This window comes from Balaenoptera musculus, chromosome 16 (assembly GCF_009873245.2).
Source record: "Balaenoptera musculus isolate JJ_BM4_2016_0621 chromosome 16, mBalMus1.pri.v3, whole genome shotgun sequence".
Lineage (NCBI taxonomy): Eukaryota > Metazoa > Chordata > Mammalia > Artiodactyla > Balaenopteridae > Balaenoptera > Balaenoptera musculus.
Window position 1 is genome coordinate 70,886,756 of NC_045800.1, and position 72,089 is coordinate 70,958,844.

A 72,089-nucleotide genomic window follows, 5' to 3' on the forward strand; every position below is an offset into this window, starting at 1 on the left:
GGCTTGAAATATCAATTCCTCTGACAGTCATTCAGCCATCAAAGCTTCATCCCTTTGAATCCTGAAGAGCTTTCCAAATCTATTGGATAATCTTCTCTTGAAATGCAATCATGAATTCCTTCCTTTATCAACCAGCACCTTACCTTTGGTAACAATGAAGATGAACAAGAAGAATGGAGTACAGGATAGGCCCTGAGGGGAAAGACACATATTTAAAGGATGGGGGTTCAGGAGGGACTACTGAAGAGGGGGGCACTGGAGCCAAGCCTCGCCTACTTCACAAGAAGGCCAGACACAGCCCAGATCCACACATGGCCTGATCAGGATATTGCTCAATGTCCCCTGCGGAAGGGATGGGGGTGGGGCACAGGCAGGGGCTAATTTAATCTAATCAACTTGCAGTAGGCTCCTTCACCATGAAAGGAAAAAGAAAGAAGAAGAAAAAACATCCATTAGTATACTTTCAAGAATCTCAATCTTAGCTGGAAATTGTTTTAAGGGAAGTGAGATGATGCAAGTCCAGCTCAGCTGGAATCACCCTCATTCCTTGGCTCCCCATCAAACAATAGAAATCTTTCATCAGGGATTGCATCTCTGTCTCTCTGTCTTTCTGTTTCTCTCTCTCTTTCTCTCTGGGGCAGTGACTTTTAAACCCTTTTGATCGTGGTCTCTTTGAGGCTCTGGTGAAAGTTATAAATCCTCTCCCATGAAGAATGCACAAACATGGGGAATTTTGTATACAACCTAACCCCCTAAAACCAGTGCTCATGGACCCAAGTTAGGAATCTCTGCTCTTTAATGTCTAAGGTATATGTTGGGGTGTTTTCCTTCCTGCCCCATATATCATCTCGGGTACTTTGTGGAGATCAGAAGAAGGCAGGTGCGTCCTGAGGGCATTACAATAATGGGAATACATCCAGTCAATTCTCTGACCCTGCCAGTAGGAATTAAGGGCCCTTATCTTTATGTTCATTCCACCCTATGTCTACTTCTATGCTAGTGCTGACCACTCTATTGTAATCGTCCATTTCCTTGTCTATTCCACGCTTAGTGAGCTCTGCAAGGGCAGACTTTGACTGGTGTCTTCATGGTTGTATCCTCAGTGATTGGTACATAGTAGGATCTCAGTTCGTTTTTGTGTAGTGAAGGAAGGAAGGAAGGAAGGAGAAGATGAGGAAGATATCCATGGGGTCTTCTAGAACTTTTCAAAATTTCCAATTAAATAGTGGGGAACTAGATAAGAAGGATGATCTAGATTTACATCACAGGTGGTCCTCTTGCGTGATAGTATGGTCAACCATCAGAGTAACATGGGGCTAGCCATTGATCTATATTTGATTGTTTTCTACAATATTCATGTCCTTGGAAAAATAGTTGTGATTTTGAGCCTCTTTAAGACTTGTCAAAAGAAAGAAAAATTAGTTGAAGTAATTGAAGACCTGACAGATAGGATAAAAGATCTTGGAGAATTCAGAGATGTTTGGCTAATGGAGATTTCAGCAGTAACCTTCTCCCTTTCCTAATTCTGCCTGGAAGCAGGTGGGGGTGAGATGAGAACCTTAAAGATGAAGGTTGTGTAGTAGGTAGGCACCCAGTGGGAGGACATGGCTGGTATGTGGTAGGATTTCTTTGAATCATAATAGGAGTTGGTAATTGGCCTCCAGGCTTTACTTGTTCATCTCTGTTAGCCTCTTTAGCACAAATCTGTTGGTTTTATCTTCCCAGCATCCACTCACACCTATACTGGTAACAATACAATGGTTTTTCCTTTGCAGAATAACTACACTCAAACTCTAAATTCTAGGTCCATGTGGTTATGGTTGTCTGACCCATTCCTCTAATCTCTAGAGATAGATCTGGCCAATCAGTATATTGCAGGCTTTCAGTCATAATAATTGACTTTCAGGAGCCATGAGACCTAAGCCCAGCCAGTGAGAGTCAATTCTGGGATGCTTGTAGGAATTATTGGAAAGAGAAAACTCTCTTTCCATTTGCCTGGAAGCCAGGTGGGTATAAGCCTGGATCTGCTGGGGACCATGAATGGAGAAGACAGGTTTGGGCATGGAGCCAAGGCAAAGGCAAGCACAGCAGAGATGTAGAGCAATCATGTCTTAGGAGCTGTTTGAACCCTTGTAGCCATCTTCTCCTGAAGTTTTCCAGACCCTTTTCTGTTCATGAACATTTGAGCTTAAGAGAGTTTGAACTGGATTTCTGTTCTTCCGAATAAAGATGTCCTGTGTGCTATTTCTCTTTTCTTGAGTCTCATTTTTTGGTAAGAGCCTACCACTGTGGCTCTGACTTCCATAGATTTCCACCCTCCCTTCCCTATTTTATTATGTTAGTGTTATATCCTTGGTGTCTTTAACAAAACTGTTTTCCGTTACGGATTATGGATAGGAAGGAGGTATTCAGAGAGTGACTGTGCCCAGAGTGAGGTCTCCTATTGGAGAATTGGCTAGGAAACTGTTCCTGGAGTTTGAGATGTTCAGGAGTCCAGAGGACCCCATGGAAGGCAGGAAGGGAGTGGAGTCCTCTGTCCAAAGATAATAGTATGCAGAACTTCAGTTGAGGAGGATATCACCGATGTTAACCCACACTGAGCCTGCCAATCTGGTATCCAGCTTAGGGTATGCCATTGATTGAAAATTTGAAAAATGGAAGAGTAGAGTATGCTTAGGAAGGAAGGAAGAATGATAGAAGCATTTAGCTAATTTTTCAGGGCAGAAATACTAGACTATAAAACAGCTCTTAAAAAATACATACATACATACATAACTCAATGAGATGATTGAGTTATTAAATAAATTAAATTTAGCATATTATGCTTAAGAAAGCACAGCGTGCACAATATATTTTAGGACTATTTTTATCTATTCCAATGCCGCAAAATTTTCAAAAGATCTAGCATGGAGAGGAATAAGGTTTGGATATCTGGAAAATTTGCTTATATGCAACACCTCTTTTCCTCATGATGCCTGATAAGCAGAACACTACTACATTAGACGTTGTCCTGCCCGAACATGAGTTCTTTAAAAGCTCCCTTTGTAAGTATATTCTAAACAATACTAGGAGATTATTTTTTACATTTTGAAAGTAAAAGTCACATCTAAATTGCAATATCATGGGCAAAAACAGAGATCCTTGGGGTCACCAATAGTCCTGGGACCAAATGCTAATGGCCAGTGGTCAAGGTAATAGTGAGGTGTCCAGTACTAGTCACTAAAGCCTATGTCTTTACTCTCTTAGCCAAACAACCCCTTTCCCATTTAGGTCTTCTAAAGCTGTGTCCCCAGACTCCAGGAAAATGGGCCTCTGAGAAGTGTCAAGAGAGAGCAGAACGTCTCACCACATCCTCTGACACAGCTAGGTAAAGGGCCATTCACCCTATTTAAGAATAGGAAATTAAGAAGCCCACACATCTAGTTAGAGGAAAAGGCCCAGCGAAGACTCAGAAATTCCTGGCTTGGACAAATAAACTCTCTGCCTCCCTTTAAGCCCTACTGCCAACCAAATGGTGACAGATTGAGGCCTTTAAAACATTTCAAGGCATACGACATAGCAACCAGCACCACCTAGTGGAAGAGAAGGATTAATCAACTCACAACTTTTCTTCAACACACTTGCAGCGTTGCTTTATTCACTCAGCAATCCACTTGTAAGAGCTGACTGCATCAAGCACTGTGCGGGACAAGTTGGAAAGTTAGAAGGAATAGAAATGGGTATGCCAAGAGCTGAAAACATCTGGCCTATGGAATGCTCCAGAAATATGTGTAGTGGGAACTGAAATGGTTTAACATCACCAGCCATCAATGGGATTTAAATTTATAAAATTAGGAGGCATATATTCTAAAGGGTCCAAGGAGATTATTTCTTACATTTGAAAGTTAAAGCCATATTTAAAATGTAGTCTCATGGGCAAGAAGGGAGAAAGGGTTGAAGCATTTAGAGGAACACTGAAGGTTTGGCTCTACCCATTCTCCTCCCTCCAGTGGCCATTTGTATTCAGTCAGTAGAAGGGAGACCCTGAGAATCTCTTGATGAACAGGTGATCAAAGTATACAGGAGCTAATCTGGAAACTTCCTGTTGAAAACTGCACTCCAGCCCTTAACACAGAATCAGAAAAACTGTGATTCCTGCCTGTAGCACCCTTAATTATGGTTAGCAAATTGAGAAAAATTTATAACTGGACTAACTGCAAACCACTCCTTGTTGCAGATGCCATTAGAATGGCCTGATTGATGTCTGATTTTGAATTCCCAAGCATACATGTATAATTAGGACTCTTGAGTGCAAATGAGCAAAACTCCAACTGGAACTAACTTAGTCCAGAAAGGAGTTTATTGGAAGGTTTCTGGGGATATTTTATGTAATCAAAGAAATAGTTGAACAACAAACTGGAAGTAGGAGAGGTGCCCCTGGACCTCAGGGACAGTGGAACCAGGGGCTGGAATGCATCATCCTTATCTCTGGTCTCTCTCTGGGTCAGTTTAGATTTTTCTCACAGTGAACCAGCTTTTCCTTTGTAGTGGGAAGCATGACTATTGATAATCATCCAAATCTCCTTTCTTATAGCTTCTGCCACCTGAGAGAGACTGGCCTCCTTTCCTCAGCTCTGATTTTTTAAAATTCCACAGACGGACTGATTGGCCTTGCTGAAGTCACATGACTATAGATGCTGTGCTGATAATGCTTCAGATGCCCCTATAAATTATGACATTTTTGAATCACCACTTCAACTCCCATGAGACCTCACAGCAGCCAATTCCTCAAACCGGGAATCCTACTTCATTTTGGGATTCTCTTCTAAACGTCCTGCAGATTCCTAACCTCCTAGAATTCAACAGGGATGGGTCACCTTACCAGGGGAAACCAAAATTGCCTGTATGCCTGCATATCAGCTGTTGAAGGTCCACACCCATATTCATATGGGATAGCAAGATAGTTCTAAACATAAGAATGTTGATCCAGAGCTGAATCAGAATCATAATACTGCATGTTCATTGGGCTAAGAAGGCAGAAGTGTTTCAACGTGGGCTTTTTCCACCAGGGGAGCACCAGAGAAAGTGGCGCTGCATCCCTTAGTCATGTCTCAGGGTTTCAAAATTGTAGCCTACATATAACACAACTCTAATTTGAGCTTTTGTTCCCATTGCCTGGGAAGTAGAAACCCCTTTCCCCTCACACTGTAAGTCTTGTCACTTTTGTAATTGAATTAAGTCCAACTTGGGTCAAATAGCTCTTGAAAGTGACAAGTGGAAACAATGGATTCAATCTTCAAATGGTTGAATTAGTGTGTTCTTGTCCTAGTTTTCATCTAGTGTGGGTAACTGGCCCTGAAAATCAATCTAATATAAGATAGCATTCTAAATTGTGACTATGATTTGTCAGGGTATAAAAAACTCTAGAGTAATATCAATTTTCTCCTTTTTATCCTATTCAGAGAAAGATTTCTCAGTCAGTAATTGCAGTGAACCCAGAAGAAGGGGTGATGATGAGAGGAGAGGACATCAATTAAGGAATGATACATAAAAGACCAAAATATGGGTAACTAATTTCACAATCATTGTGAATAGTTACTTTGTCCAAAAAATAATAAACTATGATATTTAAATGGCAGCTTATGCAAGAATTGAAAAAGTACTAATGCAAAGATTAAAGAGATTCCATCTTTGGTAGAAAAGATAATACCATTAAGCCAATAGGATGATGAAAATAACTAAAGGAAAACCAGGAGGATTATCAGCAGAAGGGGTCTTTGATGGGAAACAGGACAGGTTGCATCACAGGATGCCTGATGAAACCAAAAATTCATCAAAATAAAACTCAGTCTTGGGAAGGACTGATAAAGGTAGATAAGATGAAGGGGTGGAATCATGGATTCAGGTATGGATTAGACTACTGAATAGGACAATACTTGTGATGGTTACAATTAAATGTTCCACTGCAAGCCCCAATTTTTTCCTGTAAAATAACTGTTTCTGCTACTTTAGAGCAGAATTTTCAATTCACTGGTTGGTGCTAAAACCATATTTCTGGTTCAAGATAAAAAAATCAGCAACCACAAAATAAAGTCAACTCTTTGAAGATGTAAATTCCCAAAACCTGCCACACTATTAAAGATGATGGAACTGGCCCCTTGGAGGCAACAGACATTCATGTTTTGACATAGAACATCCAGAAACTTCACCAGAATTTAGTATGTGCCTGGTGTGGTGAGGATTTTGTTTTTGAATAACTTTTTATGTGTCCCATACAAGGATGCTGAGCAGAATATTCAGTGAGGGCCTGAGAGGAGCTGGGTACTGGAAAGGCATCCAAAGGAAGTAGAAAAGAGAAATACAGTCTTAGGAGGGTAAACTAGGGATCATTGGCATCTGCATTATTGGAATTAAGTTCCAAATTGAAAATTTTTTATCATATATGTACTAGAAATAATTGTAGTAGGCTCTGGAGATTGAAGTATAAAAAGGCACACCAGCACTTCCTCTGCCCTCTAAGACCCCAAAAGCTCTTAAGAAAAGTCAACTTATTTCACTCTTGTATTAGTCAGGGATCATTTGTTTGCAAGAAACAGAAATGCACTCGTCTCCTAAGCAAAGACAATTAGTAGGATTAGAGTCTTGGAAATGGGAGGATCAACATCTCTCTCTCTCTTCCTGAGCCTACTTTTTTCTTTACAGAGTGACCTGTAATTGTTTTCCTGATATTTGAGTCTCAGCTTTTGATACTATAAGACTTTATAGTTGTAGCACCTGCTGCTGACATAGTCTCTTTGGGCCCAATTCCAAATCAATGAGAAAGAGACTCTCATGGACACAATTTACATCAGGTATAGATTCTTGCATTCAGCAAATATTTATTGAGCACCTAGTATGTGCTAGGCACTATTCAAGACCTTGGAGTTCCACAGTGGACAAGACAACATTCATAACCTCATGTGCTTACATTTAGGGTTGGGATGAGGTGGAGTGCAGCACAGACAATGAAGAGTGAATTTCAAAATAGAAGCTCAGGGATGATAAGTGTTATGAAGAAGAACAAATATGGGTAGGAAGTAGAGAATGAAAGGGAAGTGGTATTTTGAAAGCTGTTCTAACAAAGCATCTCTGAAGAGGTACGAGTTGAGCAGAGGCCCTAAGGAAGTGAGAGAGAAAGCCTTCAGAATATGTGGGGGAAGAGCATTCTGAGTTAAGGACCAGCAAGTACAGATGCCCTGAGATGGGCCCAGTAAGAAGATCCCTGAGGCTGAAGCACAACAAACAAGAGGAGGAGTGGCCCACAAAGTAGCCCACAGAGAGGTCTGAGAGAGAAGCAGGGCACAGCCATATAGACTCGGGGAGCCATTAAAGTGGTTTGAGTGGGAGAGTGCCATGACCCAACTTCTGTGTACAGTGATGGTTGGCCAATGTCACCCAGTCAGTAAGTGACAGACCGAGGATTGAAGCACAAGGCAATCTGGCTCCAGAGCCCAAGCTCTTAACCACCACTTGACTCCCTCTCATGATGTTGGCTCTCATAGTAAGGTTTTCATGAAAGTTTTCAGACAGCCTGAAGGTTCATCAATGCTTCCAAATACGTTGGACTTGCACCCTGAAGACAGTGATAGAAAACATAGCAGTTGGAGCCTTTTTTATACCCAAAAGACACATACATGTTTGCTGTGACAACTCCATTCACTTAATTCACTACTGAAAGGAATATCCTTGTTTCAGCTGCCAAATATCTGTAGTACAATTCAGATAAGTCTTTCTCATCCCCTAATATTCAGTCATCTTCACTGTCTTCCACAAACAGCATGCAGGATTACCTTTTTAAGCAAGAGGGAGTAAAAAAGACACTTGACCAGGGTCATATATAGTAGCAAGGTAGTGATTGTGCTGGCAACAGCATTTCAGAAAGGATACGAGAATAATCTGCAAATGGTTGCCTTCTCTAAGGATACTCCGCTTTCAGGGATCTTCTCTGTAGAGAACATTAAGAAAATTGGAACCTGATTTCTTTAAAATTGAGTAGTTTTCAACATTTATGTCCTTTGTTAAGGACATGAATGTGTTTACATGGTACACACTCAGCATAAAAGATTGCATAGTGTAAAACACGGAGCACATAAGATACCAATCCTTTTCTTCAAATTATAGGACAACTTTGATGGATCAGTTCCAAGTGACCAGAGCCTTAAATTACTTAATTGCTGCCCTGTGTCTATTGTATGAGGAAGAGTCAGATAATGTGGCAACAGCTTTATTATAAATAACCTCATTCCTTGTTGCCAAATAATGGGTGACAGGGGTGTCTCACACACAACAGATTCAGCCCAATCTACTTGTGGCAACAAGACTAAATGGTTAGAACTGATATATAATTGAGTTCATTTGTTCACTCCATTCATTCATTTATTCAGTAAACATTGAGTACCTACTACATTTCAGGCACTGTTCTAGGCCATGGAGAGACAACTCTGGATATAATAAATGGAAACTTTCATGAAGCTTACATTCTAAGGTAAACATTCTACATTTAAAAAGTAAACAATATATTTGTAAAAGTAAAAAGTAAAAGTAAAAAATACATTCTAAAAGCAAACAAATACGTAACATATCAATTAGTGATAAGTGCTATGAGGAAAAAAGTAAAGCAGTACAAAGGTGATAGAGTGAGGGGAGAATGTGGAGTGATTTTTTTTTTAATCAAGGGTGGTCATAGGCAGGCTGTCTGATTAGGTGACATTTGAGCAGAGATCTGGTCAAGACTATGACATGATCAGAGAAAAGGTTACTTTTAAACACCGTATTTTGCTAAGCCAAGGAAGAGGGATGGGCCATTTCAGGAATTGTGTCAACAAGATTTTTAAAGAAAACATTAAACTTTCAGTTAATTAGGAAATCCAGTTGGCCAGAATTCCTCCTAACCCTGTTTCCTAGGCATTGCAGTCATATGGATGGCAACAATATATACATTTAAGCAGTATTAATAATCTCTCCAGAGACATAGGCTATGGTGGAAAAAGAACAATTTTCAAAATCATTGAAGAGATGGGACTGTGTAATTGGTGAGTTCTACTTAGAATCCCAGCTCTATCTCTTAGTGGTTTTGAGTCAATTGGTTAACCTACCCAGGTTTCACTTTATCTATGGAAAAATGAAAATAATGACTACTCTTTGGACCGGCTATGAGGATTAAATCAGTTGCTATATGTAAGATCTGGGCACCTAGGAAGTCCCTAAGAATATGTTAATCTTATTCCCCCAAGTTCCCTAGAGAATTATTATTCCATGAAGGGCGTCACAGAGCAATGCAATAAACGTAGAACTTTATTTTATTTCCCAGAAACAGCATTGTACATTTTAGGATGTCCAAGAAACCAGTGGTTTAAATGCACTTAAGATTTATTGAAATGATTATTCTACAACATTATCGGTGTCAGTCTCCCATCTGGACTACTTGTTTAAAGTCTTTTATTCCAGCTAAATGTCAGGTCAACAGACAATAATGAGAATGAGTACCATGTCTGGAATTTGACATTGAGCCCTAAGACTGTAACAGCCAGTCAAGCATGCTAGGCATGTACTTGGATACAGCCTGTCATGGTCTGCAATATTAACATTTCCCCTGGTCCAATGGGGTGGGTCCAATGAGGTGGGTACCCATGAGTTTCCATGTAACATTCATTACAACAATTTTGGAAACCCAGTGTGTGCTTCATTGAATTTTGCTGAAACAGAATGAATGGGACCTTCTCAGTTCTATTTTAAACTCACTGTGTGTTATTCTTCCCTTTATTGCACATTTATAGCATTAGGATTAGAAGAAAATTCCTGTATCCTATCTAGTATTTAGTGCTCCATGTTGTGGTTTCTTTATTATATATGATCGGACTATTTTCTAATTTCTGTTAGTTATTTCAGGAGGCTAGTGGTGTGAGAGCTACAGGGTGCTCATTACTTTTTCCAAAATTATTTCAAGTTTTCCATGAACAATCTAGCAAATCAAGATTGAACCACTGTTGAACATCATCACCATGTTATCCATATCCTAAAACCTTTCTCCAGAGGTTCATAGTATTTTCACAGATGTGATGTCAGGCTTTCTCAAAATGGAAAGGTAAGATCTTGCCCCATTATAACCCCACTTTTAACATGGGGGTGAACTCTACTTGAGCTAGTATTATGTACATACGTGGAATGAATCCCACTGATCCTGACATCTGAGAATTTTCTCTAAGCTGACAAGCCTTAGAAAGGAGTCAGCCAACCAGAATGCCTGATATTTGCTTCCTATTTCAGAGGCCCTTTTATGCTTACTAGCCCCGACCAAGTGTACTTGTCAGCTTTGATCCGCCAAAACCAAGTGTGAAGTCAGTGGGAACACTGAACCTAGTTATCAGATGGGCATTTTGATAGAGTGATAGTAATCAAATCTATATGAAGAAGTCTATCACTGAAATGAGTATCACTTTTAAATAATACTTTGTACCTCATTTTTAAAGTTTACACAGCACTTTCTAGGATATTAGCTTATATAATCTCTGCAAGTCAATGGGGGTTAAATTACCATCATCATTTTATAAATGAGAAAGTACAAAGCTTAAGAGGTTAAGCAGTTTGCTCAAGATTACACAGCTAGGAAATGTCAGCCGGAACTGGACTCCATGTCCTCAGGATTCAAATTCCTTGCTCTCCTCCCTCCACTAAGGTCTTCCAATTCCTTTGCCCTATAGATATATTTATTCATTAGTTCATTACATCAGCTACCTACTTTTCCTGTTCATGCTATTTTACCTTATTACTAGACTCCTGATTTTCAAGTAGCTGATGGGCCATGGGTCCTCAAAAAATTACTAAAGTCCAAAATTGACTCTATTGAAGAAGATGGGAAGAAGATCTGTAGAAATAAAAATTAGGTCAGAATTCATGTAGTTCTGGGGCTTAATAGCAAAAGAAGACATTTAATTATATCTTAAACTCCTTTGTAAGGTTTACATTAAACCTTTCCTACTCTTTAAAACCTATCTTGGTGGACTTCCCTGGTGGTCCAGTGGCTAAGAATCCATGCTCCCAAGGCAGGGGGTCCAGGTTCGATCCCTGGTCAGGGAACTAGATCCCACTTGCCGCAACTAAGAGTTTGCACGCCGCAACGAAGAGTTTGCATGCGGCAACTGAAGATCCCACATGCCGCAACTAAAGATCCCACGTACCGCAACTAAAGATCTCTCATGCTGCAACGAAGATCCCGCGTGCCGCAACTAAAAATCCCTCATGCTGCAATGAAGATCCCGCATACCACAAGTAAGACCCAGCACAGCCAAATAAATAAATAAATATTTTTTAAAAATAAATAAATAAAATAAAAATAAAACCTATCCTGTTCATCCCGAACCATAGTGGGATCCTTCAACATTTACTGTCTAGGCCATTCACTTGTATTTCATGATGAATGCCTGTGTACCTATTATTATTATTATTGTCTCACAATTATTTAATTTTTCATATGTGAATTGCCTCTCAACTAGAGGCTAAACTTATAGAAAGAAAGCAGGGGCCATGACTTAAACTTTTCTCAATTCCTTAGACTTAAGGTTGCCCATAAGGATAGTTCTAAAAAATGGGCCAGGGAAAATATATTGTTATAGCTATGATAATTGGCTAACATGACTCTGATTTTGTTGGGGGGTCATGTGATCCAGAAATGCCAATGAGATATAAGTAGATTAGTTCTGGAAAAGCTTTTGTTCTCTTTTCAGATGGATAGGGAGAAAATAACGTGCTGACCCATCCCTCTCTTTCTTCCTGACCTGAATGTGGATATATGGCCTGGTCCTGTGGCTGCCACCATGTGACATGAGGCACAAAGCATTAGATTGGAAAGACAACAGCCAAAAATGGTAGGGCAGAAAAATAGAAAGAAAAATACTGTCTTTGATGACATCAATGAACAGCTACATCAGTACCAGCAGTCACCTCTCTCTAGTCTTCTTGTTAATGAGATATTACACGTCTGTATTGTTTAGGCCATTTTTTAACTTGGGCTATATATTATTGTTTCATACTGCAGTTGAAACACGCATCTTTCTGAGAGCTTCCTAAGACACACACTGAGTTATGGTGAAAAATATATTCAAATTATATCCCCACATTAAATGCAAAATTAGATTTCATATGGTTGTTTCTTGTAGCACCTTTTAATGTATACTTAGGATATAATATCAAACCCTAATTCAGTGAAAACAATTATATAACAGATATAGGGCCATGGGGTCTTAATAGTTTTTTGTTGTTGTTGTTGAGCTTTGAAGTCATATAAACAATAAATAATATTTTTTATTTCTTCTTCTAAGGAATTTTGACCCATCTAGGTTGCCATACAATTAATGGAGGACAAAACATAGTTCCCCTATTATATAATTTAAAGTTTCATAATAGAAACAAATCACTGTACTAGGGAAACTTCCCAAAATATTGCTATGGAGGAAAGAGGTTTTAGGGTCTGAATTTATCTACTTTACCAGTCTTCTTTGATTCCATTAATTAAATCATTGCTTAACTCTGTCTTTTTCTTGGGTAGATGAAGTTCAGAGAAGGTCATTTAATTGGGTATTAATCTATCAGACAAAACCAGCTGGCCCATTGCTGAATTAGAGAGAAAGGAAATACTGACTCAACCCATTTGAGAAGAGAGCAGCGTGGGCAGGGAGGGTCAACCTTACACATCTTTTATTGCGGAATAGTTTCAAATCTCTTGAGACTGGATGAGTGGGAGAGAATGGATTATGCTTCTGAAGTAGAAACTATCTAGGAGAACAGGAAAACAACCCTTTAGTACAGGAAAGGAGTGAGAGCCTGCCTTCCACACAGGCCACCATTTGACCATTTTGGTATCTGTGCAGCAACTGGAGGTTTCTGAGCCTTAAGAATCAGCAGTCATTAATATAAAACTGGAACTAATCTTAGCCTTGGCATTTTGTCTTGAGAACAGAATTGGTCCTGCGATCCATAAGTGACTCATTGAGGAAATACTTGGGCATGCCGCACAACATGAGGGCAATATTTTAACAACACACAAACATGTATTACATGGGGAAGAATCATAAATGAAAGGAAAATAAATTAACGAGTCAAGAAACCAGAAGGAGGCTTACAGCAAGAGGCAGATACCATTACCCTGGAAGTGAAACACCAGCACTTTGGAAACAAAACATATGTGCTGGAATCATCAATGAACTTGAAATGAGTCTTAAGAAATACCCATACCAGTTTGCCTTCACTTCCTTTTGTGCTTACCACATGCCAAATTGTTGAATATAAAGTGTCCTAATGGATGTAAGAGCATTTTACAAATTAAATGCTCTGAAAATATAAGCCATTAACGTCATTATTGGGGAAGAGGAGACCACCATGTTACTCGGATTATGACGTCTAATAGCCAAATAGTTTTCCCAGAAGGAAGCAATGAAACTCTAAACAAAATTAAAAAAATTTTTTTTTCATTGTTTGGTCTTGAACTGGGTTATAGCTTGTTACCAATAAGAATCTCTTTTCACGGGCCTCCCTGGTGGTTCAGTGGTTAAGAATCCGCCTGCCAATGCAAGGAACACAGGTTCGATCCCTGGTCTGGGAAGATCCCACATACCGCAGAGCAACTAAGCCTGTGTGCCACAACTACTGAGCCTGCGTTCTACAGCCCATAAGCCACAACTACTGAGCCCACATGCTGCAACTACTGAAGGCTACACACCTAGAGCCCGTGCTCTGCAACAAGAGAAGCCACCGCAATGAGAAGCCCACACACCACAACGAAGAGTAGCCCCCGCTTGCCACAACTAGAGAAAGCCCACACGCAGCAACGAAGACCCAACACAGCCCAAAATAAATAAATAAATTAATTAATTTTAAAAAAAGAATCTCTTTTCAACACCAAGAGTGTTAGAACTGTAGTAACCAGGAAGGAGAATGTTTGTATTTTTCTGCAATATTTCAGAGGAGCTGAAAGAATCTGAGCCACGACCCACAGCGCCTAGGCCAGGGTTGGCAAATAAGCAAAGTATTGCCTTTCTCCCTCTCATGCTCATGGAAGTCACTGATAATCAATCATGGCACTCTGCTGATCTCATCAGCAGCCTTAGAATTCTTGTCCACACAGCCTTCCAGGAAGCCACTATCAACTAGTCAGTACATTGAGCTGAAAACCCAATTGCTGTCTTGGCCCTAGGCGGTTTAGAGTGATATTTTAGTTCTCCACCCAGCCTGTTGGTGGAGTGGCTCCAACTCTGTGGAGCACATCAAAAAGAGATGTCCACTTAAGGAATAATAATTATGTCAGTGATAACAAACATCAAGTGCAACAATAATGATAATAGTAAGATCTACCATTTAGTTATAGCCCTTACTGTGCTCCAGGAACTGGGTGCAGTGCTTTACATAGTATTATTAGCTCCATCTTACAGATGAGAGAACTGAGACAGAGTAAGTGAATAACTTGTCAGACTCATGGGATTTAAACCCAGTTCTCTTTGACTCCAGGGCCCATACTGTTAACCACATCATGAACAGAACAGCTGGGGACTTTATAACATGGTTCATTATCTGCATCCATATTAGAGCCTTCTGTGAAGTAGAGAAGGAATTCTCCCCCTCCTTTTCTTAAGGAAGCTGGTGGCTCTGGCCCCATCCTGAGAAGTTGATGTTTGCTGGAAGTTTACTGTTACTCTAGACAGTGCAGAGAGAAATCCAGTCATCTCAGACTTCAAAGTATTTATTTAAACTCAGCAAAGTTCACACAGTTTATACAAAAGGGTTTTTGCAGGAAATTAAGATGTCATTTCTCTGTTTTCTCTGTTCTGCATGTACAGTCGTCCTCCACCCTACCCGACCCTAGGGCATGGCCAGTTATCACACAGGCGGAGCATGTACAGATCTCAGTCAGGGCAAAAGAGTCTTCAAACGCAGCGGGTAAACCAATCAGACTTTCTGGAGTTTCAAGAGCTATTTTAGTAAGCGTTCTCTTAGAAAATGAGAATTTTATACAGATGCTAGATAATAGTCCAGACTTGGTCACATCTGGGACACGACTCAAGTTTGGTCTTTCCGGAAGCATCATTATGGATATGGGAACACAGCCAGTAGGGGGAAGATGACACAGAGTTTTACAGTTTTCCAAGTCTTGCTGTGGCAAATAAAGGCAAAATTAAGACAACCAACTTGAAAGTGATAGATCTCACTTTATCACTAAAACCCAACATCTTTAGGATTTCCCGCTGTTCGACAAAGATTACTCAAAGTGTGATAATGAGATAGTTCACAGAGAATATCTAATTATTGAATCATTCTCTTATTACTGAATTTTAGAAGGACCAAGTAAATTTCTTCTGCTGGAGTGGGCAAAATTGTTTTTAGTAACTTCTGTTTTTATTTGTGCTCTGCTCCTTTCTCTGTGTTCCCCCACCTCTGTCCTGCACTGCCCCCCAACCCCCCGACCCCCAGCCCATGGATTCTTTGCTGCTTCTAATCTCTTTTTCTACCTCTCCATTAAAGTTCTCATCAAAATTTATCTTCCCTGAGTCCCTTCCCTTTAGGTCTTGCTCTTTGCTAAAGGACCAACAGATTAAATCTAGCCAAAATATTGATCCAGATTTAATAACCTTGATATTTCTAGCAACATGTTAGGGCTTGTGGGGAAATGAATTGGGGTAGGGGGAAAGGGCTTTCTGATTCTCACCTAAAAACTAAATTATTTAGGCAGACAGCCCTCTGACTATGAATAGGGACAGCACCAATGCTGAATTGAGGGGCATTGAGGTCTTCCAAGCTGTCCCTTTCTAGCACTGAATTTCTTAAACACAAATGAAAAAAGAGATAAAAGATTCCCTACCTAAGCACACCCTGAACCACATACCCCAGCCATCCTACACCTCCAACTGGAAATGATGCACACAGCTAATAAGCTAGAGGCAAAGGTTACTACCAAACCCCCGCCAACCCCAAGTAGAGGGCGGCTTCCGTGTGTCTATGCTGCAGTGTGGAAAGCAGCAGTCCCCGTCGTGCAGGGGACATCTGTGACTAGTGGCAGTTGAACCATTGAGAGGAACAATTACAAGGACCTGCTGACGTCAATACTTGGAAAAGAGCTCTGCCTGTTTTAAAAAGCTGCTGTCCATTGTATTAAGCAACATCACTTAAAGTAATTGAGGTGATCTATATGTATAATAATAGCCAGAGTGCTTGTAATTTCTGCTCCTGCTTCACAAGTGCATGAATGCAGTGAGCTAACCAGAGTTGCTATGCTCAGAAAAATTATTACAGGAGAATTTTTCTCTGCTCCTCTCCCTCTCTACTTGTTGTTTCTAATCTTGGCTACTATTTCTTTTTTTAAATTTTTTAATTGTGTTCTTTTTTTTTGGCTGCGTCAGGTCTTAGTTGTGGCACGTGGGCTCAGTAGTTGTGGCGCACGGGCTTAGTTGCCCCGCGGCGTGTTGGATCTTAGTTCCCCGACCAGGGATCGAACCCGCGTCCCCTGCATTGGAAGGCAGATTCTTAACCATTGGACCACCAGGAGAGTCCCTTGACTACCATTTCTTGTCTTTGATTATATATATAAAATATTGATAAAGATCATCTCAGTCGAAATTTAAAATATTCATGTACATTTATTCAGGAAGTGATCAGTATGCAGCACAAATGAGAAGAGGACGGTGGGGTTTCGAGTAGAAGGAAGACTGTGTTTTATATCAAACAGACCTAAATTCAATTTTCTTCATTAATGAATGAACCAAATATGAACCCTAAGGATTTGTGTTCTTTGTGGAAAAACTAACATACTGGCCAGAGAACATACTTGTTGTGTACTGATTTAAACTCTTCACAGCACCAATGTTATTTCTATTACCAGTGGAGAAATCAAGTCTTAAGTGGTTAATACCTGTCGTTTCTTCAGCACCTACTATGTGCCAGGTGATGTATGAGTAAGTCCTGCTATTAATCTCATTTTATAGGTGAGGAAACAGGTTCCAAACTGGAAGGGTGGAGCCAGGATTCAAATGCACGCATGTTGAGTCCACATCCAAATGCTCTTACCCACTAAACTTAGGTACTTTGTAGTGCAGTTATAAAGCTCTTATGCAGTTCAAGCGACTGACCTATCTTCAAATCCCATTGTTGTCTTTTATTAAATGTGTGACCTTTTGTCAAGTTACTTAATCACTCACTTCCAAAAATTTTTTTACACTCGTGTGATATTGTTTCAGTTCTGTCTGCCTTGTGTTTTATAATTTTTATGAGTAGTGTTTCTTCATTTATATCTGAAATGCCAAGTGTACATTTTTGTTCTATTTTCTTTATTTTTTACATTAGCATCCAGTAAAATTGACTTTTTTGATGTATGTATTCTATGCATTTTAACACACATATAGATTCCTGTAACCTTCATCACAAACAGTTACAGAATAGGTCCATCACCATCAAAATTCCCTATGCTGCCACCTTTTTAGTCACAGCCTCCTCCTAACCCTATCCCCTGGCCAGCATCGATCTTTTCTCCACCATCTTTGTTTTTTCTTTTCTAGAATGTCATATAATAGGAGTCATACAGTAAGTATGACTAGTTTGAGACTAGTTTCTTTCACTCAGCATAATGTCTTTAATATTCACCCATGTTGTTGCATGTATCACTAATTCATTCCTTTTTATTACTGGGCAATATTTCATTATACCACAATTTGTTTATCCATTGACATGTTAAAGGACATTTGGGTTGTTTCCAGTTTTTGGCAATTATGAATAGAGCTGCTATAAATGTTCATGTACAAATTTTTATTTGAACATAATTTTCATTTCTCTAGGAGTGCAACTGCTGGTTCATAAGTTAAGTATATGTTTAACATTATAAAAAACTACCAAGCTGTTTTTCATAGCAGTTGTACCATTTTTTTTTCACTCCCACCTGCAATATACGACAGTTCCGGTTGTTCTGCAATCTTATCAGCACTTGGTATTCTCAATTTTTTTTTTTTATTTTAGTTAATCTAACAGGTGTGGTGGTATCTCATCATGGTTTTCACTTCCATTTCCATAACAGTTAATGGTGTTGGGCATCTTTTCCTGTTTTATATGCCATCTGTATATCATCTTTGGTGAAATATAGTTCAAGTCCTTCACATATTTTTTAATTGGGTATTTAATTACTGTTGAGTTTTGAGAGTTGTTTATATATTCTGGGTATACAAGTCCTTTGTCATATATGTGACTTGCAAATATTTCTCCCAGCATATAGCTTGGCTTTTCCTTCTCTTAACAGTGTGTTTTACAGAGCAAAAGTTTTTAATGTTGATGAAGTTTGTCTTATTCTTTTTTTTTTCTTTTTGTGGGTCATGCTTTTTGTGTCATATCTAAGAATGTTTTGCCTAACTCCAGATCATGAAGATCGTCTGTGTTTTCTTTTAAAAGTTTTATAGTTTTATATTTTACACTTAAGCTTATCTATCATCCATTTTGGATATTTTTATTTGTATTGTGCCATGAGGTTTATGTCAGGGTTCATTTTTTTGTTTGTTTTTTGTTTTTGTTTTTGCTTATGGGTATCCAATTGTTCCATCATCGTTTGTTGAGAAAACTGTCTTTTCTCTATTGCATTTTCACTTTGGTCAAATATCAATTGACTGTCATTCTGTGCATCTTTTTCTGAACTCTCTGTTGTGTTCCACTGATTTATGTGTATATCCCTTCAGCAATACCACTCATTTTAATTACTGTAGCTTTATAGTAAGTTTTAAAAACAGGAGGAAGATGAGTCCTCCAACTTTGTTCTTCTTTTTCAAAATTGTTTGGGCTAATCTAGTTCCTTTCCTTTTCCATATAAATATTAGAATCATCTTTTCTGTGTTTACCAAGAAAAAAAAAATCCAGCTGGGATTGCATTAAATCTATAGATCAATTTGGGAAGAATTAACATCTTAACTCTACTGGAGTCTTCCAATCCATTGAGAACAATCCAAGAGATTCAAGAGAACACAGTATGTCTCTCTCTTTTATTTAGGTCTTCTTTGATTTCTTTCATCAGCATTTTGTTGATTTAAGCCTGCACATGATTTTAATGTTTATTGTTTAATTTTATTTATTTATTTGGCTGCACCATGTGGCTTTTGGGATCTTAGTTCCCTGACCAGGGATCAAACCCGGGGCCCTGGCAGTGAAAGTGTCTAGTCCTAACTGCTGGACAGCCAGAGAATTCCCCTGCACATGATTTTTAGATTTATACCTAAGTATTTCATTTTTTTTTGAGCTATATAAATTGTTATTGTTTTGTTTATTTCTGCTTCAATTTGTTCATTGTTGGCATATATAAATATTACTGATGTTGACTTTCTATCCTGCAATCTTGATAAACTCAGCTGTAGAAACTTTCATATAGATTCTATGGGATTTTCTATATAGGTAATTTTCTATATAGACAATGTCATCTGTGAATAGGGATGTTTTAGGGAAGGTTGTTTTACTTCTTCCTGTTCAAACCATATGTCCTTTATTTATTTTTCTTTTTTGTTTTGCATTGTCTGGATCCTCCAGTATAATGATGAATAAGATTGGTGAGAGTAAAATCCTTGCTTTGTTCCCAGTTTGGAAGGATAGGATTTATTTTCTCACCACTGAGTATACTGTTGTCTTAGGATTTTTGTAGATGCCCTTAATGACGCTAAGGAAGTTTCCTTCTGTTTGTAGTTTGCTGAATGTTTTTATCATAAACTGATGTTAAGTTTTGGGAAGTGTTTTTTTCTGCATCAACTGATATGATAATGTGTCTTTTATCTTCTTTGATCTATTACAGTGATTTATTTTATTTAAATTTATTTTTTTAATTGTGGTAAAATATACATAACACAAAACTTAACATCTTAACCATTTTTAAGTGTGCAGTTCAGTGTCCTTAGGTATATTCACATTGTTGTGCAACCAGCACCACCATCAATCTCAAGAATTTTTTTCATCTTTGCAACACATTTATTTTTATATTCCCACTTTACCAATGCTTCCTGTCTCCCAGAGCTTCAATCCATTTACCCTTTCTCATCATCCATCACCCACTTTGTATCTATTATCTATTGCTATGTAACAAGCCATTTATTGAGCTCACAATTCTGATAGGTGATTCTTCTGGTCTAGATCTGGACTCAGATGATATAAGCTAGGCTTGGTCCTGAGCTTGCAGTCAATTGATCAGTTGATTGGGGTTTGGCTGGTCTTTGATGGCCTCATTCACATGTCTAGCAGTAGGCTAGGTAGATGGCAGATGTGACAAGAGTGAGTGGGTCTAGTGATTTTCATTCTACCAGTAGAATACTCAAAGCTTATTCATATATTGATGATGGCAGGATCCTAAGAGTACTGAGAGGTCAAGCCCCAATGCTTAAATGCTTTTCAAGCCTCTATTTGTGTCACATTTCTAATATCCCATTAACCAAAGCAAGCCAAATGGCCAGAATCAGTGTAGGAGAGAACTTTTTTTCCCCAGCTTTATTGAGGTGTAACAAAGAAAATTGGTAAGAGGTAACAAAGAAAAGTGGTAAGACGTACAATGTGATGATTTGATGTATGTATACTTTGTGAAATGATTGCTACAATCAAGTTACTACATCCATCACTGCACATAGTTGCCATTTTTGTGTATGTGAATCTACTCTCTTAGCAAATTTCAAGTATACAATACAGCATTGTTAACTATAGTCACCATGTTATACGTTAGATCCCCAGAATACTCGTAGGTGAAAGTCTGTACTCTGTAACCAACATATCCTCATTTTCCCCACACCACCCCTGCTCCCCACTGCCCCTGGCAACCACCATTCTACTCTCTTTTTCTATGAGTTCAACATTTTTAGGTTCCACATGTAAATGATACCATACAGTATTTGTCTTTCTCTGTCTGGCTTATTTCACTTGTCATAAAGCCCTCCAGGTTCATCCATGTTGTCACAAATGGCAGGATTTCCTTCCTTTTCTTACAGCTGAATAATATTCTATAGTATATATGTATGCCACAATTTCTTTATGCATTAATCCATCAGTGGACGCCTAGGTTGTTTCCATATCTTGTCCTTTGTGAATAATGCAATGAACATGGGTGTACAGATATCTCTTACGAGATACTGATTTTGTTTCCTTTGTATATATACCCAGAAGTGAGATTGCTAAGATCATATGGTAGGTATTTAAAAAAGTTTTTTTTGAGGAACTTCTAAACTGTTTTCCATAGTGTCTGTACCAATTTACATTCCCAGCAACAGTGTGCAAGGCTTACCTTTTCTCCACATCCTCACCACCATTTGTTATCTCTTGTTTTTTATTTTTGTTTTTTGACGTTAGCCATTCTAACAGATGCGAGGTGATATCATTGTGGTTTTGATTAGCACTTCCCTAATGATTAATGATGTTGAGCATTTTTTCATGTGTATTCAGGTCATTTACCCATTTTCAAATCAAATTATTATAATTTTGTGTGTGTGTGTGCATGCTTTTGAGTTGTATGAGTTATATATTTTGGATACTAATCACTTATCAGATATATGGTTTGCAAATATTTTCTCCCATTCTGTAGGTTGCCTTTTCATTTTGTTGATTTTTTTCTTTTGCTGTTCAGAAGCTTTTTAGTTTGATGTAGCCCCACTTATTTATTTTTGCTTTCGATGCTTGTGTTTTTGGTGTCATACCCAGAAAATCATTGCCAAAACCTATGTCAAGAATATTTTCCCCTATGTTCTCTTCTAAGAGTTTTTTGGTTTCAGGTCTTACATTTAAGTCTTTAATCTAGTTTGAGTTAATTTTTGTGAGTGATGTAAGATAAGAGTCCAATCTCATTCTTTTGCAGGTGAATATCCAATTCCCAAACACTGTTTGTGGAAGAGACTATCCTTCTTCTATTGAGTATTCTTGGCTCCCTTGTCAAATATTTGTTAACCATTTTTGTGTGAGTACATTTCTGGGATCTCAGTTCTGTTCCATTGGCCTCAGTTTCTGTTTTTATGCCAATACCACACTGTCTTGCTTACTATAGCTTTGTAATGCAGTTTAAAATCAGAGAGTGTGATTCTTTTAGCTCTGTTTTTCTTTCTAAGATTTCTCTGGCTATTTTGAGACTTTTGTGGTTCCATATGAATTTTAGGATTCTTTTTTCCATTTTTGTGAAAAATGCCATTGGAATTTTGATAGGGATTGCTTTGAATCTGTAGAATGCTTTGGGTAATATGGACATTTTAACAATATTAATTTTTCCAATCCATGAACACAAGGTATCCTTCCATTTATTTGTGCAATCTTCAGTTTCTTTCATCAATGTCTTACAATGTTAAGTATACAGATCTTTCACATCCTTGGATAAATTTATTCCTAAGTAGTCTATTGTTTTTGATGCTATTATAAATGAGATTGATTTCTTAATTTCTTTTTCAGATATTTCAGTTAGTATATAGAAATGCAACTGATTTTTATATGTTTTATATGACTTTTTATCTTGCAACCTTACTGAATTCTTTGTAAGTATTGTCTTTTACCAGATTTAGAATGTTTTTGGCCTTCTAATAATGAATGTTTTATTCCTTCAAGTAACTTTTCTGCTCCATGCTCTTTTTTCTCTATTTCTGAGACTCTGATGATACAACATTGATGTTAGAGGTTTTGGTATTTCCCACAGTTCACTGAAGTTCTGTTCGTTTTTTTAAAGTCTTTTTCCTAACTGTTGTTGATACTGCATAATTTACATTGATCTATTTTTCCTCTGTCACTTCTGTTCTACTATTGAGCCCACCTAGTCAATTTTTTAGTTTGGACATTTTATTTTTCAAATAACCTAAGTATCCATTGATGGATGAATGAATAAAGAAGAATATATGTATGTGTATATATGTGTATATATATATACACATACATACACAATGGAATACTACTCAGTCATAAAAAGAATGAAATCTAGCCATTTGTGACAACATGGATGGACTCAGAGGCTTGTATACTAAGTGTAATAAGTCAGACAGAGAAAGACAATACAATATGATTTCATTTATATGTGGAACCTAAAAAACAAAAACAAAAACAAAAGAACAAGCAAAACAAAACTCATAGATACAGAGAACAGAATGGTGGTTGCCAGAGGGAAGGGGGTAGAGGGATGAGCAAAATGGATGAAGGGGGCTAAAAGGTACAAACTTCCAGTTATAAAATAAATAAGTCATGGTGATGCAATGCACAGCATGCTAACTATATTCAATAATATTGTAGTGCATATTTGAAAGTTGCCAGGAGAGGAAATTTGTCATCACATTATGCTGTACAGCTGAAACTAATATAATATGTCAATTATACCGGAATAAATAAAATACCCATTTGGTTCTCCTTTTATATTTTCCATTGCTTTGCTGAGATATTCTATCTTTCCATTTGTTTCAAGAGCATTTACCCTTCTTGCAGATTATTCCAATATCTGCGTCATCTCAGTTTTGGCTCCTGTTTATTGTGCTTTCCTTGATAGTTAAAATTTCCCTGGGTTTTGTGATTGTCCCTTTGTTTTTGTTTTTTGTTTGTATACTAAATAACTCTGGATTGAATCCTAGACATTTAGAATATTACGTTATGAGATCCTGAGTCTTGTTTAAATTCTGAGGAAAATGACTTTCTTTTTTGTTCTAGCAGGTAATTGTTCAGGTTACATTCAAGCCACAGGTTCTGACTTGCCTTCTATGGACAAGTCCAATATCAGTTTCTCCAATATCAGTTCAGTTTCAAGGTGTTTTCAGTGTTATTCAGATTAGCCCCACAGAGGTACTACTCAGTGGCCAATCTGGCATCTGGGAGGCATTCTATCCTGTCGCCCAACCCTCTAATCCTGTGTATGCTCAGATCTATATATGTGCACATCAAAGGTAGGTGCAGCATTCACAAACTGTGTTATGGGATTACTCATTTGATTTCCCACTTCTCCATGATCTCACCCATATGTTTCAACTCCCTGGGGCTTCCAGCCAGAAACTTGAATCTTTATTTTTTCCACTCTGCAGGACACTTCTTGTGACTAGCGCCAAGCTGTAGAGGGACAGAGAGGGAGAAAACACTGCTGCTCCTTTATTGCCTGAGGTTTGGGGTAGGAGAAAATGGGGGCAGAAACCAGAGTGTTCCCCCACTGTCTCTGACCCATAGTGTCTCCCTTTCCCTGCCTCTTGAAGCAGAAATATAGAGCTGCTTTTGGATCTCTTTAAGACAGCAGACAGTGCACATTTCAGATTTTTGGCTGCCTTTTGAGTCCAGGCTGGGTGATACCGGAGGAAAAAACTGGTAAATTAATCAGCATTTCGGTTCAACTTCAAATTCAAGGTCTTATACTTCAATCTGCATGCTGCCATTTATTTTTTAGAGACTTCACATAGCTGTTTCATGCAATCAGTGCAGAATTTACAGTTGCATTCATTAGAAGAGATGGGGTAGAGTGTGCTTATTCCATTTTTCTTAGAACCAGAACCCTAAGTCTTTAAATTAGTTTTCAAATGTACTGTTATTTTTATTTCATCTGGAGTGATTTTATGACCCAATTGTTGATTTCAGTGGCTGGCCTTCATTTTCTCATAGGCTGTGAATGAAAATAGCCTCGGTATCAATTCTTCCACTTACGGTATGACCTAGGTAAGTTACTTATTTAGGCTCTCTGTATCAGTGCTCTTATCTGTAAGTTAGGTCAGAGGTAGCAAGTAATAATTAGTTAGAAAGCTATTGTAGTAGTCCTGGAAAGAAGTAATGGTGGCTCAGACCAGAGTAGTAGTAATGTTAGTATGAAAAGCCTCTTTGGCTTTCCTCCATCCCATATTTATAATCTATCCATCTTGATGTTCAAGATGAACAAGAAGATGTGGTCAAAACAAAGAAAAAAAAAAAAACAAAACTACTCTTTCAGTTCTTTTTTCCTGCTACCTCGAAACCAACCTTGTTCTATGTTAAATTTTAGTATGAGGAACTGGGTTTGTTTACTCTAGAGAAGAAAAAGCTTAAGGGTGGGGCAGGAGGGGGCTAGGGGCAGTAGAGTTGTCTTCAAATAGCTAAAGAAACGCTGTCTCAGAGAAGAAACACTAAATGCATGATAAGTAAACAGCAGGCACAAATAGAACTAAAGGAGACCCATTAGGAGGAGTCAGTTTAGCTTAATACCAGGATGGAACTTTATAATTATTAAAGCTGTCTAAACATGGAATGGGCAGTTTCAAGCATGGGAGAGTGTTAGTTGCTGGAGGTGTCCAATCAGATGACTTTTCACATTCCTTCCAGGCTTAAGAATTGTCATCAGCTCTCCATTTAGTGGGTATGGGTACTTATTATGCTCAAGGTTCAGAGTTAGGGGGAACAAAGACAAGAAACTTGTGAAAGATGATGCTTTTGATAATAGATAAATTTTGGTATTTCTACCCCCTTATACTAGGTTTGTCTTCTTCATTTTTTGTTTGTTCAAACAGATTTGTGGAAGCAGCCTAAGTCAGTGACAGCCATTTTGCCTGAGAATTGATTCTACTCTGTCCTTCCATCCTCAAGTTTCTTAAAGTATAATTTGTTAAGTATTTACAAAAGTATGAGGCCCTGGGCTAAGTACTCTAGATGCATTATCTCATTAAATTTTCACAACAGTATTTTGAGAAACCTATTATCATTATTATCATTTTGCAAATAAGAAAACAAGGCTTGAAGATATACTGACTTGCATGAGTTTACATAACTAGTATAGTAGGCAGAAAAATGGTCCCTCAAAGTTTTCCATGTTCTAATCTCTGCAAGCTGTGAATATGTTACCTTACACAGCAAAGGGACTTTGCAGATGTAATTAAGTTAAAGATCTTGAGATGGAAGTATTACCCTAGATTATCCAGACAGGTCCAATGTAATCACCTGGGCCCTTGTAATAAGAATATAGGAAGGTCAGAGTCAGAGAAGGAGATGTAATTGCAGAAGCAGAGTCAGAGAGAGATTTAAAGATGCTGTATTGCTAGCTTTGAAGATGAAGGAAGAGGCCATGGTCCAAGTAATAAACAGGTCTCTAGAAGTTGGAAAAGGCAAGAAAATAGATACTTTCTTAAATGTCCAGAAGGAATGCAACCCTGCCAACACCTAATTGCAGCCCATTAAGACCCATTTTGGACTTCCCACCTCCAGAACTGTGAGATACTAAATTTATATTGTTTAAGGCCACTACATTGTGATAATTTGTAACAACAGCAATAGGAAACTAATATAACTAAGAAGGGCAGAACCAGGATTTGAACTAAGTTGAAGATTTGAGCTCCAGAGCTTATGCATCACAAGGCATTTTGCTTTTATGCTGACTTGGATTTTGGTGTTCTGTACACACAAACAGATCTGAGCCAGTCCATTGCCTACTTATTACACATGGCATTTTTTTCTGGAAATTTCATAATCATGGAGGCTATGAGCAGGAGGAGGGGGGCATTGATGACTTAGATTCAGAGTTAGAAGTTTAATGGGATTACCAAGGTATTTCATCTCATCTGTGTTTCTGAGGCTTGAATTCCCTCCACAGTATTCTTGTCAAGTTGGTCATCCAGCCCTATTTGCACACCTCCAGTGACTGGAATGCAACATCTCCTATAGAAAGTCATATGCCATTTTAAAGCAACTCTAATTGTTCGGTAATTTCTACTTTAGGTTGACCAAAATTGTCTTCCTTGTAACTGCCATTACTGTTACATCCTGTATTTGAAGGCACATGGAATTAGTTTTCATTGATTCTGAACGGGGCGGAATGTTATTAAACTGCATGACCTCTAAAATCCTTTTTACTCTTAAGATTCGAGTCTGGCTCCTACCCAAGACATTAATACAGTCTTGTAGGTTTGCTGTGAGGACTGGAGATAATGTCCATAAAATATTCAGCGTTCCAAGGAGCTTCATAAATGGTGATGATGATAGTGAGAACATGATGACAACAACCATGACACAGTTTCACAAATCTGAAGACAGCTCTCTCGTCTTTTACAGAGTCTTTTAATCACCAAGCTAAACTTCCCCTCCCTAAATCCCAGTGCCTTCAAATGACCATGACCACAAAATTGTGTCAAGTACTGCACCCTCCTTTCCTTTAAATTGCTCCAGTTTGACAATATGCCTCAAGTTGTGATACAGAAAACTGAGTCTAGACTTCAGTGTGGAAATAACTTCATGGTCTTTTGCTTTCCTAATACCCAGTTAGAATAAGACTAGTTATAATTGAAGTGAGTAGAATAGAGGCTATTGAATAACAGAATAGGACTGTACAGACTATAGTAGAGGGGACTTAGGGGACTTGGGACTTTAAGGCAAGAGGAGGCAGTCGTGATTTGGATCAGGAAGGATAGTAAAGAAGAAGATTCCAGATCGTCAAGAAGGTATGGAATGAGTTGAGTGGTAGGGATTCAAAGACAAATTTCACTTGCTTCACAGTTTTGTCCTTGGCATATGACTTTAGCCAATATGAGCATTTCAACTGGAGGTATCAAAGCAACAAAACTGTTGCAAAATTTGCTGTCAACAAAGAGGAGAGGTTGAACCTTGCAATGGGAACATCTGTTTTCATAGATTTTCACTTGTCTAAAATCAATTTTAAAAAACTTGGCTCACAACTGGAACCACCTGTAACATATTGGTCTGATTGGTCTGGCCACCTCTTCTTTTGGTAACCAAGAATTCTTCCATTTTCCCACTAGAACTCAGTATGCACTTGAACATAGTCATTGACTCCAGTCATACTCCAATCATACTTGAGACAGTACCTGACTGTCTCAAATATTCTTTAATCTTCCTAATAGATATTATTAATCATGAAATACTGGCTTCTACCACGTTTAATATGACCACTTGACAATGTCCAGTGAATCAAATCTTTTAGATAAAGTCATAAATTGGATTTACTTTTGATTATGAATACTACACACTCATATCCATTGAAGGACCTCAAATTCTAACTAATGAGCTTACATCAAGAAGTTAATAGGTAGTCATAAAATGACTTGCACCTATAGATCATTCTTGATCAAACTTTCCCTTCCTTCAATTCAGGTGAAGAGAAAAATACCTAACCACCTTTTTGTTCATTTTTATTCCTCATCCTTTTTACAGACTGTAGTAATAATTTGTGATTAGCTAAATGAACAGCTATGATGAAAATTATTTTTAAAATACCTATTATTCTTACAACAATCCACTAATCTAAGAATATCATAAATTACCTCCATAAGAACATCCACAATGAAATAAAATGAACAGACTAAATTTGACTGAAATAGGGTTAATAGGGTTTACTTGTGGTAGGAAAAAGTCATCTGAGGCCTGAGAGTGAAAGATTTTCAAGATTTTTAGCTAAAAAAGTTAACCATTATTAAAATGAACCTGACAGTTTGCTTCATGTGATGCTCTTGCTAGCTAAACTATATGTTCTAATCACTGAGTTTATACCAGGACAAAGAATAAATATTAATCACTAGAGACAGAGATTTAAGAGTAATCAGTTCTATAATTTGAACAAATAATGTTCCAATGATGCCAACAGCATTTCTGTGCAAAATAGATCCCATGACAACTAAATCCTAAATCTAAGACTGAGGTTGCTTCTCAGCATCTTGCACATTCTGCCCCAATTCTAAAGGCTGGGAGAAAATCAAAAAGGAGTCATTGAGCCTCCAGTATGTGAGGGGGCCCTGTGCTAATGCTGGAGGGAATCGAAGAATTATAATTCAAGGAGGTAGGAAGATCTAGTTGGCTGGATCAGTGATGAACCTTCATATCTCATCTGTACTCACTCATAGGTGAGTACAGGGACAAAATAAAATCACGGACCAAAACATATAGGTCAAGGGTCACCCACACAGGTTCAGGTCTAAGCCAAGGGACATCCAGGAAGCAAGGTTAGGGTAAACTGGGAGTATGAGTCAGAGTAACATTCATCTACTTTATTTACCAAACACTAATTTCTGTACTGAATTGGTCCCCACCCCCAAATCCATATGTTGAAGGTCTGAACTCTAATGTGATGCTATCTGGAGATGGATCCTTTGAGAGGCAGTTAGGTTTAAATGAGGTCATGAGAATGGGGCCTTCACAATGGGATTTAAAAAGAGATCAGAGAGCTTGCTCCTTCTCTGTGTCTGTGACCACACAAGGAAGAGTCCTGTGAGCACATAGTGAGATGGCGGCCGCTTGCAAGCCAAGAAAGAGGCCTCAGAATGAAACCCATCTTGATCTTGAACTTTCCAGCTTGCAGAACAGTGAGAAATACATTTCTGTTGTTTAAACCATTCAGTCTATGACATTACGTTATGGCAGTCCAAGCTAAGACATTAATTAAGTACCTACTATCTCCCAACACCATGCTAAGCATGAGGAGAACAAAGACAAATACAGTACAGTCTCTGCTTTCCAAAGCTGGGGAGGCTGGGAACAAATAATGATGGCCATGTGCTCACTACCATAACAGAGGGAACTCAGTGGGGGAGCTCAGAACTGCCAAGATAGACCAGGGAAGCCTTCCTGAAAAAAAGAGATAATTAAGTAGGATCCTTAAGGATGGGCAGGAGTCTGCCTGGTGCTCAAGAGGTTCGAGTGAAGTAAGAGCATTCAGGCAAAGGGAACAACCTGTGCAAGAGAGCAACGGGGCTGGAGGGAAACGGCAAGCACTGGATTTCATGGCTTCTAGACCACACAGTTTTTCACATTTTAATATCTCAGAAGTTGGGGTATATCTTACAATTGATGACAAGTCATAGTTTAGTTGACAGTATTTTTCCCCCCCTTTCTTAGTGGAACATAAAATAATGGTGTAGCTTACAACCAATGGTGCATTAGATTTGGTGAAGTACAGTTGTTCATTTTTAGCTTGAGCACACAGAGGCATGGTAAAGAGGAGGAGATCAGAAACGCAGCAGGGCTCATATCTAGAAGGACTTTGCTCTTTGTCCTCTAAGAGCTGGGATTCCTTTGAAGGGTTTTAAGTATCTGTGCATCAGACCACTCCTGAGGCAGACCGACGTTTAGAAGGCTAATGACATATACTGTCCTGACAAGAATTAAGTGGCCTGATCTGAAGATGCAGCACTGGCAATAAAGAGAGAAGATAAGTTTAAAAGCTATTTTGAAGGTCAAATCAACAAAGATCTGTGACATACTGAATGGAGAGCATGGGAGTAAGGTATTTAGGATGACTCCTGGGTTTCTGATCTGGGGAGCTTGAAGGATGGAGGTATTGGTCATCAAGATGGGCCATAGAAAATGAGGAATGTGTCCAAGAGGAGGAAGAGGAAGCATATTGGGGTTGTGGTGCCTGTGTAAAATACACAGATGGAGATACAAAGTTGGTGTTAGAAATGTGGGCGCGAAGTTAGAAGAAAATCAATACAGATGCTACAGTTTTGAGGGTCACTGAAAACACTATATGAATTTTAGCAGCAGCCATGGGCATGGTTGAGCTTGTCCAAGAAGAGAATATTGGATGCATTGAATGAAAGAAGGAAGGGCTGATGATGAAATTAGGCAAAATCCAACACTAAAGAAGCAGATAGAAGGTAGTTTACCCATTCCCCTCCCAATGCTGTATTTTGCATAAAAATCTATAAAATCTATAAAATCTATAAACAACACCATTTCTGGGAAATGACCCCAGACATCTCTCTGTTTACTTTTATCAGCTTGATTTTGCTTTTGGTCTTCTAGTTTATAAATTACTGGTTCTGTACTACAGCTTTAGGAGTAGGATAGGGTTAAAAAACAGGAAAACAAAAAACAAAAGGAAGCCTTAATGGCAATGTAAGAGGGTCATATGGGCAGTAAAATTCAGAGGTCAAGAGCAGGCAAAATGGGGACTTCCCTGGTGGTCCAGTGGTAAAGAATCGCCTTACAATGCAGGGGACGCAGGTTCGATCCCTGTTCAGGGAACTAAGATCCCACATGCGGTGGGGCAACTAAGCCCGCGCTCCACAACTACTGAGCTCGTGCACCTCAACCAGAGAACCTGTGTGCCACAAACTACAGAGCCCACGCGCTGTGGACCCCACACACCACAACTACGGAGCCCATACGCCCTAGAGCCTGCGCACCACAGCTAGAAAGAAGCCCGCGTGCCGCAACTAAAGATCCCACATGCCACAACAAAGATCCCACGTGCCGCAACTAAGACCCGATGCAGCCAAAAATAAATTAATTAAATAAATAAATAATAAATAAATCTTAAAAAAAAAAAAAAGAGCAGGCAAAACGAAGATTCCAGCAAATATAAGACAGGTGGCAAGATTCATGGTTTGTAAGCCTAAAGATAAGGTCTTTTAATCTGGGTCCTGTTCAGGAACTGGGAGGTTGAAAAGGATCCCCATTTTTTTCTAGCCGTCACAGAGTTGGATGAGTAAATGAATTCAGCATCTTCAGTGTCCTTCTCACATTGATTATGCTCATGCTTTTCAGTCTCCCACGTAGCATCATCTAACAGGAAGAATAAGGACTCTAGAGCCAGCAAGATCTGGGTTCAAATTTTGGCTAGGCTACATATTAGCTGTGTGGCCTTGGAAAAATTAATTAATCACTTTAAGTCTCAATATTCCCATCTGTAAAATGAGGAAATCTACTTCTCATGGTTGTTGTATAAAATGAGTGCTCAGTATTTGGAGATTATTACCAGTAATATTTGAACTCAAATAAAATCATCTTTATTGCCAACATTCGAGTCCAAGGAGCCTACCTTCTTACTGCCATTTCTGCATTTATTAGACCTCTGCTGCCCTAATGCAGTTTTTAAGAAACTGCTGGCTTTTCAATGACTGTATTATGAGCTGTGAGGGATAAAAGATGCAGGAACCCCCATTCCTGCCCTCAAGGAATTTAAAATCTATTAAGGTATAAGATACAGAACTTTAAAAAATAATAAACAAAACAATATTTACATATTCGGAAATATGTGAATGCATAAAACAATGCATGGAAAGACACATCAAACTGGTAATAGTAATTATTTAGGAGTGGATTTTGGGATTAGGAGAGTTTATTGTACTGTCTAAATTTTACAGAATGAGAATGGATTAAAGATTAAATAGAATGAGAGAGCCAGGAAAAAGAAACAATAACTAGTAGTAAATGTAACAACATAAAGAAAAGAGAGGTCCCTTTAGCCAGTGCCACAGGCATTACTGGCTGGGATCACAGTAGGAACAATGGCCAAGGGCTGGGACTGCCCAAATGAGTTTAGGAGACCATGAAGACAGACCATTTGAGTAAAGGCAGAGTGGGAGAGAAGCTTGGAGTACTAAATTGATGCCAAGTAATGGAGGGGAGTTGAATGCTAAAATATTTGGATTTTCAGTGCCCAAATTAAGCACATTCCAGAACTGTTATGAAGCCTTCAGTCTGTCTCTCCCACTTCATAATTAATACTGAATTCCAATCAAATCTTAGACAGTTTCAGCTAAGCCATTGGGGCTAGTCACAAGCAAGAAAAGTCCAGCCTTAACATGCTGCCATTGTGAGTTCATAGGCACTTGGGAGCCATTGAAGGTTCTTGAGCAGCAGAAAAATCGTGTGTTAAGAGTATCTGTCTATAGAAAAAAAAAAAAGTGCTCCAGTGGGGCATTGTTGTGAGATAAATACAGCTTTGTTTAAAGTTTATCTTTCCCTCACACCTGCCATGCTGTGAAGGAGAGTCTGTTTGGTGTTTGTTTTGTCTGATTCACCACCCACTGAATTATTCTGTCATGAGTGTAGCAGCTTCAAGAGTTAGGGTAAAGGCACAGACTACAGTGAGTTCCAGATTCTATGTGACCTCGATCAACTAAGTCTGAGCTGTTTAATTTGTATTCAAGAGATGTGACAAGATTCTGTTTTTTAAAGGTGACAGTGGGTCACCTAGTATTCTAGACTCAATGTGAATAAACTGTAAAAATTCACTTCCATATCTTTGTGTCTAAGGTGTTTTGTGTATAAAATACTTGTGTGGTATATTCCTTTTATTACTTCTATAAATAAAACTGTATTCTTACTGTCTCAAAGAGTTCATATTACTCATATATGAAATCTCTGAGTTTTCAGTATTAAAACTAAATTTTCTTGGGTGTTAGAGAGTTTTTTACACCCAAGCTTGTCAAGCACATATTTTCCTGGCCCAAATGCAAGCACCAGATGATGTCTGACAGGATCTCAGCTGGGGTTCACCACTGAATTGGATGAGAGACATTTAGTGCCACTGCAAGGGCACCAGATACTGTGGTTTAGTTTCCTACACTGGACAAAGGGTTGATAGGGAAAAAAACCAAAACACAAAAAAAGCACAATGTAGACTGGCCCCAAGAAGATAACTTAAATGAGATGTGCCCTGTTAGAGACTGGCTCAAATAAGTACTTGATACTTCCCTCAAACTTCAGGGACTTCTACAACTCCAGATTTCTTCCCATTCTCTCTCTTCATTTTATGTTAATTATTGTAGTATTCACTCTGTGCCAGACACTGTTCTGAACATTTTATCTACATGTATAATCATACAGGGTATGTACTATTATTTCCACATTTTAAAATTGGGAAACTGAGGCACAGAGGATCAAGTAACACGTCCAAGGTAACACAGACTAGTTAGGGTCAAAGTCGTCATTCAAATGCTGGTGGTTCAATTCCAAGGACCATGGCTCTGGCCACCATGCTGTCCTACTGCTTGAATTTTATACAATGAGAATGTGTATGTATTTGGGGATCTCCTTATCTTCACCCATAGCCATATCCTTTCGAGGCTAGACTCTCCTCATTTGATATTAATCCAGTTCTTTCCAGCTCCTTCAGTCCCTCTTCTCAGAGGCTCCTTTCCCACATATATGCTCAGTTGAGCTCCATTCTTAGACAGCAAAATTACTAAGGCGCTCTCTCTTCCCTTTCTTCACCGCCAAACTTCTTGGAACATTCATCTGAATTATTCCTCGTAGACACTTGAACACCTTGCAGTCAGGTTTCTATTTTGAGGCTCTACTGCAAACACTTTCTCAGAAGCCACCTAAGGCCCCGTAATTACCACCATCTTGTGGCTTCTTTGCAATTCCTTTGCCAAACATCTCTGCTGGTTTGACTCTGTGGACCATGCTCTCCTTGCAAATCCCCTGCTCCCTTGAGGGTTACGACACCGTGACCTCTTGCTGATGCTCTTTCCTCCCAATTCTCTCTCGCCTCCTGTGCTCACCTAGCACTCCTGGCCCGCTTGCCCATGAGTGGGTGTTCTCCGAGAGCCTTCCTCTGCTCTCCCCTCCTGTTTGCTGCGCCTGCTTCCCTTGATGATCTTGTCCACATCCACAACTTAAATGATTACCTCCCTTTGCATCTCTATTTCTAGTTCCAGCTCCCTCTGACATCTACATCTGCATTTCCAACTCCATCTGGAGGCTCAATATGTTGCAAAGTAAACCCAGGTGTATCCCCCAGAACTCTCCTTCCACCTGGTAGGGCCTCACTATCGATTGAATACCTCTAGGATCAATGCAATTTTAATTCTGCCTTTAAGAACTATCAGTTAAAATGGTAACTCATTGCTAATAGCTCCCTATTAATGTAAAATAAAATTAATAGGGAACATGAAGTATAAATATGAATCAGATGGAGAAAGAAAGAACAGTTCATATTTTATATCGGCTGTATTATGACTAACCAGGACACACTTTCATGTACTGTTGATGTATTCATTCCTTTCCCTGTCCATGGTTTCAAAAGAGCCATCATATTTTACCCTATTCTGTAAATTCCACAGATTCTTAGATTGTCCCCAGGATTCTTCAGATGAAAGTTTAGGGGCTCCTCCCTTTCAAACAGCACACTTGAGACTGCTTTCTCTCCTTTGATTAAGATCATGTATAATGGATCAGAACCTTGACTCCAGCAACACTACAGCTTAGCAGCAAACTAGAAGAAACTGGAAACTGTTAAGTATCATCTCTTTTGGGGTTTCCCTGGTGGCACAGTGGTTAAGAATCCGCCTGTCAATGCAGGGGACACGGGTTCGAGCCCTGGTCCGGGAAGATCCCACATGCCGCAGAGCAACTAAGCCCGTGCGCCACAAGTACTGAGCCTGTGCTCTAGAGCCCGCGAGCCACAACTACTGAGCCCACGTGCCACAACTACTGAGCCCACGTGCCACAACTACTGAAGCCTGCACATCTAGAGCCTGTGCTCCACAACAAGAGAAGCCACCGCAATGAGAAGCCCACGCACCACAATGAAGAGTAGCCCCTGCTCACCGCAACTAGAGAAAGCCCGCACGCAGCAACGAAGACCCAACGCAGCCAAAGATAAATAAATAAATTTATTAAAAAAAAGAAAAAGAATCATCTCTTTTGGCACAACAGAAAGCCATAGAACACAATTGGAAAGAGATCTTTAGGCAAACGAAACTCATCCAAAACAGACAGTAGATTAACCTCTTTGTTAAGATTTCCAAGAATGGACACATGTCCTTACTTGGTAACTCATTCCCACAATTAATTGTTACAGACTCTCAGAACTAAGAGTAAGAGGCATAAATTGCCTGCAGAGATATTTAAATGTGTTTTGGTCTCATGTCCAAAGGATCTGTTTCAGAGCAATTGAGCCAAGCTGGCCCGTGTCTCCTCTCCCTGATTAAGCAAAGAATGATGATGTTTCTGTGGGCATGTTCTGAGGAAGCTCTGCATGTTCTGTTGACCCTGCAACACAGACCAGGGAACAGACCATCCTGAGGGCAGGATGAGTCATAAGTCCTGGCACATAGTGAGTCCATTAACTCTGTGAGTGAGAGAGCAAGCACAATACAAGAGGAGCAGGGCAGGAAGGGCCAAAGGAAGGGGCTCAGGAATAATTCAGATTATCAGACATTATCCTGAAGGGCACTGGGATGATAGGGACACTGAAGGGGTTAACAAACAAGTGGATGGGGAACCTGGTCGGTAAATGAAGACTCTCTCAAGTGGGCAGGCTCTAATTAACCTTTTAATATTTCCCTTCATGGCATCACTCTTTGTGACACAAACCCTCACAACCCTGTCCCCAGGCCTTCCTCCACAGTGGAGAAAACCAGACCGTGTGGAGCCCTGCCTCTCATTACTGCTTTTACCTAATTTGCATGTGGTTTTTCTGATTATACTGCTCTTGCCATAAGATGGAGTCTTTGCCAGGGAAACCAGTAACGGAGTTTGCACAGCATCTTGACTGGGATCTTTATCTCATTTGGTCAGTGTTTGACTCAGTTCTTGGCCACCCTCACTTCTGTGGTTAAAAGTGTAAATCATCACATAGGTTTGTCTATTATCTCACCTTTTTCTCCCTCTTTCTCTTTATATGCATTTAACTCTGTTTTTCTCCTCGTTAAGGGTGGTCTCTTCTCACTTCCTATAGATTATCCCTCTAAGCAAGGTTGCCCACTGTACAAATGCCTTGCCCATAGTGGTCGTTTAACAAACATTTCGTGAATGAAAGAAAGAATGACTACCCTAATCATACCATCAGTTATGTCTATACTCTTGCTGCTTACTTTCTCAGCAAGCGTCAGATCAATCCCTCATTGTTGGCCAACTTTTCACAGGGAGGGCTTGGGTTCTAAATCTCTGTAAACATAATAGAGATTTTCTGCTTTTTCATTTCTCCCTCCCCCAACCCCTGACCAAATTCAACATTCAGGAAACTCATACTGGAAGATGACAGGCCCTTTCCTAGACTCTGTCTTCCAGAATTGCTTCCAGGAAACAGAGCTGTGCCCAGCCTCTGGATGCCCAGGGTATGTCTGTCTTTCTAAGAGGAGGTCAAGTCAATTTGGTAGTCTGAGTTCTCACCTCCAGAAGCCTGACTCTACTGGCTTATACACAGATGCATGGCCTGTTTTCCTCAATATATCACAGCCTGGAGCACGGCAGAAGGTCACAAGAAATAGGCAAGAGGAATAGTTAACAATTCTAGACAGAGTTTCCCAAGACCTACCGGCATGAAGTTGCAGAGTAAAGAGCAGACACCTCCTGGGGGTCATCCTTGGGAATCAGCAGCCCCTATGTCTGACCTCTGGTCAAGGCTCCTACTAGACCTCAGCAGAGAACCTGAATTCTGACCCCTGATCTATCACCAACCAGCAGTGTGATCCAGGATGAACAGACCCTGGGTCTGTTTCTTCTTCTGTGAAATGAGCACAAATATAATTTTCCCACTAAGACATAGAATTTCTGTGAAAACCAAAATGACACAAAATCAGAGCCTGGTTTAAATGAAGCAACAGAGGTTATAAAAGGAAAACGATTTGTCCAAACTACTACAGCTTTTTTCAGGAGTCCCCACCCAACCTAAACTCCCAGCTTCCAACTGTTCTGAGGGCCCCAGACTCCCAGCTGCTTCCACTGCTCCATGCTGTAGGTGAAAACACTGGGAAATGTAATGTGCTGGGTTTGATAATATTACTATTTTTGTATTATTATTATTTATAATCTGTATAAAGATTGTTGAGAGTTCTTGTCCTATAATAGTATGGCTGATTTACATGCTGTCATCTTCCTTAAAAATAGAAATGACAAAATTTAATCATTACAAAACCAAATTTTACACTTCCGGCTTTATTTTTGGTATCAGACAAAATAACAACAAAAAAACTTTCCTCTCAGGTTTTGAAGTGCCTGTTTCCTGCCTCCATAGCTCCACCTGTGTGTAACACTGTGGTTCCAAGGAGACTCATATCTGTTTAAAATAGAAAGTACCACCTACCTTCTCCCCACCCAAATCCTTCATGGACTTTGGCCTGAGTCCATTGAAGAATGGGCAAAGAGTAAAGGTGGAATCTTGGTGGCAGTTGTGCAGGGTGATCCAAAAGGTGAAAAAATCTACCAGCAGTTTTCCAGGGCTTGCACAATTATTAAAATGAGAAAACAAAGGACGGTGGGGGGGGGGGGGACAAAACATCTGGCAATGATAAGCTAACTCAGGAATAAAAAAAAAAAACAAAAAAAACTGTTGTCCAGAAAGGAGCATAGCACTTCAAAACAGATGTTTTGCTTGAAATTTTCCAGAATGGAACAAATGAGAGAGGAGAAGCAAGACCAAGAACTGGAGCACAGACACTGGCCCTCCAAGAGTTAATGTGCATTTTGAACATGCACAGGCCCTTCATTTTTCACTTCCAAATTCTATCCCTTCAAAACTCCCTTATTTGTCCATGCCACATCCCCAGGTGCAGGGAGAGGTGTGCTTAGTAGCCAACTCCAGAAAAAAAAAGCACACCTATGGAAAACAACAAGCCAAAGGCAAGTCTCCTTGATAAGAAAATGATTCCAGGTGGGGAAGGAGGGAAGAGCTAAATAGAACCGATGGCGCCCCCTGGAATAACCAAGTTACAAACACAACTCAGGAACCAAGTGGAGATCCAAAAGTAGGAAAAGTGGTATGAAGTTGCCCTGCTCCTTCTATTATCTAACCTGGGAGTTAAGCATGTGCACTGGAGTAAAAGTTGTGAAAGTCACAGACCAAAGTGTCACTGAAGATAAGATAAGGAACAACATGCAGAGCTGAAATGTTAACCTACAGCCGAAGGAGGCACTGTGTGCGCTACAGGAGTGTTCACAGTGAAGGGTTTTGAAAGCTCAGAACAGGACTAAACAAGTCATAAATGATCTTTTTCCTTCCAGTTTTATTGAAATATAATTAACATACAGCACTGTATACATGTTTAAAATGTACAGCAATAATGATTTGACTTACATACATCATGAAATGATTATCACAGTAAGTTTAGTGAACATCCATCATCTCATATATTGATAGATACAAAATTAAAGAAGTAGAAAAAAAGTTTTTCCTTGTGAGAACTCTTAGGATATACTCTCTTAACAACTTTCATATATAACGTACAGCAGAATTAATTATATTTATTATGTCATAAATTACACCTCTAGTACTTATTTATCTTATAACTGGGAATTTGTACCTTTTGACTGCCTTCATCCAATTCCCTCTCCCCCCCACTCCTCTGCCCATGGTAACCACAAATCTGATCTCTTTCTCTATGAGTTTGTTTGCTTGTTTGTTTTCAAAGTATAATTGACCTTCAACACTATGTTAGTTCCTGTTATACAACATAGTGGTTTAATACTTCTATACATTTTAAAATAATTACCATGATAAGTCTAGTTACAATATATCACCATACAAAGTTTTTACATAGTTACTGACTATATTCCCCACATTGTACATTTCATACCTGTGACATTTATTTTGCAACTGGAATTTTGTACCTCTTAATCTCCCTCACCTATTTCTCTCCTCCTCCACCCCCATCCCCATCCCCTCTGGCAAGCACCTGTTTATTCTCTGTATCTGTATCTCTGTTTCTGTTTTGTTATGTTTGTTCATTTGTTTTGTTTTTTAGATTCCACACGTAATTGAAATCATACAATATTTATCTTTCCCTGTTTGACTCATTTCACTAGTCATAATACCCTCTAGGTCCATCCATGTTGTTGCAAATGGCAAGATTTCATTATTTTTTTATGGCCGAGTAATATTCCATTGTGTATATATGGCATTTAGGTTGCTTCCATATTTTGGCTATTGTAAATAATGCTGCAGTGAACATATGGGTGCATATATATTTTTGAATTAGTGTCTTTGTTTTCTTTGGATAAATGCCCAGGAGTGGTATTGCTGGATCATATGGTAGTTTCTATTTTAAATTTTTTGAAGAATCTCCATACTGTTTTCCATAGTGGCTACACTAATTTACATTCCCATCAAAAGTGTATTAGGGTTCCCTTTTCTCCACCTCCTTGCCAACACTTACTTGTTGCCTTTTTAATAATAGCCATTCTGACAGGTGTGAGGTGATATCTCATTGTGATTATGATTTGCATTTCCTTGATGATTAGTGATGTTGAGCATCTTTTCATGTGCCTGTCAGCCATCTGTATGTCTTCTTCGGAAAAATGGCCATTCAGATCCTCTGCCCATTTTTTAAAAATTGGGTTGTATGGGTTTTTTTATGTTGAGTTATATGAGTTCTTTGTATATTTTGGATATTAACCCCTTATTGATATATCATTTTGCAAATATCTTCTCCCATCCAGTAGGTAGCCTTTTGGTTTTGTTGATAGCATCTTTCACTGTGCAAAAGCTTTTTAGTTTGAGGCAGTCCCATTTGTTTTTTCTTTGCTTTTGTTTCCCTTGCCTGAGGAGACATATCCAAAAAAATATCACTAAGACCGATGTCAAAGAGCTTCCTGCCTATGTTTTCTTCTAGAAGTTTTATGGTTTCAGGTCTTCATTTAAGTCTTTAATCCATTTTGAATTGATTTTTGTGCATGGTGTGAGAGAGTAGTCCAGTTTAATTCTTTTGCATGTAGTTGTCCAGTTTTCCCAACACCCTTTATTGAAGAGGCTGTTTTTCCCCCATTGTATATTCTTGCTTCCTTTATGATAGATTAATTGCCCATGTAAGTGTGGGTTCATTTCTGGGCTCTCTATTCTGTTCCATTGATCTATGTGTCTTTGTACCCGTACCATACTGTTTTGATTACTGCAGCTTTGTAGTACAGTTTGAAATCAGGGAGCATGATACTTCCAGCTTTGTTCTTCTTTCCCAAGATTGTTTTAACTATTCAGGATCTTTTGTTTTTCCATACAAATTTTAGAATTATTTGTTCTAGTTCTGTGAAAAATGCCATTGGTATTTTGATAGGGATTGCACTGAATCTGTAGATAGCCTTGCATCATATGGTCATTTAGGCAATAGTAATCATTCCAATCCATGAACACAGTATGTGTTGTGAATGATTTTAAGACAGTCATGGCTACAGTATAACAATATTTCTATTCAAGCATCCTTTAGCACCATGCAGCTGTGGGAAAACTTAATTGACCTGACCATGTTTTCTTATACAGTTACTAAGGCAGGTCTTTCATGTTCCAGTAAACATGTGACTCCAGACTAGCACTGTCCAAGAGAGATATAATGGGAGTCACATATGGAATTTAAACTTTTCTAGTAGCCACATTTTTCAAAAGGTAAAAAAAAAGGCAGTGTATTGTATTTAACATGATATATCCAAAATATTAACATTTCAACATGTAATCAACAAAAAAAATTAAATATTTTACTTTCTTTCTTGCACTAAGCCTTCAAAATTTGGTGAGTATTATTCACTTACAGCACATCTCAGTTTGGACTAGCTACATGTCAAGAGCTCAGTAGCCACATGTGACTAGTGACTGCCACATCTAAACTGTCTAGCACAGATCTAAACTGTCACCAGTTTGACATAATGATTTTCCTTTAACCTATTATTTTTTGAAAACTGTACCTTAACCTTATTGCAAGAACTGCTGACAGTGTTTCGTCTAACCTATCACAGAACATAATACATATCTTCAGTTGAAGCAAAAATAAATTTTACAGAACAATGAAAATTTGGTGGCACTCCTATTAAAGAGTCACAGTATGTCAGTGTGTCCTGACATACCTATTAGGAACCACTGGTATAGTGAGGGAAGGAGGGGTTGAGGAGGAAACAAAATGTTTCTAAAAAAAGATTCAACCCCAAATTATCAGAATGTCTCTTTGATGTCTTCAATAATAAATTGTCAACCTAAAGCACTTTGGAGCATCTGGTTCAACCTCCTTCATTTAATAGAAATAGAGACCCAGAAAAGTTAATGTCTGGTTCAAGGTCAGCAAGAAGCTAGTGCCAGGACTTAATGTCTAATAGAACATTGAGGGTTTAATTTAGATCAGGAGAGTTAAAGGATCAGGAAACTATATAAGTGTATAATATATGTTACGTGTGTATAATTATACACGTTTTAGGCTTATTTTAAAAGTATGAAGGCAGAGTGCAGGGTGATTTAAATAACCTTCACCTGAAACTGTTTTATATTTTCATCACCAAGATGTTTTAGGACCATTCATTGTTATTATGTTTTCTGTGTAAATAATATTTGCTTTAGAGTTTAGAAATGCCCCTATGTTGAAAAACAAAACAACTAAATTAACTATGGACATAGAGGTTGAAGGAAAGTGCTTTTGCCTTCTGGTAGAATAATTCACATTTTTGAACAACAGCCAAAACACTTAAAGAACATGCATTTGCATTCTGCATTTAATGTAACAAACAACAACAGAAAACATAATTTAGACACACTTCCCCTTATTAATTTGCTTTTCTGAAGTCAGTTGTAAATATGTTGATTCCCCTCTCTCCCTTTGTTTTTCTCCTGGGATGGTGCCTAACCACAGTGAGGCCGTAATTGGAGAACATAGAAGGATTGATTTGAAAATGTCACGAATGTTGTTAATAAACTCCCATTGACATAAAAGATTCATTAATTTATTCTGCAGGCAATCAAGTTCACCATATTGTAGAGAATGAAATTAAATGGCTGAAAAGACAGATAAAATACATTTTTGATTATTTTAATTTTAAAGTAAAATAGCAAAAAATGTAAATCTCAGGGTTAGAGTTGCCAAAATGCATTAGGCCTTTATGTATACAACATTTCAGCTAAACAGCTCTGGAAAAAAGTCCTTTGACCACAGAAGAGTTTTCTTTTCACTCCCTAGTTATCTCAATTCACTGCTAAATCTTCAGTTATAATTTAATCTATGCAGATTACAATGACTTTGTTTTAGGGATCTAAATTTTTTAAAAAAGGAAATAAACTGCATATTCCTGAAATCACCCAGTCAAGGTCAAGTTTATAACTGATATTAAATTGACTTGATTTTCACAGTTGCTTTCAATTAGATCAAAACGGCTCTTTTTGGAATGTACAAAAAACAGAAAGGTACAAAATTCTTTTTAAAGTGGATAAAAAGGTACCCACAACTTCATTAGTTGTATTTTTCCATTGCATACTATTTATTAGAATAGTGCATCAATAGCCTTGATCATATATGATCTAGAAGTCAAACTTATACTGAGAAATTTTTTACTTTGCCGTGCAATTCCTCCATTAAGATTTCATTTGTCAACTGAGAAAAATGTGAGTGAGTGCCTCTATGACATACCATGTAGTTAAACTCTGCATGAAATTTATAGTTTGGCTAATGAAGTCACTACAGAATTATGGAAGCTCTTTGTCACAAACTACTTAAAATATAAGATGAAGTTCAAAGATCTTTACATAGCTTGGAATTACTTATTAGAATGTGCTACTTTTACTCTCAGTATCTCAGACAATCAATTACAACTTATCTAGTAGCTGTAGTTAATAGTTAATGCTCATATGCCTTGAGTAAGTGGGTTGTTTTTTTGAGGAAATCAAGGAAAGGAGGCTACATTTTACTTCTGGATGGTTTAGAGCCTGGCTTAGCTGAGAGAAGGGAAATATGGAAGAGACTAGAGTGGGGTTCTGAGATGCACTGAAAGAGGAACCTGAAGCCAGAAATGAGGATGGAATTGGAGCCCTGGGGAAGGCGCATAAATCTTGAGAGGCCTGTGGTTGGAGGGGCTCTAGCTGACTTCTGGAATGCAGAGATCTAATGAGAACCCCTGCCCACTTAAAGGTGACTGATTCAGAAGTCTACGTGTGGGTGTGACTGAAAAGAGAAGGCCTTTCATTCTTAGCTACAAGGAAAGTCTCTGAACCTTACATTCCTAAAACAATAGTGCATTCAAATTTTACCCAAGCAGTGCTCACCATATCATAGGTACCTATTAAATAAAATTCAAAAACCAATTGAGCAAAGCTAAGGGAGTTTGGCACAATTCTAGAGGTGAGTCTGTGCTCACGTGTAGGCCCACACAGGAACAGTTAAACAGTAACTAAGTAAGAATGGGGCAGTCAAAATCAGTAAAACAAGGATCTTCACTTAGACAAATCAGATGTGCACATAGTGACTTGACATGCTTTTCCTAACCGATTTATGCTGGGAGGTAATTTTTCTTTCAGCTAACACAGGTATTCATACAATACATTGTACATTCAAAAGAAAACTAAATCTGGCTTAAATCAGTAGTAACACACTAACTACTGAAGAAGTTAGATTCTTTTCTCAAGATACCCAAGAACAATTTCCGAATAAACCAACCACAAAATCTACCACTGCTTTGGTGGTAACTGGCTTCTGAAAATGGCATTTTTACTGGACTGGATGTCACTAAGGACATCCTTCCTCCTTGAAAAACAAATTAGAATTATAGCATATTCCTCTTTAGTCAGCAAGTTATCATTGAATACCTTCTCTATGAATCATCTAGAGGTAATGAGGGGTATTATCTACATGGGAAGACAAGACAAACATATTAATTTAATACATATTTTCTTAATATATATGCAAACCCTACATGGCTGTCCTCCCATGGGAAGACGCTGTTATTGTCGTATACAAACTTTTGAGGTCTAACTCAGCATAGGCTTAGCCCCAAATAGTAAATCCACCTCACTAAGCATTAGCAAGCAATGTAGATTTACTGAAACTTTTGTGAGCACACAGGAAACAGGGTTTTAACTGTATACCACATAGAAAACAACCTCAAGGAGCTCCTTTTTGAACCTTTTTAAAATTTTCTCCCATAGCTTTTTTTAGATACCAGTTACTGGGCCTCCATTTCCCATCAGAACCCATTCCCCAAATCTCTGTTATTGTCCCAAACAATTCAACTCTAATTCTAAAGTGGTGTGCACTCCAAGACAAAGCAAAAGCTGGTATAATTAACCAGGCCAAAGCTCGCTAGAAGTCAGTTAAGCGACTATATCCCAACATGTCCCTTGGGGTGAGGATGTCATCCCCAACCCACATGGCTTATCTAATTATTCCCCTAACAAAAACAAACATTTCTGGCTCAGGGGATGGGGAGAGAAATTCTCTGCTAAGGAAAAAAAAAATGAATTTTCTCCATGTGTTTGCTTTTACAATATGCAAGTCACCATAGCAAGGGCCGTGGAACATATAAACTTGTATAAGACATAGTACGTGGGAGATTTACTAATGATCCATTTATGATCCTCTCTGTGACAGGAAAGCAGGGAGTTCCTGTATATAGGGAATTTCCTATAGAATGTTGTTGTAAGTTACTCAGCTTTGGGAAAGAATATGGAAAAATCAAGGTAAATATGTTTTGGTTTGGAATGTACTGATTTGACATTAGTGAATCAAATAGATTTTTGTGTTGGTCAATGAGACCTGGCCATAAAAATGTCCCATATTACTAGTATTTGCCTTCCTAGACAATGTTAAGCAGTTGATCCAATAGCCTAGGTCTAATAACCAATAGGCTAGGTAGGCAGAGTCTATGTTCTGATGAATAGGAGCAGGGAGGTCCAAAAAAGAAAACTGAAGCAGCTACTTGCCTTGTAATATAAGGAATCATGTTATGGAAATCTTCCTACTTTGGGTTGAGGTCTTCTAGTCTGTGGCCAATGGGAAACCACTGTTAGTTCATGAAGAGGGAAGTGAAGTGATATAACTGGTTTTTGTGAAGATTACTTTGAAAACTCTCTACAAAATAGCTTAGAAGTAGCAGAGAAAGAAGGCAGGGAGGCCATGTATGAGGGTCTAGATAGGTAGTATGAGAGAAAGGAATGGACACACAAATGCCGAGAACTGCTTTGAAAAAGTTTCCTAAAAATTGCTGACTGATCAGAATTAGAGGAAGAAGTGAAAAAGGGAAGAGTCAAATACAACTCTGATTTGGATCTCAAGTTACTGAGGTAACAGTAATGGCATTTATAGAAATGGGGAACTTGAGATGAGAGGCCAATCTGAGGTTGGGGTTAGTCAAAATTAGTCAGTCAAGAAACATTTAATACATGCCAATCACTGGGCAAGGTGCCAGGGATACAGGAGCAAGCAAAGTTGACATGATCTTTGTCCTCAAAGAGCTCACAGATGGGGGAAAAGACCAACATTACATAAATGATTATTATAGTTTATATGTAATATAATAGGGGTAATAAATTCTGTAGAAAGAATAACCTACATTTTGTGTGGTAGTTTCGTTCAAGCCACTTTTTATTTTTGAATGACTACAGAGAGGAGAAAAAGGAGCAAGCAGCAGTCAGGGCTCAGAAATCAGCCTGTATTCATAGCAGCATTATTCACAATAGCCAAAAAGTGGAAGCAACACAGGTGTCTATCAACTAATGAGTACGTAAATAAAATGTAGAACATCCATACAATGGAATATTATTCAATTATAAAAAGGTGTGAGGTTCTTAGTCATGTTATAACATGGATGAACTTTGAAAAATTATGCTAAGTGAAAGAAGTCAGTCACAGAGCATCACATATTGTATAATTCCATTTATATGAAATGTCCAGAATAGGCAAATCCATCAAGACAGAAAGCCGATTATTGGTTGCCTAGGGCTGGGGTTGGGAAGATTGAGGAGTGACAGCCAAAAGATATAGGATTTCTTGTCAGGGTGATGAACATGTACTAAAATTGATTATGGAGATGGATGCACAACTCTGAATATACTCAAAACCATTTAATTTTTTACTTCAAATGGATGAATTGTATGGTATGTAGATTATATCACAATAGAACTGTTTTTTTAATCACCTTGTGTGGTAGAATAAAGAGGTCAGCAATAGGAGAGAAAATGTTTATTAAAAACCCAGGAGTTCATTTTGAGTTCAGTTATATGTAAAGTGGTTAAAAATAGGTACAATTCAGGAACAGTCATTATCTTCTACACTAGCCATGATTTATGGTTTTCTACAATTATCTACATATTGAGGTTTAAATGTCAGATGGACAAAGACAAGCTCTGACCTAAAACTATGTAACAACTTTGGATGCTAGAGAACGGAGCATATCACATTTGGTCACACTTAGGACATTTGCTTAGTCACTGAGTTATCTAACCAAACTTCTTAATTTAGCTAAGCTGTAAATTCAGATTCCCCATAACCATTTTACAACATGGTTTCTGAAAAACAAAAATTTTTAGTCCCAATTGTTGTGCTTCATAACTTTCCTTTAACTGAAACTGATTTCCTTCTCAAAGGGAAACCAGTTGTTTTTTTTTTTTTTTTTTTCATATTTTTCTTTCTCAAAGAGATATTTAAATTTCTTTTTTCTGCCAGGTCTAAGAGCCTAAGTGGGAATCTGCTCTAGTCTGGGTGGTCAGGGAATGCTTCCGTAAGGAAGTGACATTTAAATTGTGATCTGTAGGAGTTTGATAGGCAGAGAAAAAAGAAGGAAAAAATGTCAGTCAGAGAGAAAAGCATGTGATTGGATCCTGGAACAGAAGAGATCCTGGTACATGTTGAAAGTTGTGGATATATTAGAGGTAAGGAACTACCCAAATAGCATTGTCTGGTGGTTGGTTTTAGATACTGGATTAGAGATCAGGATTAAAGAAGAATCTTGAGATGTCATCAAAACAGAAGTAACCACTGAGAAGAAAGAGAGCAGGAAGTAAGAACTGCAACTGGGGAAATGCCCACAACTACAGAGAAAGCTGGGAAGAGGAGCCGCTGTGCGAACAATTGGACAGGTAGGAGGGAAATCAGGGAAGAGCAAAGGTACAGGAATGAAAAAGAGGAGACAGTTTCAAGATGGGCACAGTGATCAGTTGTGTCAGATGCTAGAGATATTATTGAAGGGGAATGAAGATCAGTAAAGGCCTGGAATTTGTCAATGTAAGTTCAAGAGACTTTAAATTTTTAAATAATTGTCTAACTCTCCCTCCCCACATTAAGAAATGGATAGAATAGCTGAGAATCAAAAACCCAACACTACATCTCACTACAGGACCAAGAGGATCAAATCATAATGAACCTGACATGCTTCCCCCTACAAAGTGAGTTTTTGTAGTGACGTGTGTTCTAGCTGATACTAATGCAGGGGAAATAAATAAAAAGAGAGCGTATCTTTTGCAGACCTAGCCCCCAAAAGCTCAAAGAGTTATTTTGGAGGACAAAATTAGGTTTACCTTGAGAATTTTTTTTAGACTTAAATGAAAACAAAGACTAATTTAGAATCCAGGGGTTGATTTTACCATTTGTTATTTCTTACAATGGGATTTAGCACAGAAAGTCATTTAACACTGAACAGAAACAGTTGAGTTACTTGTCGATTTTCAATGGCTTTTTTCTTCTGTGTTCATTTATTTATCCTTGCATCAACAATTACTTGAGCCTTACCATATGTAAAGTGAAAGGCTTCACTTCCCTTTGGAAACAGACCTCCGTATTGAGTACAGTATTTGCAGAAACACAAAGAGTCTTCTGATTCAGAGGAAGTGACATGATGGTCTATATTTCAACAGTTCTTTTACAGTGAACTAACAAGACTTTGTGGGATGACACCGTGAAATTGGGCTTTAAACCCATGTGGGGGCTGAGGAGCAGGAGGACAACAATGAGGCTGATCCAGTCAGACCCCTCTGGGTGTTGGATTCGTTTCCTGTTCCTGCTATTACAGATTACCACAAACTTCGTGTCATGAAAGGACACGAATCTATTCTCTTACAGTTCTGGAGACTACGAGCCCAAAATCATTTCACTGAGCTAAAATCAGAGTGCGGGCAGGGATGGTTCCTTCTGGAGGCTCTGGGGGAAAATCTATTTCCTTGCCTTTTCCAGCTTCTGGAGAATGCCTGCACGCCTCGGCTCATGACTTCTTCCTCTCGTCACTACCATCTCTTGCTTTCATTATTACTTCTCCTACTTCCTCCTTTGACCTTCTTGGCTCCCGCATACAAGGACCCTTGTGATTACATTTAGGGCCCATCCAGGTCATGCAAGATAATCTCCTCATCTCAAGGTCCTTGACCCAGTCATATTTGTAAGTCTCTTTCACCACACAGTATTCACTGGTTCTGAGAATTAGTTGCAGATGGCTTTGTGGGGCCATTATTCATCCTACCATGGGTGTATTTCCAGTCCTAGATTTCCCTTCTCTGAGAATTACCTCTTCATCCACAACAGGGATGGAACCCTGCAGCCGTGTACTATACCTCTTGGCCAGAGCTATTTGAACCATGAATGAACACTCTCTCCAGTGGATTTATAATTAGGAAACAGAGGCCAGCAAGACCCTGCTGGAGTTACCCAACTCAGCTGCAAAGAGACCCAAAGCCCAGGTGGGATTTTAGCTTTGTGTCAGGGTGACTTTTGAATGCATGTGCTAATTTAACAAGTTGCCTACTATTAAGCTATAAACAGTGAAAGGATGGAAGCCAATTTAATCTGCATTTCAATCTCAGACCTTATTTATCTTGTTTATAAAGTTTAAAGACATTTAGAAAATTTTGCCAACCATTAAAACTTGTCAGTCATTTCTTTCCTTCACTCACAATGTCACAAATGGTTATAAAGAGAACCCAGTGGGGAAATTCAAAGTCAAGATTAATGCCCCACTTATATGTATAAGTAAACTCAGTGGTTCATTTATCAGCTCCCACTAAGTTGCATTAACTGTCTTTCCAGATTATAAATCATTCTTATTAAACCAAAGGCATTTCAGTGGAAAGTTGGGCACTCTAGCCAGGGAGATAACTCACCCTAAATGCTCTTAAGGCAGAGGGGTCTGGATCACCTTCACCCTAAAATCAAAGGTAAGATTCCTTATTATCAGTCATGCATTGTTTCTCCTTCACCAAAAATATTTGATTTCACACTGATGAAATCACTATAATGAAAATTACCAATTCACTTATTTATTTAAAATTCTTCTTAAATGCATTTCTATCCCTCACTGCCTTCCACATTCCACTAAACAAGATTTAACCAAAGACAAAAGTCTTTGCTTTTGCTCGCTGAAGAACAATACTTAGCTCTCTTTTTATTTTAAAGGCCAAGAGTTTCTTGGCTCACTGAGGCCCTCGTGGTGTGTGGCACAAGACAACAAAAGGTGCTCTGCTTTCTGTAAAGATCTTAACTGCAATGGCTGAGCCCTGGAACCACATTCTAAATTATCCATTGTTCTTTGTAGGCATCCGCTGTGCCCCATCATGTCAGATAACCACAGCTAACATTCTGTAGGCAAACATGGCCCCATTCATTACATCAAGCAGTGAGTAATTCATATAGCATGTTTTACCCTGGGCAAAATACACTGACATCAGGAGCATTAAACTGGAGTCATTCAAGGAACAAAATGGTTATTCATGCTTTCAATGTGAACCATTAAATCTTGCCAATTAAGTTAAAGAATGAATTAACTCAATTCTTTGGACATATCACACAAGTCCATAAGAACACAGTTGCACAAGCAAGTTTCTTACTTGGAGTATTCCTACCTGAGAACGGAAATGCCAGTCATTGTGTCAAGCAAGTCTATACTGGTCAGGGGAGGGGAGTGGTGTGGGGGAACCACTGCTTCCTTTGAACTCCCCTTAGAAGAAAATGGTTCCCATTCATCATTTTTGTTTCATCTTGTTCCTACCCTCATCCCCTTACTATTTTGCCACCCACCGTAGCCAAGAGAATGGTTCAAGGGCTGCTGGCTTCTCTCATCAACTAACTTGTGCCTAGTTGGCCTTTGTTGGCTATTGCTGACTATGTGTCCACAGTCTGCTTTTTAAAAGAAGGATGAGGGGAATTCCCTGGCAGTCCAGTGGTTAGGACTCCTCGCTTCCATTGCAGGGGGCATGGGTTCGATCCTTGGTAGGGGAAGTAAGATCCTGCAAGCTGCACAGCACGGCCAAAAAAATTTTTTTAATTAAAAAAATAAAATAAAAGAAGGTTGAGAATGGTGGCTACTCAGGCCTTTTAGAATTAATTTTCCAAAGTCAAAGGCACAGTACATTTGATGATTCCTGAAATGGTGCTTCCCTTTGGCCTCCAGTCTCAGCTCTGGCTCCCGATAAGAATGGTCTCCCACAGACACCTGACTTAGCCAAAATTCCTCAGTCGGCCTCTGAGGAGAGTAAATTTTTCTCCAAGAAAAGGAAGGTTTCCAAACTGCGCGCGCGCACACAGATGGGTTTTCCAACCAACTTCCTCCTAGCAGCTGACCCAGCCTTTCTCTCCAGAGACTCTTGGCACCTGCAGTCAAACCCTTTATTGTGAAACTCAGGTTATTGTGTTTAAGGTTTCCAATCAGACTAAAGAAATCTGGAAAAAGAGTAAAGAGAGTGGCAACCAAATACACATGAGAAGGAAATAAATCCCAAGAAAACTCCAGGCTGAAGTATCATAACTGCCATTATTGAGGTGTTCTATAGCATCATGATATTCCCGTTCCTATAACTCCTTCTCCCCAAGTTGCAGGTCTCAGGTGACCAGTAAACCATTGTGAGTTGATATTAGACTTTTAGCATTCATTATAGAGAGGAACTGATGATATGAAAGATGCAGAGGTGGGGAGAGAGAGGACCAACACTGTATATGTCAGCTCATTGAATGCCACCTCTGAGTCTGCATTATTAACATCTGTATTTTATAAATCAGGTTCAGAGGGGTTAAAGGACACATTCAGCTAATAAGTAGTTGAACTGCAATTTGATCCCTAGGGCTTCAAAGTCTGTGCTCTTTCAGCTACCCTACAGTGCTGCAAGATGATGATGTAATCTTTCTCTCTAGGGAAAAATAAAATCCTAAGTAAAATATTTAAGTATTCAAAGCATACACCAAACCTGCCTTTCTCAGCATAACTCTCGCTCTTTTCTTGCATAAACCTTCTCTAGCCAATCAGGTCTCTCACCGTGCCTTGAAACTGCTAGATGTAATTCAAAAGAATTTACAATCTAGTTAAGGAAAATGAATAAAGGAATGAATGGCTAAAATTTTTTTCAGAAAGTGCTGATTTTCACCGTGAACCAAACAGTTTTTTTTATCACTGTAAATGTCAGTCTTTCAGTCTTTTAAGACAGAATCAGCATGGAGTCATTTGTTCTTACACAGGTCAACAGACACACCAAGGCCAAAGGTTCTTTTTTTTTTTTTTTAATTGAAGTACAGTTGATTTAGAATATTGTGTTACTTTCAGGTGTACAGCATAGTGATTCAGTCATTTTTTTTTCTGATTATATTCCATTATAGGTTATTATAAGATATCGAATAATTCCCTGTGCTGTACAGTAAAATCCTTGCTGCTTATCTATTTTATATATAGTAGTTTGTATCTGTTTATCCCATACTCCTAATATGTCCCTTTCCCCCTCCCTCTCACCTTTTGTAACCATAAGTTTGTTTTCTGTGTCTGCAAGTCTTTTTCTGTTTTGTGTATAGATTCATTTGTATTATCTTTTAGATTCCACAATAAGTGATTTCGTATAGTATTTGTCTTTCTCTGTTTGACTTACTTCACTTAGTATAATAGTCTCTAGGTCCATCTATGTTGCTGCAAATGGCAGTATTTCATTCTTTTTATGGCTAAGTAATATTCCAGTGTGTGTGTGAGAGACATCTTCTTAAGCCAATCGTCTGTTGATGGGCACTTGGGTTGTTTCCATGTCTTGGCTCTTGTAAATAGTGCTGCTGTGAACATTGAAGTGCATGTACCTTTTTGAATTAGAGTTTTCTTTTTGTCTGGATATATACCCAGGAGTGGGATTGCAGGATCATATGATAGCTCTATTCTTAGTTTTTTAAGAAACCTCCATACTGTTCTCCATAGTGGCTACACCAATTTACATTCCCACCAACAGTGTAGGAGGGTTCCCTTTTCTCCACACCCTCTCCAGCATTTATTATTTGTAGACTTTATGATGATGGCCATTCTGACAGTGTGAGGCAATACCTCACTGTGGTTTTGATTTGCATTTCTCTAATAATCAGCGATGTTGAGCATCTTTTTGTTTGCCTGTTGGCCATCTGTATGTCTTCTTTGGAAAAATGCCTATTAGGTTTTCTGCCCATTTTTTAATTGGGTTGTTTGTTTTTTCAATATTAAATTGTGTGAGCTGTTTGTATATTTTGGATATTAACCCCTTGTTGGTTCCATCATTTGCAGATATTTTCTCCCATTTCTGTAGGTTGTCTTTTCATTTTGTTGATGGTCTTCTTTGCTGTGCAAAAGCTTTTAAGTTTGATTAGGTACCATTTGTCTATTTTTGCCTTGCAAAGTTTATTTCTTCACACTTTTCAGTTTCCACTCTTCTCCTCTCTGGCTCTTCCACCCTTTATCTAGTTCTGGAACAAGAGAAAAGGGGAAATAAGACAATCCATTTATTTCATTTTAGGTGGATAAATGATCTCAATGTAAACTTAACCTTGCCCACTATAATAAGGTAGCAGAGTCCAGGGACAAAAGAATAGGTGTAAAGACATTATTGGGAGAATTGACAAAATTTGATTATTGGCTGTGAAGTAGATAATTGTATTTATCAATGTTAAGTACCTGATTTTGATAACTGTACTGTACATATATAAAAGAATGTAACCTGGAGTATTTAAGGGTAAAGGGGCATGATGTCTCCAACTTACTCTCAAATAGTTCAGAAAGAAGAATATGAGAGAAAGAGTGAGAGAGAGAGAACAATAAAGCAAATGGGGGAAAATGTAAACAATGGCTGAATCTGGGGAAAGATTATGTGGAAATTCCTTGTGCACCATTTTTACAACTTTTCTGTAGGTTTCAAGGAAGCTCAAAGTAAAAAGTTAGAAATAAAAATGTTCATGGAGTTAGTTTCAGTATCTCTTGGGGAAAAAAACAACTAATCATTACGGCAAGAAACAACTTTAGAGATCTCCCAGGCAAACCCTTCAATTCAAGGATGGGGATATTGAGGCCGAGAGGTACAGGGTAACTACCTGTGTGAGCAGCTATAAGAGGCAGGGCACACAGGCATGCAGCACCAAGCCCACAGTCTCCTACTTGAATCCTTCAACCAGGCTATCCCTTTTTTCTCAGAGTTTTTCTTGACTACTTATATCCCATCTTATTACCTTCTCTGACTCTCTCAACTTCCCTCAAATCATTCCATGCATAGCACAGTGTATTCTATGCATAGCACAGTAATTCTGCAGGATTTTAATAGATGTTATATAAAGAAGTCTACGCACAACTAATAGCCTTAAGAAATATGGGGTCAAACAAGGTAAAACAGACTTCCCAAGGCCTTTAAAACACTAATGTGGGGCTTCCCTGGTGGCGCAGTGGTTGAGAATCTGCCTGCCAATGCAGGGGACACGGGTTCGAGCCCTGGTCTGGGAAGATCCCACATGTCGCGGAGTGACTAGGCCCGTGAGCCACAGTTACTGAGCCTGCATGTCTGGAGCCTGTGCTCCGCAACAAGAGAGGCCGCGAGAGTGAGAGGCCCGCGCACCGCGATGAAGAGGGGCCCCCGCTTGCCACAACTGGAGAAAGCCCACGCACAGAAACGAAGACCCAACACAGCCATAAATAAATAAATAAATAAATAAAAATTTAAAAAAAATAAACAAAAGAACACTAATGTGCACATAGTGGGATAACAGGGGATATAATATGCAGCATTTTTCAAACATATTTGGACAGGGAAGACTTTTGTTTTGCAGAGTCTTTGGGGCTACCCATTCCAATACACTTTTGGAAGAGCTTGTATAGAGCAGCAAATGCCTCATGACTAAATGCTAAATGACAGATGCAAAGTGTCATCTCTCCCATTCAACATGATGAAGTGCCTATGTTTCTGGGACTGTTGGGACTTACTCTGTGGTGTTGCTAAAGGAGGAATGGAATATAGGGCTAAGTCCTAACTTTGGTTTGAATTTACAGCCTACAATTTTGGGCAAATCAGCAAATCCCTTTGAGCCTGTTTTTTCATCTGTAAAAGAGAGGTAATATCTATATTGCAGAGTGCTTTGTATGGGTTAGTGGAAACTCTCTATGAAAGTTCTGTATACTCTACAGACCACTGCTTAAATATATAAGGTAACATATGACTATAGCACTAAAGGTGAGGGTGCTCTTGAAAAAAACAAATAAAATTCTGCCACAGACTGTGGAAGAGCATAGGGAAGTGGTTTGCATAGATGGTGATTCTCGCAGAAGAAGCGGTTTGGAGAGAGCTATGTGTGCAATTCCAGACTTGTTAATAACTACCTTTGTAAATCCATTGGAAGAAAAATAATCAAGATACAGAACTGGCAGATGCTCAGAACTGTTTAAGACACAATTAGGGAAATACAAGTATTTGATTTTGGTTTGTCACTCTTTGGCAAGGAACACTGATGCAATGCCTCTATCAACATTTGGCATGATATTTTAACTAAAAGGTCTCAATGGCCTAAAAGGCAACCAGTTCTTTACCTCTGGCAGAAGGAGCTTTCCGTGCATTGAGCCCAGGTCGGAGGGAACAACAGTGACTTCCTATTGTCCAGCAGATGGCCTTAACTGTGTCAAGCTATTCAGGCTCTGTTGGTCTCACATCCAGCCAAATTCACCATCTAAATATTTCATAGCTCCCATCACAGCCATAACTTTTTACCAACATATCTCTCAAACATAAGCTATTTAGTCCACTGTGGTTGTAGTTGCTGTTTTGATATCCCATATATGCATAACATTTAAAACCTTGAGATTCTTTAAATAAATTACTTAATTGTATTCCTCTTCACAAGTTCTTTGAGGTGGGCTTGACTGACACTATCATTGCAGAGGTGAGGACACTAAGGCTCAGGGTAGTAAATGTATTCCTTAACGGAGGTCACAGTGCTGAGGTTAGACTCCTGTGATTCCTAGACCTGCACACTAATACCTGGTCCAGGCTGCCCCACCTCCTTCAATTCCAGCATCTTGCCGGCAGGTCAGAAGCAGTATGGCTAGCAGGGCTGGTCTCTCATTTTAGTGGAAATAAGATAGTGGATTATCCAGTGTGGTAACCCTAGGTGTCCCCCAAACATCTCCCTACCTGGGTAATTCAGTGTGAAAACTGCACCTTAAAAAATCGTCCTGTCCAGTTCCTTTCTGTGATGTCTGGTTTTACCTGGCAAATTCTCCCCAAGGCAACACCTGAGACAAACCTGAAAAAGGTGAGAGGAGAAAGCAACTGGCAAAGACCCTGCCATCACGAACTAAGAACAAACCAGCACTCCGGGCATGGAAGGAGGGAAAGCTGTGCTGACGGGGAGGCAAGGCCGGCCTGGACCAGCTGTACCTTCTTCGCACTGGTCAAGAAGAAGGCATGGCATCGCAAAGACTTCCAGGTGCATGCGCAGTGGAAGAACGTGGTAGCTGAAAGCACCACTCTAAGGTGCCACGTGTGTCTCCGGGGTCCCGGAAGTGTCTGCTAGCACATGTGAATTCCAGAGGGGATGGGAGGCTTTTGTTAAAACTCAGGATCCTGCAGAACCCAGAAGGCCACAAGGCGAGGAAAGGAAGTGGTGGAAACAATTAAGAAATCTAAGCAGAAACGGTTGCCGGAGAGAGGGCCACAACTGTTCTTTCGACCACATCCGATATTTGCTTCAAATTGTTATGCAGGACAGTAATTGTCTCCTGGGAGGGCAAGAGGCAAATCGGGCCGGGCTGGCCTCTAATAGGTTTCAACAGCAAAGCACCCTCATAAATAGTGCATATTGTGAAACCAGAGGTTTCTCCTTTTCCAACAGACCTCTCCCAACCCTCCTCCTTTAATTAAAGAAACATGGCTTACCAAGAAACAAATACCTCTTTTCATAAGGCCTTAAGTATGGAATAAGGAGGAAGAGAAAAAGAAAGAAAAGAATTCTACACTGAAGAAGTGAATGTTTAATAAGCCATTCATGCAGAGACTATGATAAATAGATGATTCCATGTTTCTAATCGACAACACTGCTTGGTGATTCCCTAGCATCACCTATCTGGCAAGTGACAATATCGTGCCCCCAAGGACCGTGGCTAGGCTGGAATTTAATGCATCAAGACTCAATCTGGAGTGAACCTCTGTTCTGGTTAGTCCGTTTCTCACCACCCCCAGTTTATTACCTCCACCAACCTCTCCAGTCTTGTTCACACTGTATTTTCTTGTGCCGTCTGGTGGATTTCAAGTGATTTTGCAGAAGAGTTCAAACCAGTTCCACCTAAGTGTTGACTTGTTTAGTTTTCGAGTTCACCTCAGAGAATCATGATGACACCTCTAAAGCCTTAATTTTCTTGATCTTTTCTAATCAATTTGCCTGTGCTTTTGTCGTATCTACTTTGACTTTTTAAAAATCACTTATATTTTTGGATCAGTAAATCAGGCACATGGTAGAAAATTCAAAAGGTGCATATGGTGAAAGTACAATAAGTCTGTCTTCTCCAGTTGCCCAGTTCCTGTTCTGAGAGGTAACTGCCATTTACCTTGTTCCAGAAGTGTACAGCACACATGTATACCTTTAACAAACTTTAGTGTGTTTTACACACTGATTTGTTTTACTTTTTTTTGGTATATAATGTTCTCTTGCATACTATAGTGTACATTATATAACCAGTCTTTAACTTCTCGATATTCAAAACAATACTACAATGAGTACTCTTGTACCTCTGTTACTTCAATCTAATGAAGAGTAAGTCCTGAAAGTTGGATTTCTAGATCAGAGGACATTAGAGGCACTTTAATTGTCACTAGACATTTTCAAATAACTCTTCAAAGAGGTAGTAACAGTTTACACTTCCATTAGCAGTGTATGAGCATGCCTTTTTCCTAGACTTTGGCCAATAGCATGTTACCAAATTTTTTGATCTTTGCCTATATGATAAATGAAAAATTGTATCACATTATAGTTTTACAATTAAAAAAAATTTTTTAGACTGGGTTGAGAATCATTTCATAAGTTTGTTATTATTTTTTAATTAATTTATTTTTTATTTCTTTATTTTTGGCTGCGTTGGGTCTTTGTTGCTGCACGCGGGCTTTTTCTAGTTGTGGCGCACGGGGGTTACTCTTCATTGCGGTGGCTTCTCTTGTTGCGGGGCATGGGCTCTAGGCGCGTGAGCTTTAGTAGTTGTGGCACACGGGCTCAGTAGTTGTGGCTCGTGGGCTCTAGAGTGCAGGCTCAGTAGTTGTGACGCACGGGCTTAGTTGCTTCACAGCTTGTGGGATCTTCCTGGACCAGGGCTCGAACCCGTGTTCCCTGCATTGGCAGGCGGATTCTTAACCACTGCGCCATCAGGGAAGACCAGTGCCTCTTTTTAAAATGTGAGAGCATGTCTGCCTTTTGCCTTGGGGTCCCAGTCTAAACTGGGAAACAAAGTCTTATTTTAATATCTTGTTACATATGATTTGATAAAAATATAGAATATTGTTTTGTGTGTTTCAAACTTACAGTGAGTGGTTTCATAGTGTATGTAACACTCTGCAGTTTGATTTTCTCAGTCAGCATTATGCCTTGAAGAGCTATGCATGTTGATACATAAAGATCTAGTTCATTCATTTTAATTGTTGTCTAGTATGCCACTGTATACCACAGTTTATTTGTCTGTTCTTCTATTCATGGACATTTGAGTTGTTTTGAATTTATTATTACCAACTGCAATAACATCCTTGTACATGTCCCCTTGGGCACATATAAAAGAATACATCCAGGATATACACCTACAGTGAATTTGTTGAGTATGCACACTTTCAATTTTAAGAGCTATTGCAAAATTGCTCTCCAAATACACTCCCACAAACAAAATACTAGAATTCTCTTTTCTCTAAATAATCACTTCCTTGCCAATACTGGTTATGGTCACGATTCTTAATTTTTACCAATTTTCTGTGTGTAAAACATCATCTTGCTTAAAAATTGAATTTCTTTGGTTACCAGTGAGAATAAGTATCTTTTCATATTTTTAATTGAAAATTTTTATTGAGAAAATTGTAGATTCATTTGCAGTTGTAAGAAGTATTATGAAGGGATCCCTTGTACATTTTGCACAGTTTTCCCTGTGGTCATATTCTGCAAAACTATAGTATAAGGTCACATCCAGGATACTGACATTGATACATCCATCCGTCATAATCAGATTTTCCCAGATTTGTACTCATTTGTGTGTGTGCCATTTTCTTTTTTATTTTGGTAATTCAGATTTCCTCTCAGAAAATTGACTGCTTATATTCTTTGATGATTTTCTTTTAAATTGTTTTGTATTTACAGGTAATATAGGTAATTCTGGATGATAATCTTTTATCTGTCATATGTGTTAAAATACAGTACATTTGTTCCTTCTACTTTGTCACTCATATTTTAATTTTACTGTGACTTTCTAAAAATTTGTGTAGTCAAGTTTAATACTCTTTTTGTTTCAACTTAAGTTTTTGCTGTCTTGTTTGAGAAATCATTCCCTACCCTGAGATCATAAAATATTCTCTAATATTTTCTTCTAATTTAAAAAAATTTTTTTTCAGATTATAGTTATTAATCCATTGAGAGATTGTTTTTATGTACGATGTGAGGTAGTGATCTAATTTTACTTTTTTTATATGAAATCAGTTTTTCCAATGCAACAGTTATTTATTATCCCATCTCTCTGATTTATCTGATTTTTTCCTCCTCCATTATATACCTAGGGCCCATATATGCTTGTTTCATTCCTCAGCTCTCTGTTCTGTTCTGATGATCTATTTGTCCATGCACAAATACGACCATACCTTACATTAATTACTATGACTTTATAACTAACCTGGATATTAGGTAGCATAAGTCTGTACTCTTTGTTCTTATTTGAGAACAGTTTTAGCTATTGACTATTCTTGATTATTTTCTGACTTTCTCATGAAAAATAGAATTTTTCAAGTTTCATGAAAAATCCAATTCACTTTTTACTGACATAGAAGTGAATTTACAGACGAAAAATTTTCTGCAGTGTACTGCTTTTAGCTACATTTTCAAATGTAGTTCTATTTTTTTATTTCAGTATTAAATAGATTTTAATTTTTATATTTGTCCTCCTTCACACTTGAGTTTTTCAGAAGTATATTTCTCCCCTAAAGGTATGACAGCTGTTGTTGTTTTCAAGTGTCTTTTTATTGTTGTTTTCTAATTTAATTATTTAGCTGTGATAAGATAATATGGACCATATGAATAGATTCTCTGGAACTTGTTGAGATTCTTCTCATGACCTAGCATGTTATCAATTTTTATAAATGTTCAATGGGTGCTTTAAAAGAGTGCATTCTTGGTCTGTTGGGAACAAGATTCCATATCTACCATTAGATCAAGATTTTAAGTTATGCCTTGCAAATCTTCTACATTTTTACTAATTTTCTTTTCTCTTCTTGACATATCAGTTTCTGAGAGAAATATATTAGAAGCTCCCACTATGATTTTGGATTAGGCTCTCTTTGTAATTCTCTCAAAGTTTGTTTTATCTATTTTGAGGCTAGGGTCATTAGGAGTAGTAGGCTCATGACTTATATATCTTCTTGGTTCATTGTTAAACCACCCTTCACTTTTTTAAAAAAATATTTATTTATTTATTTATTTGGCTGCGCCAGGTCTTAGTTGCGGCATGCGGGATCTTCGTTGTGGCGTGCAGGATCTTTAGTTGTGGCATGCGGGATCTTTCTCTTGTGGCATGCGGGACCTTTCAGTTGCAGCATGCAGGATCTTTAGTTGTAGCATGCAGGATCTTTAGTTGCAGCAGGCGAACTCTTAGTTGTGGCATGTGGGATCTAGTTCCCTGACCAGGGATCAAACCCGGGCCCCCTCCATTGGGGGCGTGGAGTCTTAGCCACTGGAGCACCAGGAAAATCCCTACCCCTTCACTTTCAAAGATCCACAGTTCCCAGAAAGCATTTGTTCGTTCCTGAGTCACATAAATCACAAAATATTCCAAACTGCAGGTGTCAGTATACCATTGAGCTACTTCTCACTTGGGTCACTCTGTGTAGCATTCACCAAGTGGAGTAGCAATAGAAATGTACTTATGCATTGGTTCAAGATGGCGGAGTAGAAGGACGTGCTCTCACTCCCTCCTGCGAGAACACTGGAATCACAACTAACTGCTGAACAGTCATTGACAGGAAGACACTGGAACTCACCAAAAAAGATACCCCACATCCAAAGACAAAGGAGAAGCCACAATGAGATGGTAGGAGGGGTGCAATCACAATAAAATCAAATCCCATAACTGCTGGGTGGGTGACTCACAAACTGGAGAACACTTACACCACAGAAGTCCACCCACTGAAGTGAAGGTTCTGAGCCCCACGTCAGGCTTCCCAACCTGGGGTTCCAGCAAGGGGAGGAGGAATTCCTAGAGAATCAGACTTTGAAGGCTAGCAGGATTTGATTGCAGGACTTGGACAGGACTGGGGGAAACAGAGACTCCACTTTTGGAGGGCACACACAAAGTAGTGTGCACTTCGGGACCCAGGGGAAGGAGCAGTGACCCCATAGGAGACTGAACCAGACCTACCTGCTAGTGTTGGAGGGTCTCCTGCAGAGGTGGGTGGTGGCTCTGTCTCACCGTGAGGACAAGGACACTGGCAGCAGAAGTTCTGGGAAGTACTCCTTGGCGTGAGCCCTCCCAGAGTCCACCATTAGCCCCACCAAAGAGCCCGGGTAGGCTCCAGTGTTGGGTCACCTCAGGCCAAACAACCAACAGGGAGGGGACCCAGCCCCACCCATCAGCAGTCAAGCAGATTAAAGTTTTACTGAGCTCTAACCACCAGAGCAACAGCCAGCTCTACCCACCACCAGTCCCTCCCATCAGGAAACTTGCACTGGCCTCATCCACCAGAGGGCAGACAGCAGAAGCAAGAAGAACTACAGTTCTGCAGCCTGTGGAACAAAAACCACATTCACAGAGAGATAGACAAGATTAAAAGGCAGAGGGCTATGTACCAGATGAAGGAACAAGATAAAACCCCAGAAAAACAACTAAATGAAGTGGAGATGGGCAACCTTCCAGAAAAAGAATTCAGAATAATGATAGTGAAGATGATATAGGACCTCGCAAAGAAAATGGAGGCAAAGATTGAGAACATGAAAGAAATGTTTAACAAAGACCTAGAAGAATTAAAGAACAAACAAACAGAGATGAACAATACAATAACTGAAATGAAAACTACACTAGAAGGAATCAGTAGCAGAATGACTGAGGCAGAAGAACAGATAAATGACCTGGAAGACAGAATGGTGGAATTCACTGCTGTGGAACAGAATAAAGAAAAAAGAATGAAAAGAAATGAAGACAGCCTAAGAGACCTCTGGGACAACATTAAATGCAACAACATTCACATTATAGGGGTCCCAGAAGGAGAAGAGAGAGAGAAAGGACCCGAGAAAATATATGAAGAGATTATAGTCGAAAACTTCCCTAACATGGGAAAGGAAATAGCCACCCAAGTCCAGGAAGCACAGCGAGTCCCATACAGGATAAACCCGAGGAGAAACATGCCAAGACACATAGTAATCAAACTGGCAAAAATTAAAGACAAAGAAAAATTATTGAAAGCAGCAAGGGAAAAATGACAAATAACATACAAGGGAACTCCCATAAGGTTAACAGCTGATTTCTCAGCAGAAACTCTACACGCCAGAAGGGAGTGGCATGATATACTTAAAGTGATGAAAAGGAAGAACCTACAACCAAGATTACTCTACCTGGCAAGGATCTCATTCAGATACGATGGAGAAATCAAAAGCTTTACAGACAAGCAAAAGCCAAGAGAATTCAGCACCACCAAACCAGCTCTACAACAAATGCTAAAGGAACTTCTCTAAGTGGGAAACACAAGAGAAGAAAAGGACCTACAAAAACAAACCCAAAACAATTAAGAAAATGGTCATAGGAACATACATATCGATAATTACCTTAAACGTGAATGGATTAAATGCTCCAACCACAAGACACAGACTTGCTGAATGGATACAAAAACAAGACCCATATATATGCTGTCTACAAGAGACCCACTTCAGACCTAGGAGCACATACAGACTGAAAGTGAGGGGATGGAAAAAGATATTCCATGCAAATGGAAATCAAAAGGAAGCTGGAGTAGCAATCCTCATATCAGATAAAATAGACTTTAAAATAAAGAATGTTACAAGACACAAGGAAGGACACTACATAATGATCAAGGGATCAATCCAAGAAGAAGATATAACAATTATAAATATATATGCACTCAACACAGGAGCACCTCAATACATGAGGCAACTGCTAACAGCTATAAAAGAGGAAATCGACAGTAACACAATAATAGTGGGGGACTTGAACACCCCACTTACACCAATGGACAGATCACCCAAACAGAAAATTAATAAGGAAACACAAACTTTAAATGACACAACAGACCAGATAGATTTAATTGATATTTACAGGACATTCTATCCAAAAACAGCAGATTACACTTTCTTCTCAAGTGCGCATGGAACATTCTCCAGGATACATCACATCTTGGGTCACAAATCAAGCCTCAGTAAATTTAAGAAAATTGAAATCATATCAAGCATCTTTTCTGACCACAATGTTATGAGATTAGAAATCAATTACGGGGAAAAACACGTAAAAAACACAAACTCCTGGAGACTAAACAATACGTTACTAAATAACCAAGAGTTCACTGAAGAAATCAAAGAGGAAATCAAATACCTACAGACACGTGACAATGAAAATACGATGATCCAAAACCTATGGGATACAGCAAAAGCAGTTCTAAGAGGGAAGTTTATAGCTATACAAGCCTACCTCAAGAAACAAGAAAAATCTCAAATAAACAATCTAACCTTACACCTAAAGGAAGTAGAGAAAGAAGAATAAACAAAACCCAAAGTTAGCAGAAGGAAAGAAATCATAAAGATCAGAGCAGAAATAAATGAAATAGAAACAAAAAAAAATAGCAAAGATCAATAAAACTAAAAACTGGTTCTTTGAGAAGATAAACAAAATTGATAAACCATTAGCCAGACTCATCAAGAAAAAGAGGGAGAGGACTCAAATCAATAAAATTAGAAATGAAAAAGGAGAAGTTACAACAGACACTGCAGAAATACTAAGCATCCTAAGAGACTACTACAAGCAACTCTATGCCAATAAAATGGACAACCTGGAAGAAATGGACAAATTCTTAGAAAGGTATAACCTTCCAAGACTGAACCAGGAAGAAATAGAAAATATGAACAGACCAATCACAAGGAATGAAATCGAAACTGTGATTAAAAATCTTGCAACAAACACAAGTCCAAGACCACATGGCTTCACAGGTGAATTCTATCAAACATTTAGAGAAGAGCTAACCCCCATCCTTCTCAAACTCTTCCAAAAAATTGCAGAGGAAGGAACACTCCTAAACTCATTCTATGAGGCCACCCTCACCCTGATACCAAAACCAGACAAAGATACTACAAAAAAAGAAAATTACAGACCAATATCACTGATGACTATGGATGCAAAAATCCTCAACAAAATACTAGCAAACAGAATCCAACAGCACAGTAAAAGGATCATACACCATGATCAAGTGGGATTTATCCCAGGGATGCAAGGATTCTTCAATATATGCAAATCAATCAATGTGATACACCATATTAACAAATTGAAGAATAAAAACCGTATGATCATCTCAATAGATGCAGAAAAAGCTTTTGACAAAATTCAACACCCATTTATGATAAAAACTCTCCAGAAAGTGGGCATAGAGGGAACCTACCTCAACATAATAAAGGCCATATACAACAAACCCACAGCAAACATCATTCTCAATGGTGAAAAACTGAAAGCATTTCCTCTGAGATCAGGAACAAGACAAGGATGTCCACTCTCACCGCTATTTTTCAACATAGTTTTGGAAGTCCTACCATGGCAATCAGAAGAAAAAGAAATAAAAGGAATACAAATTGGAAAAGAAGAAGTAGAACTGTCACTGTTTGCAGATGACATGATATTATACATAGAGAATCCTAAAGATGCCACCAGAAAACTACTAGAGCTAATCAATGAATTTGGTAAAGTTGCAGGATACAAAATTAATGCACAGAAATCTCTTGCATTCCTATATACTAATGATGAAAAATCTGAAAGAGAAATTAAGGAAACACTCTCATTTACCATTGCAACACAAAGAATAAAATACCTAGGAATAAACCTACCTAGGGAGACAAAAGACCTGTATGCAGAAAACTATAAGACACTGACGAAAGAAAGTAAAGATGATACCAACAGATGGAGAGATATACCATGTTCTTGGATTGGAAGAATCAATATTGTGAAAATGACTGTACTACCCAAATCAATCTACAGATTCAATTGCAATACCTATCAAATTACCAATGGCATTGTTTACAGAACTAGAACAAAAAGTCTTAAAATTTGTGTGGAGACACAAAAGACCCCGAATAGCCAAAGCAGTCTTGAGGGAAAAAAACGGAGCTGGAGGAATCAGATTCCCTGGCTTCAGACTATACTACAAAGCTACAGTAATCAAGACAATATGGTACTGGCACAAAAACAGAAACATAGATCAATGGAACAAGATAGAAAGCCCAGACATAAACCCACGCACCTATGATCAACTAATCTATGACAAAGGAGGCAAGGGTATACAGTGGAGAAAAGACAGTCTCTTCAATAAGTGGTGCTGGGAAAACTGGACAGCTACATGTAAAAGAATGAAATTAGAACACTCCCTAACACCATACACAAAAATACACTCAAAATGGATTAGAGATGTAAATGTAAGACCGGACACTATGAAACTCTTAGAGGAAAACATAGGAAGAACACTCTTTGACATAAATCACAGCAAGATCTGTTTTGATCCACCTCCTAGAGTAATGGAAATAGAAACAAAAGGAAACAAATGGGACCTAATGAAACTGAAAAGCTTTTGCACAGCAAAGGAAACCGTAAACAAGATGAAAAGACAACCCTCAGAATGGGAGAAAATATTTGGAAACGAATCAACGGACAAAGGATTAATCTCCAAAATATATAAACAGCTCATGCACCTCAATATTAAAAAAACAAAGAACCCAATCCAAAAATGGGCAGAAGACCTAAATAGACATTTCTGCAAAGAGGACATACAGATTGCCCAGAAGCACATGAAAAGCTGCTCAACATCACTGACTATTAGAGAAATGCAAATCAAAACTACAATGAGGTATCACCTCACACCAGTTAGAATGGGCATCATCAGAAAATCTACAAACAACAAATGCTGGAGAGGGTGTGGAGAAAAGGGAACCCTCTTGCACTGTTGGTGGGAATGTAAATTGATACAGCCACTATGGAGGACAGTATGGCGGTTCCTTAAAAAACTAAAAATAGAACTACCATACAACCCAGCAATCCCACTACTGGGCATATACCCAGAGAAAACCATAATTCAAAAAGACACATGCACCCCAATGTTCATTGCAGCACTATTTACAATAGCCAGGTCATGGAAGCAACCTAAATGCCCATCGACAGATGAATGGATAAAGAAGATGTGGTACATATATACAATGCAATATTACTCAGCCATGAAAAGGAACGAAATTGAGTCATTTGTAGAGACGTGGATGTATCTAGAGACCATCATACAGAGTGAAGTAAGTCAGAAAGGGAAAAACAGATATCGTATATTAATGCATATATGTGGAACCTAGAAAATTGGTACAGATGAACCTGTTTGCAGGGCAGAAATTGAGACACAGATGTAAAGAACAAACGTATGGACACCAAGGGGGGAAAGCGGCAGGGGGTAGGGGTGGTGGTGTGATGAATTGGGCGATTGGGATTGACATGTATACACTGATGTGTATAAAATGGATGACTAATAAGAACCTGCTGTATAAAAAATAAAATTAAATTAATAAATTTTTTAAAAAAAAGAAATGTATTTATGTATCCCATACAAAAGGATACTATATAAAGAAGATCAATGATTCTCCTGAAAAAGTGCCAGGGAATACAGCTAATTTTAAATAAAATATTTTCTTCCATTATCCCCAGTCCATGTTGGTCTCATCAGCCTCCTCACTGTCCTCCAAATGGCTAGTGCCTCTTGAAATGTTTGCCCTCCTCCTGCACACTGAGGCAGACACTACCCATCTGTCAAGGCCTGGTACAGGCCCCATTTGGTGTCCCTTTATGCTGTATGGGAGAAAGCTCTGAAACCAATTTGTCTCAGAATCAAATTCACACTTCAGTACTCAGTTGCTATGTGATTATAGAGCGATTGAGAAATATGACTACCTCCTTTCTGTGTCTTTGTTTTTACATAGATTAAATGGGGATAATGCCTGTCTCAGAGATTTGTTTCGATGGTTAATTTAAAAAAAAAAGAACGTGATATTCCTTGAACTTAGTTATTTCTTCCTTCTTTTCCTTCCTTCAGTATTTTACCTGAAGAACCTAGTGCACTGTGCTTCTTTACTATCTTGTGTTTGAACATGATTCATTAAACATTTGCCTTGAACTCTGAAAAACAAAAAATCTGGGTTCTCATATTAGTTAGAACCACAAAGCTTAGTACACAATTGGTTTCTTTATCTTTTCATACAAGTGAATTTTGTTTCTTTCTGAGAAATTCATTCTAGACTGAGAAAACCCCATGAAGGCAGGGAATATTTCCTGTCTCTTTATATTCCCTATAGAGCTTAGAAGAACACCGAGTCCATAGTAGGAGACTTAGAAAATAGTTGCTTGTTGACAGAAGGAATAAATTGAAATTTACCTAATTAATTCCTCTTCTCTTGCTCAACTTTTGGTGGAGATTATAACTAGCAGAGGAAACCACGAAACTAGACAAAAGAAAAGAGCCTGGATAATTAGACCTTCTTCCATCATTGGATTCCTATACCCAAGTCTCACTAACAAGGAGAGAAATAAACAAAAGGGGAGGGGGTCAAATATATGCCCATAGTTTCTGATACTAAATTTTCTAAGAAAAAGTCAAATTTCTTATTCACCAAGTTTGACTTTGCAGGTGAGAATTTGAATGATTTCTTTCCTTTGGAAAATATTGTAACAGGCACAGGTTTCCTAAGTACAAAGAGAGCCTCTCTGTATCACCTCTCTACCCACAGAGATTAGCAGAGGTCCTGAAACAAGGGAAGCTTCAAGGGAATGTTGCAGATTGATAACTGAATGAATGAATAAATTAATGATGCACAAACAACTCTATAAACCCAGAGACCAATGCTTTACCCTGCATGCAGGTTCTGATGTCTCCTTCTCAATGCTGCCTAGCCCAGGAATGCACAATTGCAGGCAGTGGCTTTGCCCCCAGGGGAGTCCAGTAAAGAAAGCAGCTGCTCTGAGATATACTTAACCTCTGTCAACAGAGCAACCTGTTGCCTGCAACCTCCAAAGCTGGAGTCCCTTGGGAGGCTGAGCTAGGCCAAGATTGGCCCAGGGTAAAAATGTAAACAGCAATTATGTTCCCAGTATTCTGTCCCCTTCTCATTCTATGATTCTGTGCCTTTCCTCCACTTCCCGCCTCTGGCTTCTATAGTACTAAGCCCTACACCCATGTGAAAATTAGCATTCTGTGCTCCCCTCTAAGAGAAAGAAGTGGAGATAATGTTAGTGCATTAAAAGCAGTGAAATAGGATGGGAGGTAGGGAAAGGGGTAGGAGAGAAAAAGGAAGAATAAAAGAGAGTAACATCTGTCTCAGACAATGTAGGAAACTTTATGCTGAGCACTTTTTATACATTGCATTCAATCCCCCCAATAACACTGAGGGGTCAATATTATTATGCCCAGAGAGGTTAAGTAATTTGCAGAAGCTTATATGACTAGGAACATAACACAGACCTCAAATTCAGGTGTGTCTCATTCTAAAGCCAGTGTCTCTCCATGACATTATGCCCAAGTAAATAATTTGATTAGTTTTCCACACGGTGTTGGAAAGCTGTGTATTACTAGCTTAAAATGCAGAGTGACCATAAAATCTGGTGACACAGATAAATTACTTTTTTACAGATTGAACCCACTTGGTTACTTCTTCTGGGGCACAATAAAGAAACAGGTTTATTCAGTGCAAATCAGAGACACAAATAAGGCAATATATCACACATATGCATGTACAGAGATAGAAGTGCTGAATTAATAAATTGTGTTTCTTGCAGTTTTGCACAATGCATTGAGATACGGCTCTTTAACAAGGGACAACAAAGTGAGCACATTATGTAATGTCATTGAACATATTCTGTCTTTTATAACAATTATCCATTTATCTTGTGTTATTACCTATGTTTCCAGACTTTTTGGCCATCCTGTATAATCCAGGAGTCAAAGAAGTAATACTACCTTGAACCCAAAGGAATAACTGCATAATGATTTTCAGTGTGAGGGAGAAGTAGGATAGATATTTTTGCAATAGTAATGACTCCTAGACTCACAATGTGTAAGTGATCTTCTGTTCTTCCCCTAAGATGGGATTGATTCTGGGCTCATTTTTCACCTTATGTTACTCCAATGGTCTGACTATATTGCCATATCATGCTGAATCTCCAAACTTATCTTCAAGAAGAGAAACTTAGGACTTCCCTGGTGACACAGTGGTTAAGAATCCGCCTGCCAATGCAGGGGACACGGGTTAGAGCCCCGGTCCGGGAAGATCCCACGTGCCACGGAGCAACTAAACTGTGTGCCACAGCTACTGAGCCTGCGCTCTAGAGCCTGCGAGCCACAACTACTGAGCCCGCATGCCACAACTACTGAAGCCTGTATGCCTACAGCCCGTGCTCTGCAACAAGAGAAACCACCACAATGAGAAGCCCGCACACTGCAACAAAGAGTAGCCCCCGCTCGCCACAACTAGAGAAAGCCCGCATGCAGCAACAAAGACCCAACACAGCTAAAAATAAATAAATTAATTAATTAATTAAAAAAAAAAAAGAACCTTAGAAATCAATGATTCCCTTACTCAAAGTTCTGGAATCCCAGCCCATCAGAAAATGGTCATCCTTGTATTCTTGTTATTGACCAGTCTGGAATGATCTAATGTGCTGTGCTTGGATCACCTGCCTCCCTTCACCACCACTCCTCCAGTTCAGCACCCGATAAAATAAAAGATGGCAGAGACTGATGAAAATAGGAATGAAGGAGTTAATTCAGCTGTGGCCTTTACCACAAGTCTATAACATTGATCTTACTGAATCTCGATAAATACTTACAACTCATCACTACTGAGTGTAATTAGACATTTATTGCTTATGTAATTCTGAGTTAATGGCATAGCAACAAGATTTATATCTCACATATTTGTTACACCTCAGCACTCTTCACTTTAATAATCAATTGATATTTAGTTAACATACATTAACTATCCTATTAAAACTAAATTAAATGCTATTCTGATTTGATTTTATTAAATAAATGCTGGCAACACTAATGAGGTGCAGCCCATTTAAATCCATGACAGAACAGCCAAATTCACCCCCTCTGTTAAGTGAAGTAATTTCAGAGTGAAAAGAAAAATGAGCAGATGTGATCCCTGAGTTGACAATTTCATGAATACTGCACAACTCAGTCATGATGGGTTCCTGACCAACATCTCAGAAGACTGAAAGAAAATTCCATAATGTGCTTCATTTCTAATAAGGCTGTGCTAAATATGTCATAGAGAAAAACACACTTTCCCCTTGGCCTCCATTATAAGGTCACTGATTTTGAGAAGAGCAAGATAGTGTTGCTCCATGAGAGGAATTCAGCTTAGCCCCCAACTTTTCAGAGAAAAGTACTTCTGAAACAAGCTAAACTGGACTTCCTCAAGCATTTGAGTATTTCTCTTTGGGTGGGGAACTGGATGTTGTTTTACCAAGAAAAAAGAACTGAAGAAATCAATTACACAATAAATATCCACTCATTTAACAATAATCAAGTACCTGCAGAGCCCCAAATGAAATAGAATATGATCCTAACTCATAGGAACAAATATTCTGAAGTTTCTTCCAATCACTGTGCCAGGTTCTGCGAGAAATATAAAGAATGAGGGATGGGCTGTGCCCTCAAGTCTAAAATATAGTCAGGGAGAAAAGTCACTGACATGTAAAATTTACCTGGAGCTCATGCATCCGGAGTCTGAACACACTGCTTTTAAGTAAGGTCCCCATCGTAGCCCAAGTGTCATGTAAAACATTCTTAATAAATATTTGTTGAGCAAGTGAAAGCTTCTGTAACAAAATAGACATGTGATTCTCTTGATACAAGTCCTCATCCAAAAGCACACCATTTGAAGTTTATTCTTCCACAGTTGCTAATTCCTAGTCATAAAGACCAAAAGAAAGGTAGAGTAGCTGGCAATGGTATCTAGGTGCCAGCAACAATAGTCAAAAAAGCATATTCAACCCTGTATCTTGGCAAAACATTGTACTGGCAACTCCTCACTTGTGTGCTGCAAACCTACAACTGATGCATAGAGCTTGTTTTTCTACAATTGAGAATTCATACTGTTCCAGCAAAGTCTGTAATTGGGACCTTAAGCTGAGCAGGTAGCTCAGGTAGGGAATCACATCCTGGTTTGCACAGGACAGTGTCTGTTTTTAACCTGTTTTTTTGATGTGATTATTAATAGTACCAACTTTCACTCTCAAGGGTGTGCCAATTCAGATGATAAATTATATAATCACCATGAGTACAGGATAAATAAAGTCTGCTGAGCCAGGGATATGCTGCAGGACTTCTGGTTAAGAGGTAGATTACACACACTTTGACCTCACTTTTGCCAACTGTGTTCTTTTCATGTGGTTAAGGTTTTCAGCACTTCCATTTTTTAGAAATTTTATTAGAGTATAGTTGATTTACAATGTTGTGTTTAATTTCAGCTGTACAGCAAAGTGACAGTAATACATGTGTGTATTCTTTTTCATATTCTTTTCCATTATGGGTTATCACAGGATATTGAATATATTAGTTCCCTGTGCTGCACAATAAGACCTTGTTGTTTATCCACCCTATATATACTAGTTTGCATCTGCTAATCCAAAACTCCCAATCCTTCCCTCCCCCATGCCTCTTACCCCTTGGCAACCACAAGTCTGTTCTCTATATTTGTGAGTCTGTTTTTGTTTCGTAGATATGTTCATTTGTGTCGTACTTTAGATTCCACATATAAGTGATATCATATGGTATTTCTTTCTCTCTCTGACTTACTTCGCTTAGTATGATAATCTCTAGGTCCATCCATGTTGCTGCAAATGTCATTCTTTTTAATGGCTGAGTAATATTCCACTGTATATATAGACACATCCTCTTTATCCATTCATCTCGGTGCTTCCATTTTATAGCGTTTAACTTTAATTATCTTCTGAGCTTTGTCTACTTGTTGACTCTAAAATTAAGAGTAATTGTGGTAAGTTATATTACTGATTAT